The 72,089-nt window shown below is 37.7% G+C and overlaps 4 protein-coding genes and 1 pseudogene across 5 annotated transcripts in view; 3 read left to right on the top strand and 2 right to left on the bottom strand.

Annotated features, from left to right (window-relative positions):
* LOC137723415 (uncharacterized) overlaps positions 1 to 515 on the top strand; it is a 4,533-nt gene extending 4,018 nt beyond the window's left edge. For both annotated transcript variants that reach the window (XM_068462608.1, XM_068462607.1), the window contains one exon: positions 1 to 515. This exon is cut by the window's left edge and continues 56 nt beyond it. In XM_068462608.1, coding sequence (XP_068318709.1) covers positions 1 to 300 — 300 coding nt within the window. In that variant the 3' untranslated portion in view covers positions 301 to 515.
* A 19,394-nt stretch (positions 516 to 19,909) lies between these two features.
* LOC137723336 (flavonoid 3'-monooxygenase CYP75B137-like) lies at positions 19,910 to 23,119 on the top strand. Its single transcript, XM_068462502.1, has 2 exons — positions 19,910 to 21,065; positions 22,299 to 23,119. Exons 1-2 carry the CDS (start codon positions 20,115 to 20,117, stop codon positions 22,917 to 22,919), a joined length of 1,572 nt encoding a protein of 523 aa, XP_068318603.1. The 5' UTR covers positions 19,910 to 20,114; the 3' UTR covers positions 22,920 to 23,119.
* An 18,898-nt stretch (positions 23,120 to 42,017) lies between these two features.
* LOC137721891 (flavonoid 3'-monooxygenase CYP75B137-like) lies at positions 42,018 to 45,810 on the top strand (annotated as a pseudogene).
* A 4,384-nt stretch (positions 45,811 to 50,194) lies between these two features.
* Positions 50,195 to 50,650, bottom strand: LOC137721954 (uncharacterized). The gene has a single exon (XM_068460969.1). The coding sequence runs from the start codon at positions 50,648 to 50,650 to the stop codon at positions 50,195 to 50,197; it is 456 nt and encodes a 151-aa protein (XP_068317070.1).
* Positions 50,651 to 50,935: 285 nt separating this feature from the next.
* LOC137721953 (uncharacterized) lies at positions 50,936 to 52,126 on the bottom strand. Its single transcript, XM_068460968.1, has one exon. It carries the CDS (start codon positions 52,124 to 52,126, stop codon positions 50,936 to 50,938), a length of 1,191 nt encoding a protein of 396 aa, XP_068317069.1.
* Positions 52,127 to 72,089: the final 19,963 nt, after the last annotated feature.

Genomic DNA, 72,089 nt, shown 5'->3' with positions numbered 1-72,089 from the left:
CGGATACTGAGCCAACCATGTAGCTCCCATTGGTGCTGTTGGAACTGGACCACCTTCGAGAGCATGCACAGCAAGAAACACAACCGAGGAGAGCTGGAAAAATTCAATGATCTGGTTTTCGTACACTGCAACCTTTGGTTGCAGTCTATTTATCACCACAGAGATGGGAAATGCAAACCCATTGTGTTTGATGAAGTAGATGTAAGTTCTCAATGGCCTACTGAGTTGGATTCTTCTGTCCCACTTTTGGATGATTCATGGCTGGACAACTTACCCCTTGAATGTAGAGGTAGTCCCTAAAATTGTTCAGGGAGAAAAAACGAAGTACTATATATATGTATATTCATATACGCATGTGTATAATGTGTGTTTTTTATTAGGTAATTTTGTATGATATTGTAAGTGATATCCGCACATATTTTTCGCTTGTTGCACACCTTTATTTTTGTTGGGGAAACTTGATATAAGTTCAATTTTTTGAGCCAATACTAGGAATAGTCTAGGTTATTAAAATAAGTCCAATTTGTTATCTTTAATTATTTAATTATCAATAGTTATCTGTTCAATGATAAGATTTATTATAAAAATCAAATTTCTTCCCAATTATCTCTTTGCTTATTTCTTTTCATTTATCTTTTTGTTATTTCTCGTTCTTCCTTCTACTTTAAACCCCATTTATAGATTTTATTTTTAATTTTTATAATCAACCTATATCACAGGTTAATTATATTTATTTACCTATATGACAGATTCTTTTTTTATAATCAACCTGTCATAGATTAATGTGTCTTGCTTCTAGGTATGTTATGTTTTTTTCTACCTTTTAATTAGGTTTCATATCTCATGTATAGGTATTATATACATTCATATATTTGTTACTTGAGTTAGGGTAGAATGCTTTGCATATAAATTTATGTTAGTATATTAGTTTTTTTGTTATAAGATATTAAATATATTCCTTTGGAGTTGGAAAATGCATAATATTAGAAGATTTTAATTGATTTTTAATATTTTTAGAAAATATAAAATGAGAATAAAAGAAATAAAAACATATAATTAGATAATTGGACTCATTCCTAAAAACACTCTACGTTTTTGGACCTGGATCTAAAAGCCCCTTATTTGTTTATGTCCATGGATTATCATTTATTTAGGGTTTTAACCACAAATGGTCCATAAAATTGACCTACTCTATTAAGATGATCCTTGAAATTAAAAATTAATCAATGTAGTCCTTGAAAATAGGCGTTGTCAATCAATGTGTTCCTTTTATCACAATTCTACTAAAACTTCAGTTATGTGCTTATGTGCCACATACGAAATCCCACAAGTCTAATTAAATATTGCCACGAAGATTAAAAAAATTAAATAATGAAAAAAAACAATTTTATCTTTTTTATAGTTAAAAACTTGAAAAAAAAAAATTCAAAATTCTTCCGGCGAGGCTAAGACGATGTTTTTCTCGTGCGCGGCTTCGGAGTTCGTGGAGTTGTTTGTGGGAAGTGAGGGCGTCGAGAGTGCTGGACTTGTTCGAGAAGGCCAAGTTGAAGGCGTCGTGTATTGTGTTCATTGATGAGATAGATGAGGTGGGGAGGCAGAGAGGCGGGGATGGGCGGCGAGAGGGAAGGCCGGATGTTCTTGGTTCAGCGTTGTTGAGGCCTGGGAGGTTTGACCGACAGGTGACTGTCGCCAAGCCCGATGTTGATGGCAAAGTTTTTTCTTTTATTGAATAGAATCTCCCCGAGAACAACTAGTTCTGATACAATCAAATAATAGGCTCTACAGGCAAAAGACGGTAATGATCTATCGCAGATGTGAAGGTATCATACTGAATGCCTACATCTACCAGAAAATTTGCTTCACGAAAAACATGTGCCCACGAGATACACTCCAAGGACCTGGCAATATTCTTGACGTCCTCAATAATATTCAGAAGCCGCCAGGGAACATCGCTCGTGCCCCGAACCGCATCGATCACTAGGTTAGCATCAGACATTCCACAACCTTAACAATGGTTTTGCCTAGGGATTTAGCGCCAGCAATCACCGGGTCATCGTGTTCATTCCTGACGATGAAGCCAGCCGCCGCGTTCGAATTCCTCACAGAGCCGTCAAAGTTTACCATAATCATTTCCCACATTTAAAGACAGCGTTACCACTCTAGCCGGATAAGCTTTTGCCTAATTGAAACAACTTGGTTTTCTCATCTTCCCAATTTGCGAGCAAATAAGGAGAGCAACAAGGATCTGTTCCAAGCCCCATTTATAATAAAGTGACTTACCTTAAGGCTTAAATGTAGTTGAACTAACTGATCTTCCTGGAGAAGGTTAATGATAGTGAAACGAAAAACCCAATTATGATCTAGAGCAAAATGTTCCTCCTATTTTCCATGATCCATTTCATCCCTTCAATAATGGATCTTGCATTCAAAATTCCTTTTCAGGCTGCAGAATGATTCTATCTAACCTTTGCCTTCATAAAGTATTCCCACCTCAAATATTTCTGCTTAAGATTTACTCTACCAGCTTTAAGTTTATTTTTTATTCTTAATATGATATCCCTTGTCTTCATAGGATCTTTCTAACATATTCTTAAGTATTTCCCAATCGTAGTTTTGTGTTGGATTTGAATAATATTGACAAATATCATTTCAGATCTGACTAGTAGTATTCTTCAAAAAATAGAGGGACGATTTATTAAAATTTATCTTCGTTGATGGCAGAGTTTAAATCCTGCAGGTTAGTCACTATCCCCAATATTGGTACAACATTCTCAATCTTAATAGCATGAAATCCAAATACATATCTACTTTTCGAAAATGATTTTATGTAAATATGTTTTTCATTATACAATCTAAAGAACAGTAGGGTGATGGAATTGTTCTTTTCTTATTCATTCACAGAACTAGGGTTACACTTTTATACACAGATTGCATATCACGATCCTACTTTATTGCCTATAATCAAGGCTAACTGGGAGCTAAATAAGAAAGTAAATAACTAAAATTAATTTACAATATTTGACCAATCAATCAGAATCAATCAGAGATCTCTTTCTTAACACTCCTTCTCAAGTTGGAGTGTATGTTGATGACACCCAACTTGCCAAGTAAGGTCTCAAACTGTGTCGAACTTAGTGGCTTGGTGAACAAATCTGCTGGTTGATTTGTTGTTTGTATATAGGCTGTTCGCACCATCCCTCCTTGAATTTTCTCGCGTACTAGGTGACAGTCTATTTCTATATGCTTCGTTCGTTCATGGAATACTGGGTTTGAAGCAATGTGCATGGCGGCTTGATTGTCACACAATAGTGTAACAGGTTGTGCATGATTCACTCGCAAGTCCTTCAAAATATTCTTGAGCCATGTGACTTCGCAACAAGTAGTAGCCATGGAGCGATATTCTGCCTTTACACTAGAACGAGATACGGTGCTTTGTTTCTTTGTCTTCTAAGAGATAGGTGCTTGTCCAAGAAAGATACAATAACCAGTTACCGATCTTCTTGTGTCTTTACATCGAGCCCAGTCAGCGTCACAAAAAGCTTGTAATTGCAATGAACCTGTAGTAGGTAGAAAAATTCCCTGTCCAGGAGCTTGTTTCATGTATCTGAGGACTTTATGTGCTGCTTCAAGGTGTGGTTGTCGTGGCTTATCCATGAATTGGCTCAACACATGAACCATATATGTTAGGTCCGGCCTTGTAATTGTTAAATAAATTAACCTGCCTACGAGCCGTCTATATGAAGATGGATTATCCAACAGTGTCCCATTTGTTTGCGTGAGGGACAAGTTTTGTTCCATAGGGAACCGTGAGGGTTTTGATCCAAGGAAACCAGCATCATCTAATATTTCCAACGCATACTTGCGTTGACATAAAGTAATTCCCTTGCTTGATCTTGCAACTTCTATTCCCAGAAAATATTTGAGCTGTCCTAAATCCTTTAGTTTGACATGTTGGGAAAGAAATCGTTTAGTCTCTTCAATCTCTTGAAGGTTATTTCCTGCAAGTATTACATCATCAACGTAGACTAGTAATGCCATAAATTTACCTTGACGACTTCGGACGAACAGTGAGTAATCAGACCATGATTGATGGAAACTAGCGGCTTTGAGGGCATTAGATAACTTGATAAACCATTGTCTCGAGGCCTATTTTAAACCATAGAGTGATTTGTGTAGTTTGCAAACACGAGTCTCCCCCTTTCGTCCGAACCCAGGAGGCAAGGTCATATAGACATCTTCGTACAAATCACCATTCAAGAATGCATTGTTCACGTCGAGTTGGTGGAGATGCCAACCGCGAAGTGCAGCAACGCTCAGAAGGACACGGACAGTGGTGAGCTTGGCAACATGAGCAAATGTTTCCCGATAATCAATCCTCTCTATTTGACTGTAACCTTTCACAACAAGGCGAGCTTTGTAGCGCTCGACACTCCCATCAGGTTTGAGCTTCACTTTGTACACCCATTTGCAGCCAATGGGACGTTTGTGAGATGGTAAGGGCACAAGAGTCCAGGTATGATTTGCCTGGAGTGCGGCAATCTCATGTTGCATGGCATCACGCCATTTGGAGTCCTAAACAGCCTGTGAAAAACTAGTAGGTTCCTTGACAAGGGTGAGATTAGTGGTGAAGGTTTTGTGATTAGGAGAGAGGTGTTCATATGATAAATAATGGGAGAGAGAATGGGATGTACCTGACGATTGAACCATGCTCGTGGAAGAGTTGGGAACAACGCGGGAGGGGAGGGTTGCCTTTACGTGAAAATCCTGCAAAAAAGTGGAGGGTTTGGTGGGACGCGTGCTGCGACGAGGGGGGTGGGGACACGGGAAGAAGGGGACGGTAAGGTTAATGGGATGGGTGAAGGGGGAAGTGGGGAAGTAGGTGATGGGGGGTCTAGGATGAGGGGTGAGGAAATAGGACTCAGAATAGGGGAATTAGTTATGGTTGATGAGGGTGGGCTAGGTTCATTAAATGGTGAAGTAGAATCAACAAGGTGATGGGAAAAATCAAGATGAAGGTCCCCTGATATGTATGCGGAATTGGGGGACTCATTAAAGGAGGCCATTGGGGACTGCAGCAATGAAGTGGGAGTAGGTGACAAGGTGTGGTGTTGGGCAACAGAAGCTTCATTATCTTGATGGGGAAATTGGTCCTCAAAGAACACAACATCCCGTGAAACAACGACTTTCTTTAGAGTGAGATCAAACAGTTGATAACCCTTTTAGCCATACGGATATCCAAGAAAAACACAACGTGTTGCACGGGGGTCAAGTTTAGAGGGTCTGTGTGCGTGTGTGTAAGCAAAACACAAACTGCCAAAAACTCTTAAATGGGAATAATTAGGTTCTTTATGAAATAATTTTTCATAAGGTGTTTTACCTTGGAGGAGTGGAGTTGGTGTACAATTGATAAAATAGGCTGAAGCAAGTATGGCATCCCCCCCCCCCCCCCCAAAGTGTTTTGGCAGACATGCTTGAAAAAGTAACGCCCTAGCGACGTTGAGCAAATGTCGATGCTTACGTTCAGCAACACCATTTTGTTGTGGTGCGTTGACGCAACTAGACTGATGAATAATCCCTTTGAGAGCATACAAAATCTCAAGTTTAAATTAAGGACCATTGTCACTTCTGATTATTTTGACCTTAGTATTGAATTGAGTTTCAACCATGTGGATAAATTTGACTAAGAGATCTTTTGTGTCAGATTTATGCTTCATCAAATAGACCCATGTGGTCCTAGTATGATCATCGACAATAGTAAGGAAATATTTGGCACTTGAAAGAGAAGGAACCTTATAACCACCCTAGATATCAATATGGAGTAATTCAAAAGCTGATTTACTAGAAATGGAACTTAATGGAAATGGTGATCTTGTTTGTTTAGCCAGGGGACAAATTAAACAATTGTTGGTTACACAAGACTTATTATTGAAAAAGGGAAATAACGAAGACACTTTATGAGATGGATGTCCAAGACGTTGGTGCCAAAGATTTGAAGAAATAGTGTGAACAATGTTGAATATTCTTTTCTTCAGTGGATCGAGGTAGTAGAGCCCTTCCCGTTTAATTCCCGTCCCAATCATCTTCCCCGAGCGTAGGTCCTGTATGACACAAAAATGTTTAAGGAAAACTGTGACATATAGGGAATCATAGGCTAGTTTACTGATGGATATCAAATTCAACCTAAAAGGTGGCACACACAAGACATTGTCAAGGATGAGATTGGGAGAGAACACTATTTGTCCAATATGAGTGACTTTGGCAAATGATCCATTGGGTAGTTCAACAGTGTGGTTTTCAACAGGCTTTAAATTTGTAAGAAAATTAGGGTTACAAACAATGTGGTCAGTAGCACCACTGTCCAAGATCCAAATGTTTTTCGTGCCATTATTAGTGAAAGAGAAAGCTTTACCTGAAAGTTCTTCATGAGGAAAGGAATTACCAACTTGATTGACAAAGGATGACTTGTTCTTGTTGAGCATTTGAAGGATTTGCTTGCATTCCTCCTAGGAAAATGGGAAAGTGGGCGTGTCCATCTTTTCATATGTTATGACTTGATTTCCTTTTGAAGAAAAAGAACGATTTGACTCGATCTCAGCAGAGGCCTTTCTTTTTCGACAGAACTCGAAGGTATGACCTTTCCACCCACAAAACGTGCACTTGAGATGTGCACGGCAGTTCTTGGTGGTGTGGTTAGTTTTGTTACACTTTCCACATCGAGTCCCATTGTTGTCTAATTCAGGTTCTTGGCTAAAGTTCTTTACCACAAAAACAGCAGCTTCTGGTTGAGTGTTCTTCCCGCTGGAGACTTCTGCATGCCGTTTATGTCGAAGGATTAATGCATAGGCCTTATTCACCGTGGGCAGTGGGTCGAGAAGAAGAGTGATAAGAGCATATTCATGCGACTTAAATGGCTTGTTCTCGTGCATTTACGTTATGTTTCTTTAGTTATTTTAGTCCTTTATGCTTCTTTTGTGTGTTTCTAGGTTAATATGGCTAAGGAGGCAAAAAGGTGCATGTCGGAGCATTTTGGAGCAAAATTGGGCTTAGAATGGAAAGCTTATGCTTGGAACCAAAGTGTTGGACGAATTTGAAGGCCTTGTATGCACTTTGGACATAAAACAAAGGGCCTAGCCCAATCAAACAATCCTTTGAGCCATGCAAAACCTCTAGCCCAATCAAACAATCCATAAAGCCATGCAAAACCACCATTCACACACACATGCACCCAAACAAAGCCCTTGCCGTGCCTTCCCCTTCATTTTCAGCATTTCCCCTTTGCATTTCCACCTTCCCACTTCATCGTTGCACCACATTCTCCCTCTTTAATCCACATGCATACACATGCATCACAACCCCAAAACCATCAAGAAACTTTCCTTGCCGTACCTACCCTTCCCTTTCCAGCTTTTCCCTTTGCATTTCCCTTTCATTTCAGCCACATGTATTCATCATTGCAGCCACATTCTTCCATTCCCACCTCAATCATTCACCCTAGTTGGCAGCCACATGCCTTCCCATTTCAATTTCATTCTTCCAAAAATAAACAGCCACATTCTCCCTTCATTGTCGTGCCTTTCCATCAATTCCAGCATCTACACACCTTGCCACATGCTTTCCAGCTTTCCACCTTCATCATTAAGCCACATTCACTCCCATTTCTATCCCATTAATCACTTAGCCGTGCATCACACTTCCATTTTCCATATTTTCCCCCATCTTGGCAGCAACACATCCACTCAATTCCAGCACATCCATTCATTCTTTAATCACTAAGCCACATGCAACTCTTCATCATTCATCCAGCATCCCTTTTTCCCATCATTGCCGTGCACTCCCATCCCATTCCTAGCTGTTTTTCCATCATTATTTCAGCCACATATTCTCCCATTCCCCCTATAAAAACCCATTCATTCCATTCACAACACAAAAACACACATCTTGTGCCGTGCATCACCTTCCATTTTGTGCAGTTTTTCTCCTCCATTGCAGCCACTCCAACCATTCCCCACTCCATTCCACATACACCTAAAGCCCTAAACATCTCCTTAGACCTTGTGCTACAACAACGAGGAAGAGAAGAGTGCCTAAACGTTCATACAATTCAAGTTTGAGTTGTTAGAATGTTTAGGTGTTTCTTTGATTTCAATGTTTAAATTCAATTCTCTTTGTTTTGTACGTATGAGGAATGGAAGAGAAGAGTGCCTAAACGTTCATACAATTCAAGTTTGAGTTGTTGGAATGTTTAGGTGTTTCTTTGATTTCAAAGTTATGAGGAACTAAACCCCCATTTAGCTAGGGGGTGATTCGAAACTATGTTTATGTTTGCAATATGAATTGATTAACTTTCGTTGGAATTTCATAAGTTGTTGATTCAATTTGTTTAACCGTTTGATTGATAACTTATTTATGTATGTTTATTAAGAATGCGCGCTTAATTTTCATGCATGAATATGACGCTAGAATATAAGTGAGTTTCACCTAATCGTTATGAACTTATATTCACAAGTAGTGGAGGTTGCTTATAAACAATCGCGTTAAATGAATTCTTGGCACGAGTTTCATGCTCATCATAGTAACGAATGCCTCGTCAACACTTATAGTTTTCATAATGCTTAATGATCTTTGATTGTATCTTTATTGTGCTGTTCACGTAAAGGACTTTTGGAGAATGTAGTGAATTGCGTTGCGCAAACCCATCCAATTCATTAACTTAAGGAAAACTTGACGGTTAATTTAAGCGGACCTAATTGACCCGGGGCGTTGAGTTTCATAATTTATCGAAAGACCAACTGAGAATCAATATTGTATGCAAGTGTAACATGTGTGGAGAAGAACCCCTTGGCTATTCCATCATCCATATTTTCATAACATTCATATTTACATTTTGCCCTTAATTATATTCTGTCCATTTAATTTAATATTGTCCAAACACATTTCCCCCATATTTCGTTGAGTCTTAATCATTCGTATTTGTTTTATTTTTGTGTCTTTAAGCATTTGGAGTCATGAACACTTTCAAATTCGTCTAAATCAAGTTCTAGTTTCTGTTTGAGTCAATTTGATTGTTTTAGGCAGTTTGAGTATTTCAAAGCTATTCTGAGTCATAGTAGTCTTGTTAAGAGTATTTACATTTAGTTTTTGTGTTTTCAAGTCAATTCAAAATAGATTAGCACCCCTAGTTAATCCCCGGTTAGAACGATCCCTACTTACATCATTACTACAATTGTCACAAATAGGGTTTAATTTGTGTGCGTATAAATCTCGCATCAAATTTTGGCGCCGTTGCTGGGGATTGGCAAAGTTGCTAATCCTTTGTCTTGAGTCTTGTTTAAATTGTTTAGTTTCTGTTTTGTTTTAATTTTCTTTTGCACCGTGTGTGTGTGTTTTGTTTTTGTGCCGTGTGTGGCACCTTATTTCCTTACTTGTGCCGAGCCTATTAAGTTGGTTATTTATCTTGTTTGCTCTTGTGTGTAGATACTAGTTTATGACCCGTGGCTCACAACCTGTTCGTGAGCATATCTCCGACTTTGACGGTGATTTCGAAAGGAATTTGAGAAGGAAAAAGAAATCAAAAGCGTCTAATCCTCCTAGTCCCGAACCTAAATTAAAGGAGCAAGAAGTTGAAATTGAGGTTGAAGAGGAAGTACCAACCATGGCAATGGACAATCGAACCATCAAAGAGCTTTCTGCCTCGGGTTTGGCCAATGCAGCCCCTCTTTGCATCCAATACCCTAGGGCAGCCCCTGAGAAGACCGATGAATTTGAGTTGAAGTCCAGCTTGCTAGATCATATACCCAAGTTCCATGGGTTATCAATGGAGGACCCCAATAAGCATTTAAAGGAGTTCGAAGTCGCATGCTCAAGTATGACACCGGTGAACGTGGACAGCAACATATTGAAGATGAAGGCTTTTCCTTTTTCTTTGTTGGAGAAGGCCAAGGATTGGTTGTATGAGTTGGCTCCCGGAACTGTCACATCATGGGGGAGTATGAAGCGAGCCTTCTTGGAGAAGTTCTTTCCAACATCACGAGTCATTCTTCTTCGCAAGAAGATTAGTGGAATTCAGCAAAGCCAAGGTGAATCTTTTCCAACTTATTATGAACGTTTTAAAACTCTTGTTGCTTCATGTCCACAGCACCAAATAAAGGAGGAGCTACTTCTTCAATATTTTTACGAAGGTCTTCTACCACTTGAACGGCAAATGTTGGATGCATCCGCGGGAGGAGCTCTAGTGGACAAGACACCTAGGGATGCCAAAACTCTCATTGCTAATCGAGCACTCAATGCACAACAATATGAAGGTGTTGGGCAGAGAGACACCCCACGGCCACATCATGTAAATGAGGTAAGTTCTATTTCTGAGTTACAATCCCACATGGCTAACCTTACATCTATGTTGTCGCAGTTTGTGCAGGGCCCCAAAGCGCAAGGAACTACAATTTGTGGTGTATGCTCCATTCAAGGACACCAATCTAATCAATGCCCTCAATTAATTGAGAACGGAGGGTGGGAATCTGCCAATGCCATGGGCTATGGGAATCAAAACCAACCGAGGTACGATCCATATTCTAACACATATAATCCAGGTTGGAGAGACCACCCAAATTTCAGATGGAGAGATGCACAACAACCTGCCCAACAAAGTGGATTCCGACAACCTCCGGGATGATTGTGCTTGAGGAGGTGGCACCACAACCACCTCCTCAAGCACAATCATCCCAAACCAACTCAGGTACGTCTGTGAATGACGATAAAACATATCAGTTACTAACCACAATGGTGCAGGGAATGCAGAACCAAGCAAAGGAGGTTACTGAGCTAAAGAAGCAAATGGGCCAAATGGCCGAATTTTTGGGACAACTTCGTGAAAATGGTAAGTTACCAAGCACTACGGTGGTCAATCCAAAGGGTGGCTTTGAAACCGCCAATGCAATCACCTTAAGAAGTGGCAAGGAAGTTGGAACTACCTCACAACCACCAAAATCAAGCCAAGAAGAGGAGGAAAAGCTGTTGCAAGAGGAAGAGAAGAAGGGCAAAGCCACGGAAAGGGTGGAACAACCATTGCCACAACCACTTCAAGCTCCTAGGTCGTCCAACAAATGTAAGGTAGGTCCAAACTCAATGGTTTCTAATGTGATTCCACCAAATGTGCCCTTTCCTAGCAGGTTTATGCAAGCCAAGAAAGAGGAAGATGAAAAAGACATCATGGAGACGTTTAGGAAGGTGCATGTCAATATCCCGCTCCTTGATGCAATAAAGCAAATTCCGAAGTATGCGAAGTTTTTGAAAAAGATTTGCACAACAAGGAAATGGATTCAGGAAAAAGAGGTGGTACATGTAAGTGAGAATGTCTCTGCAATATTGCAAAGAAAGTTACCACCTAAATGCAAAGATCCAGGTAGTTTCACCATCCCTTGTGTAATTGGTAATAAAAGGTTCGAACATGCTATGCTAGATTTAGGTGCATCAATTAATGTCATGCCATACTCTGTTTATGTATCTATGAATCTAGGAGAGCTTAAAAATGATGGTGTCATTATTCAATTAGCTGATCGATCTAATGCATACCCGAGAGGAGTTTTGGAAGATGTTCTGGTGCAGGTGGACCACTTGATTTTTCCTGCAGATTTCTATGTGCTTGACATGGAGGATTCAACCCACTCTCCACCATCGCCACTCTTACTTGGACGACCGTTCATGAAAACAGCTCACACCAAGATTGACGTGGCCAAAGGAGCCTTAACTATGGAGTTTGGTGGTGATATGATTAATTTTGAAGTTTCTGAATCTATTAAGAATACTAATGATGTTCATTCTTGTTTTGTCATAGATGTGCATAAGGACATAAGGCCGAAAGGATCCGCACAAATCAAGAAGGATGCATCAAGAATCACCATCGAAGAAGGAATTGGATTGGAGCACAACGAGCATGCCACTACCCTAAAAACATCCAATATGGCCGTGCCTTGTGCTAAAATTGGCGAGAGGGTGGCTGTCCTTGGGGCATTGCCACAACATCCTAGTAAGTTTCCAATCCCAATTCCGATTCCCATTTCAACTAATAGGTTGTTACCTTCTTTGGTGCAGGTACCCAATATATCTCAAGGTGGTGGGAGCATGTACATGGACGTTCAGAACCAAAACATCACCATCAGGGAGGATCACTATCCCCTCCCATTCAGTGAGCCGTATTATGGAAGTGTTGAAGGGCATGTTATGGAGGAGATCCCATTGCATGCCGTGGGCTCTAAGTGAGAAATGAAGGTTTCGTCCGGCTGCAAGACGTAAAAGAAAGCGCTACTTGGGAGGCAACCCAATACACTGAATAAAATGAAGCTGTCCATTGATCTATGGGAAGTTACAAAAAAAAAAAAAAAAAAAAAAAAAAATTAAAATTAAAATAAAAGAAAAAGCAACATGGCAGAATGATGGAGCCTTCACAAAGGTTGATTACGTGAAGCCCCACTACGAGGCAGCGAAGCGGGAGGCATCGGAGCTAGATCATTCGATGCCACAATACTTGGTGGAACACTAGAAGACCCAGGAAAAAGGTGCCTCTGGAGGAAAGTGGAAAGTCTTTGACGGTCACTTTGAATCCGACCTTCAGACTCTTGCAGCTCATCAAGCTTCCTCTTCATGCCCGTCGAATAGTTGTTTGCAAGCACGTGCAAACTTCTATTCTCATACTTCAGCTGCTTGATCTCTTGCTTGAGACTTTCCACCTCTACCATCAACGATTCAACCTGACGGGAGCGAGCAAGTAGGCGTTGGCCCATGTTGGACACAGAGCCTGCACACTGAACACTGAGAGCGATGGACTCTTGAACGGCCAACTCATCGGACCGTCCTGAAAGCAGCCTGCTATCCTTAGGAGTGAGGAGGTTCCTAGCTACTATCGTAGCTGTTGTTGCATCCGTCATCATGGAGTCTTCACCTGTAAGAGGACCGTTAGAAGATAAGAAAGAAGGGCGCCATACATTACCTTGACGGGGCACAACCGGATCGCTGCTGAGACTCAAATCTAAGCAAAGGTTCGATGGGTTAGTCATTTTTCAAAGGTGTTCAGAGAGAAGGATTGGATGGAGTAAAATTTCAAAAGGCTGGAGACGATTTTCAAGAATGGGAAATCTTCAGAGTGTGTATGTTGGAGGTGATCGATACCTCTATAAAAAGCCAAGGCGCCACGACCACCGATTCAAAGAGCCGGATTTTCCTGGGTAAAGTTCGGCGACGATATCTCGGCTTTTCAGAAAACGCGTTCAACTTTGTCAAAAGATATCTGACAAAGTCGAAAACACGTGGAGGCCATCATCGCAACTACACACTTTTGCCAACAAGCGCAAAGTTCGGCGACGCTTTCTCTGCTTTTCAGAAAACGCGTGCAACTTTGTCAAAAGGAGCCGTATCCGCACTACGGCGTGTCGTTCAGAAATCGAAGAGGCGTCGTTCAGAAATCGAAGAGGCGTCTGCTCAGAAATTGAAGAGGCGTTTTCAAAGATCGAAGAGTCGTCACTATTTCAAAAAGCCGGATTTGCGGGATCAAAACGTTTGTCGACAAGGGTAAAAGAACAGTACCTCCACTTGCTATTGGGAAATCCCTATATATGTCGACCTTCATCTTTTATGGCAAGGCAGACCTGAAGAAAATGCCCAACTCTTCCTCGCCTCTGAGGGCGCACTCCCAGCAAAGCCTTTCGAAATACTCAATTTTTTCTTCTTCCCCAAAGATGATACCAGATGCCTGGAGTACAGATGACCCAGAAGGAAATGGTAGATCAAAGCATATAGAGACAAGCACAACAAATACATGTGCTGATTCATTCACCGCTTCTTCAAAAGCAAAGGTATCTCATATCATCAAGGTCAAAAGCAAAAGTATCTCATATCATGCTTTTTCCCTGTCTTTTTCTTTGTCCTTGTTCTTACTCGCATGGCAAAGTGAAAGAAGCAATCAGCCGGTACTTGGAGTCAGTCTTCTGATCTGGTTCCGACTGCCTGGAATCTATTCCCTGGTTGCTTACCTAGCATTGCTCTCGAGTAGTCATCTTCAACGGTTGATACACTTCCAGAGAAGGGACCACTTCTGCAAGGGGAGCAAGTAAGGCAAGTGAAAATGATACATTGAAGCATGTGGAGACAAGCGCAACAACTGCATAGGCTGAGTTATCCTCCAACCCTTTTCAATACGAATTGGAAAGATTGAACAAAGAAACAGACCAAAGGAGTAAGCTCAGACCTTCGGGGAAGACCAAAAGAATCCTGCTGCCCAGTTCAAGAGTAGCACAAAGGAAAATCAACGATGGGAGGAAACCAGTTCAAGATTAAGCCTGTGGAATCACCAAGATCAACCCATGCATTCAACCAAGGAGAAGATGGAATTTACACTCCATAACCAGATTTGCGTCCCTAAATTCTTCTCTTTGTTAGTTACATTCTGCCATGTTTAGTATGTTTAAGTGTTTTTTATGTGTTTACTTATGTTTTGTGTGAATCTATGCTTAAAACATTGAGGACAATGTTTGATTTAAGTGTGGGGGGGGGGGGGGGTAACTAAGTATATTTGATGCAAATTCGTGGGATTTTATCACCCATAACTTCAAATGTTGTTCCTTGCTGTTTTAAGTTGTTTTTAAGTTGTTTTAGAGTGTTTTAGTATGTTTTGTTTTTATAACTCCGAAAATCACATAAAAATTTGAAAAACATGTTTTGAAAAGCCTAAAAAGAGTGTTTTGAGTCGTTTTTGTGTGTTTGTGTCTTAGGGTACCTTCCAACACAATGATAAGGATTTGGTTTGTAATTGCATGACTGTTAAAAAGAGTTATAAACATAGAGAAAAGTTTGATTTACTCTTGGTATATGCTTGGTTATGGTTATAATGTATGACTTCACATGCAATCATAAAAGAAAAATTCGTTTTTATAACATGCTTGAAGGAAGGAACTCAAAGAAATGCTACAACCCTGTGAGACTCGAGCCATTACCTTCTTTGGAGAGTTTTTTTTTTCTGTGATTCTTTGTTTTCTAAGTTGTTGCATGATCTCATTATTCCTTGCTTGGTTGCTACTTAGAATGCAATTGTATCATGATAGAACTAAATGCTAGAACTTATATCCGTTTCATTCAAAGCATGACATTGAATTGCATAACATATATCAAGATGAAGTTGTGTAGTTGCCACCATAGCCAAATAGCCTTACTTCCCATATTTCGTATTTGTTGTAAGTTTTAACCCTGTTGAGCCTTGTTTAGCCTTTATTCATTGTTAACCCACATTATCCTAACCTAGCCTAGTTTAGGACTGTCCACACCCTTGTTCTTAAAAGATAGTGAGCATGACTTAAATGAATTCCTTTTGAGTTACATTATGCAAGAAAATGAGTGTGGGGGAAGGAATGTTTGTTCTTAAGTTTATATGTATGTTTTGAGATTCAAAAGAAAAAAAAAAAAAAAAAAGCGTGAAAAATATACAGAAAAGAAAAGAAAGAAAGGAAAAAGAGCTTGTTCCCCCTATTTGTTCAAAAGTTGAGTTTTCATTCAAAAGTGAATTCTAAGTTAATTCAAATGCTTTGCTCGCTATTTCTTTAAGAACCTTTGTTTTCCATATCCCTTCTTTGTTAGCCAAACACCTTTAGCCCCGTTACAACCCTTTGACTTCTATCTTGAGTGTTATGTGTTTCAATTTGTGGAGTTTGAACTTGGTATGAGCTTATGGTATCCCTGGTTCTCGCGTCTAAGTAGTGGCATTCCATTCATGAGATCATATATATACATGTTAATAATTCCAGAAAATGCTTTCCTTGTTATAACATATGTGAGTGTTCGTCTACATGTTTACATCAATCTTCTCACATATACCTAGTGTAGGGAGTGTAGTCAGAAAATCTGTGTGAAAAACGAGAGTACATCTAGTAAGGAATTGAGGGAATTCTCTAAGGCATGTTACTACATTCAAAACATGGTTTTAAACGCTTAATTGTGAACTAGTATGTGGTGACTATGAGTAAGAATGTACTTAAGTGTAAAGATGGCTAAAATCTGTGGGAATAATGATTTTTAACATGTCATGTGCATTGGAAATCCCTGAGACGATTGTTGGAAGGTGTAGGTTGTGTTTTGTTCGTTTTGTTTTGTTTTTGGTTTCTTTTGTTTTGTTTTGCTCGAGGACTAGCAAAAGCTAAGTGTGGGGGAATTTGATAGGAGTATATTCATGCGACTTAAATGGCTTGTTCTCGTGCATTTACGTTATGTTTCTTTAGTTATTTTAGTCCTTTATGCTTCTTTTGTGTGTTTCTAGGTTAATATGGCTAAGGAGGCAAAAAGGTGCATGTCGGAGCATTTTGGAGCAAAATTGGGCTTAGAATGGAAAGCTTATGCTTGGAACCAAAGTGTTGGACGAATTTGAAGGCCTTGTATGCACTTTGGACATAAAACAAAGGGCCTAGCCCAATCAAACAATCCTTTGAGCCATGCAAAACCTCTAGCCCAATCAAACAATCCATCAAAGCCATGCAAAACCACCATTCACACACACATGCACCCAAACAAAGCCCTTGCCGTGCCTTCCCCTTCATTTTCAGCATTTCCCCTTTGCATTTCCACCTTCCCACTTCATCATTGCACCACATTCTCCCTCTTTAATCCACATGCATACACATGCATCACAACCCCAAAACCATCAAGAAACTTTCCTTGCCGTACCTACCCTTCCTTTTCCAGCTTTTCCCTTTGCATTTCCCTTTCATTTCAGCCACATGTATTCATCATTGCAGCCACATTCTTCCATTCCCACCTCAATCATTCACCCTAGTTGGCAGCCACATGCCTTCCCATTTCAATTTCATTCTTCCAAAAACAAACAGCCACATTCTCCCTTCATTGTCGTGCCTTTCCATCAATTCCAGCATCTACACACCTTGCCACATGCTTTCCAGCTTTCCACCTTCATCATTAAGCCACATTCACTCCCATTTCTATCCCATTAATCACTTAGCCGTGCATCACACTTCCATTTTCCATATTTTCCCCCATCTTGGCAGCAACACATCCACTCAATTCCAGCACATCCATTCATTCTTTAATCACTAAGCCACATGCAACTCTTCATCATTCATCCAGCATCCCTTTTTCCCATCATTGCCGTGCACTCCCATCCCATTCCTAGCTGTTTTTCCATCATTATTTCAGCCACATATTCTCCCATTCCCCCTATAAAAACCCATTCATTCCATTCACAACACAAAAACACACATCTTGTGCCGTGCATCACCTTCCATTTTGTGCAGTTTTTCTCCTCCATTGCAGCCACTCCAACCATTCCCCACTCCATTCCACATACACCTAAAGCCCTAAACATCTCCTTAGACCTTGTGCTACAACAACGAGGAAGAGAAGAGTGCCTAAACGTTCATACAATTCAAGTTTGAGTTGTTAGAATGTTTAGGTGTTTCTTTGATTTCAATGTTTAAATTCAATTCTCTTTGTTTTGTACGTATGAGGAATGGAAGAGAAGAGTGCCTAAACGTTCATACAATTCAAGTTTGAGTTGTTGGAATGTTTAGGTGTTTCTTTGATTTCAAAGTTATGAGGAACTAAACCCCCATTTAGCTAGGGGGTGATTCGAAACTATGTTTATGTTTGCAATATGAATTGATTAACTTTCGTTGGAATTTCATAAGTTGTTGATTCAATTTGTTTAACCGTTTGATTGATAACTTATTTATGTATGTTTATTAAGAATGCGCGCTTAATTTTCATGCATGAATATGACGCTAGAATATAAGTGAGTTTCACCTAATCGTTATGAACTTATATTCACAAGTAGTGGAGGTTGCTTATAAACAATCGCGTTAAATGAATTCTTGGCACGAGTTTCATGCTCATCATAGTAACGAATGCCTCGTCAACACTTATAGTTTTCATAATGCTTAATGATCTTTGATTGTATCTTTATTGTGCTGTTCACGTAAAGGACTTTTGGAGAATGTAGTGAATTGCGTTGCGCAAACCCATCCAATTCATTAACTTAAGGAAAACTTGACGGTTAATTTAAGCGGACCTAATTGACCCGGGGCGTTGAGTTTCATAATTTATCGAAAGACCAACTGAGAATCAATATTGTATGCAAGTGTAACATGTGTGGAGAAGAACCCCTTGGCTATTCCATCATCCATATTTTCATAACATTCATATTTACATTTTGCCCTTAATTATATTCTGTCCATTTAATTTAATATTGTCCAAACACATTTCCCCCATATTTCGTTGAGTCTTAATCATTCGTATTTGTTTTATTTTTGTGTCTTTAAGCATTTGGAGTCATGAACACTTTCAAATTCGTCTAAATCAAGTTCTAGTTTCTGTTTGAGTCAATTTGATTGTTTTAGGCAGTTTGAGTATTTCAAAGCTATTCTGAGTCATAGTAGTCTTGTTAAGAGTATTTACATTTAGTTTTTGTGTTTTCAAGTCAATTCAAAATAGATTAGCACCCCTAGTTAATCCCCGGTTAGAACGATCCCTACTTACATCATTACTACAATTGTCACAAATAGGGTTTAATTTGTGTGCGTATAAATCTCGCATCAAAGAGTATTGCTTCGAATAATAGCATATGAGTCATTCAGTCCCATAAGGAACTTCATTGTTTTCTGAGTTTCAAAATAGGACGTGATTTCTATCTTTGTTTCACAATTACATGCTGGGATTGAACACAAGACATCGCGTTCATCCCACAAGCTTTTAAGTTTTGTGAAATAAGAACTTACACTCATGTTACCTTGTATGCAATCATGGATTTCATTCTCTACATGAAATAGCTAAACAATATTTACGTGTGAAAATCTCTCTTGCAAGTCAAGCCACATCTGTCGAGCATCTTTGCAATTGATAACACTCCCTGAATTTTCTCTCGACATGGACCCCAGTAGCCATGTCTTGACCAAGTTGTTGCAGCGGTTCCATTGTTGCAACTCCTCAGGATTGTTTGCACTTGGTTCCTTGATTGTTCCATCAACAAGTCCAAGTTTGTTCTTGACCGTTAAGGCCATGCTCAAGGACTGAACTCATGTGCTATAATTATCTTCCATCAATGGCTGTGGTACAAGAATTGCACCAAGTTGGTCCGAGTGATGAAGGAAAAGTGGATGGTTGGAATTTTCCCATTGTGAGTGAGAAGTCATGCCAGAGGAGGTTGACTTTGATTCTAACTTGTCACCCATGCCGTGTCAGCTAGGGTTGACTTTTTTTTTTTTTTTTTTTTTTGTTGTGTGTTTTCCCAAATCAGTGCTCTGGTACCATCTAAAGAACAGTAGCGTTATGGAATTGTTCTTTTCTTATTCATTCACAGAACTAGGGTTACACTTTTATACACAGATTGCATATCACGATCCTACTTTATTGCCTATAATCAAGGCTAACTGGGAGCTAAATAAGAAAGTAAATAACTAAAATTAATTTACAATATTTGACCAATCAATCAGAATTAATCAGAGATCTCTTTCTTAACATACAAAAAAAAAACGGCGTCCCAACCACGCCAGCCGTGGCGCCAGCTAGAAGGGTCTTCGGTCTTCCCGCTACTAGGTGGGCCCACTAGAAGACAAATTTATTTTATTTTATTTTTCCCTTTTTAATATTTTAATTATGACAAAGATAAAATCGTTTTTTATTTATTTATATTTTTTTTATCTATATGAAAATATTTAATTAGACTTGTAGAACTCAGTACGTGCACATAATCAAAGAATAAAGAATAGAATTTTTAATAGAATTACGACGGAATGATCATATTAATTTGCAACAATTATTTTTAAAAATATATTGATTGAATTTTCAATTTAATAAGGTGAGTGAACTTCAAAAATTATTGGTGATAGAAACCTTTTTATTTATTAGCGGTCATAAACAGATGGCATTGCACATGGGGCGGCTACTGAATAATGGTGTACGTGGCCCTCTTTCGGATGAGTCTATCACTAATAAATGGTTATATAACAATGTTGTGCTAGCTAAGTGCCAATTTCATCTAATATTAAATTATCCATACGGACGACTAAATATTATATTAACCCAGTCCTCCTCCCATTCCGAAACGCTGCACAGTAGTACAGTACACAGCAATGGCATTCGATTCCCATTCCCATTCCAACTATTTGTACTCGCTGTGGTCTCAATCCGATCAAACTTCGCTGACCTTCATCTCCGCCATTTTCCTCGTCTTTCTGTACCTCTGGCTGGTCAAAAAATCCAACAACCCGTACCCGCCTCTGCCACCTGGCCCGCGGGCCCTGCCCTTGGTCGGGAACCTCCTCTCCCTCGACCCAGAACTCCACTCCTACTTCACGGGCCTGGCCCAATCCCACGGCCCAATCTTCAAACTCCGCCTCGGCAACACCGTCGGTGTTGTGGTTAACTCCGCTTCCTCTGCTCGCGAGATTCTCAAGGACCATGACGCCACCTTCGCCAACCGCGACGTCCCCGCCGCGGGTCGGGCTGCGACGTACGGGGGAATCGACATCGCGTGGACTCCGTACGGACCGGAGTGGCGAATGTTGAGGAAAGTCTGCATGCTGAAAATGCTCAGCAACACCACTCTCGACACGATGTATGCGCTCCGGAGGAAACAGCTCCGACAGACCGTCGGGTATTTCTACGATCGGATAGGGTCGCGGGTCAACGTGGGGGAGCAGATGTTCCTGAACGCGCTGAATGTTATTACGAACATGCTGTGGGGCGGAACGGTGGAGGGAGACGAGAGGGCGGGGCTCGGGGCGGAGTTTCGAGAAGTAGTGTCGGAGATGACGGAGCTTTTAGGGAAGCCGAATGTTTCGGACTTTTATCCGGGTTTGGCCCCGTTTGATTTACAGGGGGTGGTGAAACAGATTAGCAGGTTGGTCCGGAGGTTTGATGGGATATTTGAGAAGATAATAGATCAACGGCCGGCGCTTGACAAGGAAGGAGAGAAGGAGGAGAGCAATAAGGATTTTTTAACGTTTTTGTTGAAGTTTAAGGAGGAGGGAGGAGATTCCAAGACGCCTTTCACCATGTCTCATCTCAAAGCTTTGCTTATGGTTAGTAAATTTTTGATTGACTGAATTTGCCGCAAGGTTTTAGTTTTGGTTTTCAATTTTTTTTTTAATTATTATTAACCAAATGTAGATTAACGTGTTTATTTTGTATTGCTGACATATCATTTTGTTTACAAATTTAATCTATTTTCATCGAAAACTTGTTTAGTAAATGTTTCTAGAATCGTTTAGCTAAAAATGGAAAGGTGAGGTTTGAAAACTAAAAAAAATAGCTTTCAGTTTGAATTTCTGAGTTTTGATTTTCAGTTTTCATTTGGGGTGATCAAACAAGTTTCCAAATAAATTCAAAATAAATAGTTATCACATAATAAATGATTTCTGGTTGGAAGTTTGTGCCTACCCTTGCATGTGGTCCATGAGAATCTCGATGATTTTGTTATTTGTACTTGATTGATCATTGGCCTGCAATTTGTGAAATTTTATGAAATTTGTCGAACTTATTTCAATAAAAAAACAATTCTAAAAGATTCCAACGTTTTATTGTGTTGTTAGTTTTGGATGTGTTCAATTAAATGGGTTTTTTTTTCAGTACATTTTTTCTTGTTGATGAGATTACCGATCCTCATTCCTATATAACTTCCAGCTATGTGATGAGTATGACAAAATCACGAATGACGTATGATGAGAACATAACATTAAAATAGTAGGTCAGGTGATGGTCACAATTCCGGATGTGGTGTCATGGATGAAAGCTCAAGGAGTCAGGAAAATTAATAAAAAGGGTTTGAAAACTTTAAGTTGTAACGATAAGGACAAAATAAAAGACAAAGTGAATGTACCAGGATTGATTTTTTAGTGTAAAAATATGATTTTTCGTTAAAATAGTTGTACAAAAAACTTTTCGTTAAAATTCTCTATGGAAACACTAGGAATAATTTTTACAGTTACTCTTCCGTTTGAGAACTATCTTTAGATTAAGATGATGAAGATTCACTAAAATCCCAAATGGTTAGTAGGTGTTCTGGTTTGGTTAGATTGCTCTTTAGTTACAAGTATTTTTCATGAGATAGTCATTCAAGGCTACTGGAGTTGTGACAGTTAAGCTTTGAGATTGAACTTTTAATCACACTTTGACTTCTTAGCATACAACTCGTTGTCCATTAAAAGTCTGAAGTGTATATTTACTTAGTGTGATTTGAATTTGAGACAAAGAAGAAGGATGGAGTGCACAAATTAGTCCAGTAACATAATAATGTGGTATCTTTCTCTACACAGGATATGGTGGTGGGTGGGACTGACACTTCCGCCAACACAACTGAGTTTGCACTGGCTGAAATCATGAACAAGCCAGAGATGATGGAAAAAGCCCAGAAAGAGTTAGAAGATGTAGTTGGCAAACACAACATTGTAGAAGAGTCCCACATCGACAAATTGCCATACTTACAAGCTGTGATGAAAGAAACTTTGCGCTTGCACCCAGCACTGCCTTTGTTAATCCCTCATTGCCCAAGTGAAAATTGCATTGTGGGAGGCTACACCATTCCCAAGGGATCTCGGATTTTTGTCAACGTTTGGGCTATACACAGAGACCCTTCTATTTGGGAAAACCCATTGGAGTTCAAGCCAGAGAGGTTCTTGGATAGCAAATGGGACTACAGTGGGAAAAACTTCAACTATTTTCCATTTGGGTCAGGTAGAAGAATGTGTGCTGGGATTGCAATGGCTGAGAGGATGGTGATGCATTCACTTGCTACACTTTTGCATTCTTTTGACTGGAATTTGCCAGAGGGAGAGAAGTTGGATCTTTCTGAGAAATTTGGGATTGTGTTGAAGAAGAAGATTCCTTTGGTTGCCATCCCAACTCCAAGGTTATCAGATCCAGCACTCTATGAGTAAAACAATGCTGCTACCAAATTCCTTGGAATACTTCACTTGTAATAAATGATACTCACTTAGCCCAAAAAGATTTCTTGAAAACCGCATGTTTACGATAATGTTCTCTTGTCAAAATAAAATACGTTGTGTAATCAATTTGACTCTGAATTTATACCGAACTTATGTTCCTCTTTTGATGGTGTAAGAGAATTTGTTATTGAAACCTTAAACTTATCTTCCTCTTATTACGGTTTTCTTTTCTCGTGATTTGACATGTTTTATTTCTTATGTTCGTCACCATAATCTCGCGCCTTTGTTTGGCCTCATTAACTATCACTAGACTAGACTGGATTTGACTATATATTAATGTAATCCTGTTTTTGTTAAGTGCAGGGACTAAGTTAAATGAGACTAAAGGGAACACGCGTGGAAAAACTCTCTCGCTGGTGAGGCCTATCAAGAACCAGGGGATTTGCGATGACTAATTGCCTCACGTCTCTCTCTGCTACATGTTTTCACAAACCAAGCCATCATTGTTCCCCCTTTGCCAATTATCTCTCCCTCTCCTCCTCTCTCCTATCTTTCTTTTTTTTTTGCTTCGCCGAGATTTGATTCTCCTTAATCTGATCTGGCTGGTGCCCAATAATCCTATTCAATGAGTTCGTTCACCCCACAAAGGCCACCTAGATTTTAACGTCTCGAAAATCGCCCTATCGGATCTTTCGTACTCGAATCCAAACCTCTCAAAAGTCGAGTTTCTCTTCCTCCTCTTTGCCAACTACCTCTAGTCACTTAAGGTCTCCATGGACATCAAATTGGCAATGTACAACTCGAAGGTGAAATTCAAATCAGTTTGGTATGTGCAGAGGTTGTGGTTTATGTTTTCTGTAAAGAGGGAGACATAGAAGGTAATACGGCAACGTTTTGTAGGATAATGGCAAATTACGAAGTCTAGTTCCATTGCAAAATGGAATAAAAAAATTGGGACTAAAATATTTTAGTCCGAGACTTAGTCCAGCACTGCACCAAACACTTCACTATTTTTATCCTGCTTAGTCTAGGCCAATCCAGTCCAGCTTAATCTCTAAAGCTAATCCAGTCTGAAATAGTTAGGTGTAACAAACGTTCTAATCCCTACCTAATCCCTATAAAGAGTGAGCCTGGTTTGATTATTTTGAACAATAGTAGTAATATAAAAAAAAAATTGAAGCATGTGGTTGTTATATAATTATGGTTGCCAACATGATGCAATTTGACTGCTTGTGGCCTGCTTGATTACTATTTCGTTTTTGGATATTTGTTTTCAATTTTGCGTTAAGTGAAAATGTTTGACAGATCATTTTAAGTATTGAACATTTACTTTCTCAGTTCTCCTTTAAGGGCTTGTTTGTGTGTGGTAATCTTAAGTGTATATTTACTTAGCGTGATTTGAATTTGAGATAAAGAAGATGGATGGAGTGCACAAATTAGTACAGTAACATAATAGTGTGGAATCTTTCTCTGCATAGGATATGGTGGTGGGTGGGATTGACACTTTTCCAACACAACTGAGTTTGCACTAGCTGAAAACATGAATAAGCTAGAGATGATGGAAAAAGCCTAGAAAGAGTTAGGAGATGTAGTTGGCAAACACAACATTGTAGAAGAGTTCCACATCGACAAATTGCCATACTTACAAGCTGTGATGAAAGAAACTTTGCGCTTACACCTAGCCCTGCCTTTGCCATCTCCAACCGACCTGGCCAAAGGGACATAGGCCAAAATATAGCCCATTTTGACTTGAAAATCGTCTCTAACCGAAGGCTAGACCAAAGAGCTCGTTGGCCCCACTTGGCCAAAAGTTGGAGAACTTGCTAAAGGGCTAGCCAACCGGCCTTATAGCCCAGCCCAAACACATGCTACCTGATGTCAGGTTATTGTTGGATTTAACTTTTTTTTTTAGACGAATTTAAAAATAAAAAGTCTATTTTTTTTCCCTATAATACCTAAGCCATTTCTACCCCATTTCTCACATCATTTTAAGCATTCCAATAATATCTTACCTCATTTTATTTCAATTCTTCACCAATTTTTCACATTCTTTTTCATTATATAAAGATAAGAAATCCGGAGGTTTATTAATTTAGCGACAAGTGGCACTTAAAATATGTCCGAATACATTATTTTAATTTGGTAGTTTAATTCAATTGCCTATATTAATTCAATTAAAATAATAAATTATTGAAGGGGCTAAAAAATAGCCCCTTTCAGTTGGAGATGGGTTTTTTGTCAAATGGCTATGCTTTGGCCTATGGGCTTTTGGCCCACTCGGTTGGAGATGGTATAAAATATGGCATGACACTGTTTATTAAAAAATAATTTCTTGTAGGGTTATAGGGCTAAACATGGTCCTTTAGTCCTCTTTCGGTTGGAGATGACCTTAGTCCCTCATTGCCCAAGTGAAACTTGCATTGTGGAAGGCTACATCATTCCTAAAGGATCTCAGATTTTGGTCAACGTTTGGGCTATACACAAAGACCCTTCAATTTGGGAAAACCCATTAGAGTTCATGCTGAAGAGGTTCTTGGATAGCAAATGGGACTACACAGTGGGAAAAACTTCAACTAGTTTCCATTTGGGTCAGGCATAAGAATATGTGCTGGGATTATAATGGCTGAGAGGATGGTGATGCATTCACTGGCTACATTTTTGCATTCTTTTGACTGGAAATTACCAAAATGAGAGAAGTTGGATCTTTCTAAGAAGTTTGGAATTGTGTTGAAGAAGAAGATTTCTTTGGTTGCCATCCCAACTCCAAGGTTATCAAATCCAGCATTCTATGAGTAAAACAATGCTGCTAGAGGCGTGCTTAGTATCACTATTGCATTCTTCTCATTACGTTTCCTCACGAAAACTCACTTGTAGTCCACGAGCTTCACATGTGATGGAGTATGAGCTATAGGTCTAAACACTTTATGTTTCGCAAGCGAATCGAGTTCAACCTAGATTGCTTGTTTCTAGTTTAACCAATCTATGCTACGTCAGCAGTCATCAACAGAACGTGGTTCAATGTCATTGCTAAGTATGATGTCAGTAGCTACTGTGTACGTAAATACATCATCGACAATCATCTCATTTCGATTCTAAACCTCATCCAATACTGCTAGTGGACCGAAATCTTGCGATTCTCGGGAGGTTAGGTTGTCTCATCTAAGACATCACCGTAATCTAGAATAACCTCATGTGTTGGAACAAATGAGTGAGTGATGATCAGATTCAGACTGGGTTACTAGTTTGTGCCCTTTTCTTCTTCCAGAGTTGTGAATCCTTTGAACCAGAAGGTCTGCCACGCTTCAGGGTAGGAGCAGTAATCGGCTTACCGCCAATGTACCGAGTCGACTGGAAGATGTTGCCCCTAACCTTCGGGGATGGTTCAGCCTTCTTAAGCGGTATTACGATGTAAGTCTATCCTTACAGGTGCATTTATTACGGTTACATGTGATCTCGTCACCTTTACTAGATCAGTAAGAACATCTAGCATATGCTTTGAAGATCTATAATATGTCGCACTTTAGTTTCAGATTGGGCAGTGCGTGAATCTAAATGAGACATAGTGGGAGCATACCATGACAATTCGTGGCGTTCTCTAGGAACATTAGCATACTTATCTCCCCCTAACGACAAGAAGACTGTGTCATCAAAGTGACAATCAGTAAAACGTGTGGTAAAGTAATTTTCTGTCAAGGGCTCTAAATAGTGAATAATTGATGGTGAATCATAATCAACATAGATTCCCATTTTTCTCTGATGATCCATTTTGGTACGTAATGGCGGCGTTATCGGCACATAAACTGTGCACCCAAACACACGTAAATGCGAGGTGTTAGGCTCGTATCCTGTAACCAACTATAACGGTGAATGAGGTTGGGTAGCTGTAGGCCTGAGGTAGACCAACATGGTTGTGTGTAATATTGCATAGCCCCAGGCAAATACCAGTAGTTGGGTTCGCATAACCAATGTTCGAGCTATCAATTGAATGCGCTTTATGAAAGCTTTTGCCAAGCCGTTTTGGGTGTGAACATGGGGTACATGATGTTCGACTTCAATCCTAACTGACATGCAATAGTCGTCAAAAGTCTGTGACATAAACTCTCCAGCATTATCCAATTGTATCAACTTGATCGGATAATTAGGGTGGTGAGCCCTAAGCTTAATAATTTGTGTTAGGAGTTTCACAAATGCAACGTTGCGTGTTGATAGTAAACAAGCATGTGAACAACATGTCGATGCATCAACCGACACCATAAAGTATCTAAATGGTCACATGTTGGTTAGATAGGTCCACAAATATCTCCACAAATATCCCATTAAATCCTCTGAAGAAACTTAGGAGGGTTGTGAATAATCTTTGTAATTGAGGGTTGAGTATTCAACTTCCCCAAAGAACAAGCTTTGCATGGCGGAAATCCAACGTAGGGAGGTAAATGATGCCCATGTGATGATTTAAGGATATGATGCATCATGTCACGCCTAGGATGTCCCATACGATCATGCCAAAACAGCAAAGTGCTCTGGAATCTGGGCTCAAAGCTGGCCACATGGTGAGTCTCTATGTCACAAATGGTTGTGATATATAATCCACTCGAGTGATGTTCCAGCTTCTCGTGAATATGCTTCTGGCCATACTCGTAAGAAGTGATACAAAGAAATTCATAACTATTCTCTTCAGTGGTTTCAACATGATATTGATTATATTGAATATCTTTAAAACTCAACAATGTTCTTCCGAAATGTGGAGAATAGAGGGCCTTTTTAATGGTTAAGACAATATCATTAGACAACATTGTACGAGCCTTTCCTTATCCTTCAATCAGGTTAGATGAGCCTGAGAGGGTTGTCAGAGGTGCTTTCTTAGGTATGAAGTTAGTAAAATAATGTTGCTCACACAATATGGTGTGTGTAGTAGCACTATCAGCCAGACAACTAACTTCCCCACTAGTCATACCTAGAAATAAATTAATTGAATTGGCCACATGCATAAATATAATTTCATTCATTCAATTAATCAATTCGAGAAATAATATCCATAAAATAATTATCCATAATTCAAAACAAACCAAAACCAAACAAATTATTCCAAATACTTAGAAAAAATTATCCAAAAATTAAACCATGAACCTAGAAAATAGGGGGATTTCGGCCACTCCTAATGGGTTTGGCCACTAGGGGTAAAAACTCCCTAAAAACATATCTAGAAGAATAAAACTTATTCGTCCATAGGAGCTGATGCCTCCTGAAAATCTGATATCTCCATGGATGTAGTAGCATCTTCGGGATGTTCCACACGGGCAAAGTTAACTCGCGATGGGAATGATACTTGGCAATGGCCTCAACGGTAGATCTACATTAGCATGGCCAATGATCTTTTGATCCACAACTGTAGCAGATGTCCATTTCAGTAGAAGCCAATTGAACGGTAGCCTTTCCTTTGTTCTTGAAGTTTGGGGCCTTAGGGGCAAGAGGTTGGCACTTCTAGGTCAAATTTCCTCCCTTGGGTGGGCCTTGGCTCTGTTGCCTATGGTTGGGCTTGCCGGCCATTACCACGGCCACAATGATGTTTTCATCATTTGTGGCTGCTAGAATTGGTCGCGTGCGTTTCAGGTGTTGCGTTCGATCCAATGAGTCGAGCTTGATGACTTTTCATCAAAAGCTGGTTCCGCTTTTGAGCGAAAAGTAAAACAAAGATCAAATCTGAAAATTTGGTGAACTTTTGTGCCCTATATTGTTGTTGCATGACATTATTGGTGGCATGAAAGGTCGAATAGGTATTCTTTAGGAGATCTACATCTGTGAAGTCTACTTTACAGAACTTAAGCAGTGATTGGATTCTACGAACTTCAGAGTTGTATTCATGGACTTAAAGTCTTGGAAGCGTAGATACTGCTAGTCGTGTCTTGCTTCAGGCAAGTAAATGTCTTTCTGGTGATCGAAACGGTCAGCCAGAGCAAGCGAAAGGGTGCGTGGGTCCTCCTCAGCAAGGTACTCAGTCTGCAGTGCATCATAGATGTATCTTCGAATGAGGATCATTCCAGTAGCTTTTTGAGCTTTATCAATGAGGTTGGCGTCGGTAGGTGCCTCAATGGTGGCTCTAATACCCTTTGCAGTAAAATGGAGCTTCACATCCTAAACCCACTTCAAGTAGTTTCTTCCAGATACTTCCAAAGTGGTGAAATCAAGCTTGTTCAAGTTAGACATGTCCCTAAAATGGAGGGTACAATAAAATGTGGTTAGTCATATGGTAATCTATAGACATACATCATAGAACATTCGGGTTCTATAGACATGTATTAGTTTAATTTAAGCATGAAAGCTACAGGTTTCATATGGTAAGTTTTGAATGAAAACTTTGGGTTTCAAAGGCACTAAATATGAAACTGCGTGTTCAATTTTGTTTTATTAACGATTAGTTCATAAAGGATAGGTTCTTGCAAGAACACATAATGCATATGTTGATTTAAGTGTAATGGATTTGAGTTGCTTTGGGAATTCAAGTGTGAAAGTTTTGGGATTATGAAAGGATGTAGATGGTTTAAAATAGAAAAATAAATTATTGAATCGTTAATGTCCAAAAGTGATCTTCAGGTCAATAATTTTGGATTAATTATTAGATTAATGGACTGCAGGTCTACTTAATTCAATAAATTGGGACCAAACGGGGCTGATCGTGGAAGCAAAATAATGATAGACGGGTCATATTAGCTTCAATTGGTGATAAAACAAGTGATAATCAAATTAGAATTAATTAGCGTAAACCAAAGTATCCCAAAAAAAATATATATATATATATATTTAGGCATGATTTATAACACGAGGATGCCAAAAATTGGCATTGGTTTGAAAAAATAACGCGGCCCAAAAAAAAGTGGGCTAGTAACAATGCGGGGATAGGCCTTGCATCTCGAATGCAGGCTATTGGGCCTTAGGGAGGGCTGCAAGCCTGGAGTCGTGTGGTCTAGGTGAGCCCAGCAACAAAAGCTATTGGTTTTGGGCCAAAAACATAACACAAGTGTAGGCCTAGCATGTGTTAGCCTGTGGTTTGGTACATGGAAGCCCAGTTGAGGTTGCATTTCTGGTTTTGGGTCGAGGCAAGTCAAGCCTAGCAGCAAAAGTTGCGGGCAAGTGGGCCGAGGGGTCGCGAAGGCCAACAAGCAACATAGGCTTGTTGCAGGCAAGCCTGAGGCACGAGTTGGACCTAGCAAGCTACGGGCTTGCTGTAGGTTTGGGCCAGGGACTAAGACAAAGGCCAGTAACTTAAAAGTTGTTGGTTTTGGGCTTGGAAGGGTTGCAGGCCCATGTTAACCCTTACCAGGCCGAAGCCTACTGCTCGTGTAGGCGCAGCAAAGCCCAAAGGGCTATTGCTGTAATCTAGACGTCAAAACGACGTCATTCTGGTGGAGTGCATCGACGTGGCATGGCTGCAGGCCAACACGGTGGTCGGCAGTGGTGCCAGCGGCGATGTCGCATAAAATTCCTATATTTTGTTTTTTTTATTTTGACATGTTTAGGGTTTGAAAAAAACCCTAAATTGCTTCTAATTTATTTATATGCTTTGAATCACAAATTCCACATAGCAAAATAATTGTGTAATGCATGAAATATATATATATATATATATTGACAAATATATGAATCATATACAATATATATATATATATATATATATATATATATCAAAAGGAAAATATAAATATAGGGGGTTCATGCATCATGGAGAATGTTTTCATGCTTCGTGGACGTTTCAAATATCATAATTGATTTTAAGTGTACCTGATTGGTAGAAAACAAATAAAAGCCTTTGAATGTTGTAGAAGAAAACCTCATCATACGATCCTTTAGTTCCTTAGCTTGGCATGAGTGTGCTGATAACTTGTTGTAGGCCTATTTATATAAACTGTATTTAGGACTAGAGAGGGAGAGAAGCCGACGGAAAGAGAGAGAGAAGAGAGATTTAATTATGAGGTGTGTTGTATAACCCCATTGTGCCTTTATTTATAGTAGTAGGATATGTTAAATCCTTATCTTTTAAGGATTACAACTCTAATAAGATATTAACTACCAAAGGGAATATTCAAAGATATCCGTAGATACACTAGGTTTTACACAATTAAATTCCTATTCTAAATATAACTGCAACAGATATGAATATATTTATTGTATTTTAACTTTTTTAGCCAAGCAAATGATTTGATTGATAACTTACAGTTGATTTCTTTTTCTTTATGTCTACATATTTCAGGGGCAACGACGATGGGGGTTTAATATTTGGCAACTTAAAGTGGATTTCTTTTTCTTTATGTCTACATATTACAGGGGCAACGACGATATGGGTTGAAGTTAAACGCATGCGTGGGACAGATTCCAAGGTTATTCAGCAAGTCACTGATTAAGTCAGATTAAACTGCCTTCCCTTCTTTTTGTGTCCATGGTCTAATTTTACTTGGGTGATTTAATTCTATGTGATGATTTCTTCTGGGTTTTTTCTATTTTATATTTTAAATACGTTTAAGATTGAAGAATGAGTCAGCGATGGAATTTTGGATGCCGAAGGGAATAAGCCTGGTATTGTTTCTTCTTTCTTTTTGAGTGAGCAATCTTTCTTTTCTTCTAATTTTTCTTCTTTATTTTTGTTGTCGAATGTTTCAAAAATTCAACTCACATATTCGTGTGCATTGTTGATGAGTGTATTTTGTGATTACTAGGCCATTATTCTGTCTTTTCGGTGGTTGTTTCTTTAAATTTTTTTGTATTATTTTTCACAAAACTTAATCATCATAGCAAAGCTTTTTCAAGCAGAATTCTTTAAATATGTTGCGGAATGGATGAAGCAATAAAAAATAAAAATAAAACGATGCGAGTATATTTGCACACTACAATGGGTTTTCTTTTTGCCAAGTTAAGTTTCTCATTCGCATTCATGAGCATCTTTTAAGTGTAGTGATGTAGAAAATGTGAGTAACTTTAAACCTAAAAGTGCCTAAATGCAAGATTGCACATGTGAGCAGGAATGAACCCAATTCACATGTGATGTCAGAGCATAAGTACAATATAGTAAAGGTAGGATAAGAATCATACCGTGGAAGGTACACTCGTATACCAACATTTGCTAAGAATCCTTGTCGATACGAAAGCTTTGCTACTAAAACCTAGAGGGGTGAAAGACAAGGGTGAGTGGGCCTAAAAATAAAGCTTTGTAAAACCTTTTCAAAATGTAATAAATCCTCCCTGTAAAACAAGTATAGTTTCCAAACACACACACACACACACACACACACACACACACACACTACATATAGTAAGTAAACACTTACCGTGAACGGCAATATATCAAAAATACAATAAATCCCAATATTTCACCTATAAAACATATGACAACTGGTACCATATCTAGCATAAATGAACATGTAATATCAGGTGCTCATCGACATATGATGACACACGAGTTCATGTAGAGATATTCTGACATAAATAGGACAGGGTGTAATAATTACGCTCTGGTACTACAATCACGTGAAGACTGGTGCTATGTGCGTCATATACGAGTCCTAATTGCCTATAGCAATCTAGGATAGGACTCGCACCTTCAATGGATTCAAAATAAGCATAGAGCGTGATGTGAACATACAAGTGAAGACTGGCCCTGTCCTTGGCAAGTACTAACACCAGTGTAGCACACGATGAGCAAATAACGTAAATATGATCATGCCACAATAATTCAACAATTCCAGTCAATATAATACTATTTCCGAGCCGTAAATATAATTAAGGCATTCCCCATAGTCTGCTTACTTGTGCATCCAATAGGATTAATCATAATTTCCCAACAATACAACATTTTCTTATAACCATTAATTTAATTACGGCAATCACGTAGAAAATTCATTAATAAATATATATGTGGAAACTAACAAATATACATATTATATAAAAGAAAAAACCCTCACAGATACTTGCAAAGTTGTAACCCGAATGAGCGAAGCCGGAGTCTCCGACAGTAATCCCACCTAAGCATAATGGAGACCCATTCGTAAATCTCAATTAATACATTTAAATTTGGAAAAACGGATGGCGGATTTGGAATCAGTGCATTGAAATTCGCTAAAAAGAGTCTAAGCAAATTTTCTTGAAAAGTTGATGAAAAGTCAATAGTCAACCCTAAAAAGTCAACCAAGATGATGAGTCGGTCAACTACGTTCAAACTTCATAATTTCACTAAATGGATGTCAAAAATGGACTCGGGACGTCAAAATTAGCCTAGGAGGTTTTTCGAGAAAATTTCGAAAAAGTCAACACAATGAATATTCCAGAGATATTCTGAGCCCATTTATGAATTGGATCGGGTCAAGTAATGGCCCAAAGGTTTAGGCCAGCCCATGGATCATTTTTTTTTCCTCAGGTCAAGTCGACCTGGTTCTAGATTCGGGTTGGCTGGTTTCTTCGTAAGAGAAGATTGGAAATTTGTAGGAGAGTGATCGAAAAACTTTCAAGGGCCATAACAAGCTCATTTCTCAACCAAATTCAAAGATTCAAAAGCCAAAATGAAACTAAGAGGTTAGGGACAAAAATATACCTAGGTGGAACTAAGTCGTGGCTGAAGTTGGTCATAAAAAGGCTTGAAAGCTGCCAGAAAACTAGAGAATCATTTTCTCCGAGGTTTCTGCATTCCAAAAGTCACCAAACTTCTCAAAACTACTCGAAATGTAGGCCAAAACACTATTTAATAGGTTTTAAAGGTGTTGGAAAAGTGCCCTAAAACCAATCATATGATGATACTTTACAAACATTTCACATGTTAAACTAATCTAGTTTAATATAAAGGGCAAAAATTATTGTTTAAAGCCGTCTCATATAAATGTTATATGCTTAAACAATAAGTCCAAGGAATATGTAATTGGGAGAATTTGATCTAAAGAAGTTAGATTCATGAGACCATTCTCTTTCTTATACATATCTTAAAAGTTCATGATCATAGGATTACTAATTGGGCATTGACAGTCCGTTAAGATCAATACGTGTTATGTCTTCTCTTAGGATAGTGACTGGTCTCAAGTCATTGGTGTGATTGGCACCAAGAAAATCATGTAGGTGCTCAATAGAGAATGAGTTCACTGAACGCGATAACCAAGGAGTTCTTATACCCATGTCATAAGAGAACTCATGGTTGGGATAATGCAAAGTATTCATTTAACCTGAGGCATCATAGTTGTCTTGTGGTTAGGTCCTTGATCTTTGACTATGTCAAAGTCACTCCGTCAAAGGGTGTCCATGGCCTAGTTGGGGTTAAGCCACTTAGTCATGGAGGCAAGTGAATGCACAAGGGATCTCAAACCTTCAAACTGTTTGAGGGAGAATACTTTATATGATATGATTAAGAATCTCTGGCCGGAGTATGAATGAGATTTAGGAAGTTGTTCCAAATCATGTTCAAGGTAATCATATAAGTAAGAGAATCACATTGGATAATAGACATGAATAAACTATCAAGCTAAACAATGTGGTCAAGAGTATTGTATTAGAGAAATACCGTATTGCATTATAATCCTAAACTGAATAGTTCTCCACCTCTTCTGATTAGCTTGGGTAGCCATGACATACTGTTAGGTGTCACTCATGGTTTATGAAAGCCCTAAAGGTGTATAATCACTAAAGGGAGAATTGAAAGTATGTTTCAATTCACAATCGATTTGAAGAGTTCTAATCGCCCACTGTCTCGCTAAAAGGAACCTAATGGATCGTACACCATGTAAGGTAGAGATTGAAGAAAAAATGGAGATGAGTAAGGATAATTAAATGGTTTAATTATTTATGGCTAGGATTAATTAATATGTTATTTAATCAAACGAATAAGTTTGTTATAGACCTCGGGTTAGTTTTGGGCCTTAAGGCCTAATGGGATTTGAATGACAAGCCCATTAACATAAGTTGTATGACAACATAGTGACTAAAGACCCAAAAGGGCCCAAATAGCCCATAGCCTTAAGGAGGTTGGCCATATAGAGAAAGAAAAGGGTTTTGGTTCTTTTTGTCACTTAAGTGAAAAGACTATATAAAGGACTTTATAACCATTTTATCATTAAGGGTTTCTTTTGGTGAAAATATAAGAACACAAAGCTCTCTTTTCTCTCTAAGAGTCCGGCCACCTAGAGGAAATTAGCTAGCAATCTTACTTCCTCTAGGTCACTCATCTCTTCATCAATGCTCTCCTTGGTGTGGAGACTTAGAGGTTCTCTATTTTGGGAACTTGGAGAATCCACTCTACCATCCTTATCCAAGAAATCCATGGAGCTAAGAAGTAAGGAATGAAGGCCCTATCTCTTGGGTGATTAGCCTTTGCTTATGCAAAGAGGAATCAACAAAGGTATAATATTTTTCAACTCACTTTGTTCTTGAGTTGAGTCTTGGTTCACCACACTCACTAGGCCTTGAATTTCATAGGTAAAGTTTTGTTTTTGAGTGCATATAAGTATGATTCCGCCTTTTAATTGTTAATTGCATGCATAGATGTTGCTCAAATGAACTAGTTTTCACAAATATTTCCTTCAAAAAGGTTTTCGAACATTACCTTCACTAGAATCGACGAGATCTTCGTTGGGAAACTAAAATCCCTTGTCGAAGCTCCTTGGCTCGATGACAACAATTGGGTTCATGGGATGATTGCCCATACATGGTGTTTTTGTGGCTTTTCATTTGTGGTGGTTGAAGATGAGAAGGGTTGGTGGTCTAGGCGGTTCACCGAAAGAATAACGTAGTGGTCGTTGTTGTTGTTGTTGTTGGCCGGAAAACCTACGGAAGAGTTGAGAGAAAGAGATAGCTGAGAGAGATGAGAGATGAGAGATCTGAGAAAGGTTGAAAGTTTGGGGAGAGAGGGACACATGGCAAGAGAAAAGTACAGAGTTGTGAAGTGTGGGCCTTACGCGCCAAAAATAAATTAATAAAATATTTAAAATATCCAATAAGAAAATATTAAAATAATAAAATAATTATGAAAAATATTTAAAATATCAAATAGTAATTTTTTTTACAAAAGTATTTTCAGATTCGTAGTTCCGTAAGATCTTCGTCGTCACTCCGAATTTGATTTTGCTTATGCCTACACGTTCATACCATCGAGTACTTCAAGAATATGGTAAGCTAATAGCTCGTACATATCACAAAAAGACGGTCAACGAAAGTTAGCAAACTCGCCTTAAGGGTATTTTTGTCAATTCACTCCTTTAAAATTAATAAAATCGTAAAATTATGGATAGGTTGTTACAATCTACCGACCTTTAAAAAAAATTCGTCATCGAAATTTGAAATAAGTTGCTATATAAAAATAGTGAAAAGATAGCATAAAAATATATATGTAAAAAAGATATCAAGTTAGAGCGGTTCAATAAAAGAAGGGGTGTGATATCCACACACACCATTTTACTTCTCACACACCTTTTTAATTTTCGGCTGTCGGATCAGATGAATTGAAGAAGATCAACGAATAGAAATTATCAAGGGGTGTGTGGATAGCACACCCCTAAAAGAAAATGTCATTCTATCGAGATCGGAGTGCAATGATTCCTCTGCCTCCAAACTCATACTTTCCTTCTCCTTCAGTACAAAACTATAATATAAAACCTTTATAAAAACATAAAGTCAAAAATAGATATATAATAATGGGTAAATCTCATTTTACTACTCTCAAGTTTCGTGGTTTTCAACATTTAGTTCATGAAGTTTTTTTCGTCCCAAAGTCATACCTAAAGTGTTAATTTTGGGACAGTTTCATACATCCATTAGTCTGGCTGTTAAGTCTTTCGTTAACTGATGACGTGGCATCCTTATGGTCAATAACTGGGTGCTATGCGTCATTAAGGGGTTCACGTGGAAATTAAAAATTCAAAAAAAAAAAATTCCCGCCCAAATTTAAAATATTAAAATAATTAATTGAATAAAAGTATTAAAAAATAAATAAATAACCCAAAACCCATTTCATCTTCCCCACCCGACACCCCTCCATCCCTTCCACCCCATTTGTCAACTCCACTTGAGCACCCCCTTCTCCCATTCCCCATCACCCATCCCTTGCCCACTCGAGCCACCCTTTCTTCGATCCACTCCTCCCAAATCAAATGTCAGAAAACCCTAATTTAAAATTTCCAAGCAAAATCCATTGTCTTCTACCCAGTTCACAGAACCCTCGAAAGAACAAATTTAATAACTAGAACCCCAAAATTTGAGCACAAATAAGATAAAAGAATCCCACCATATGCAAGCTTCAAGCTTTAAAACCTAGCAACCAAAGGACCATGATTTCAGGTGGAGGTCAAGGAGGGTGATGCGGCCTTGGCAGTCGCCGACGTTGAGGAAAAGGTGGGAGCTGGAGGGATCGGTGGAAAGGATATCATGGTAGAGAGGAAGGGTTCAGTAGAGAGGAGATCATGGCAAAGAGGGACCTCATTGCCGCTGGTGCGTCTTCTCCGAAAAGGTGGGGTGGTTTGAAAAATCTGCCCCACGAAAAAAAAAAATCAAAGGGGTAAAATCGCCATTGGAATGGTCTGGATTCTTAGGGAGAAAGACCTTTTGAGGTTTTGGGACACCCTTGCTTCCGACGGGTTAGGGGTGAGAGTTTCGGTTTCGACATGTTCTCCCTCGCACTGAGTTCGACCGGATTTCGATTGAGGGTAAGAAGAAATGAGGGGATGAAGAGGTTGAGTTGTGGATGGGTGGATGAGAGGATGGGATGAAGAGATGTCGGGTGGGGAAGACGAAGGGGATTCTGGTTTGATTGATTTATTTATTTTTAAGGCAACGTCTTCCCTACGTGGACCCCTTAATGACATGTGGCGCCCAATCATTGTCCACATAGGCGCCAGGTCATCAGTTAACGGGAGACATAACTGTCAGACTAACAGATGTATGAGACTGTCCCAAAATTAACACTTTAGGTATGATTCTGGGATGAAAAAAATTTCATGTACTAAATGTTGAAAACCACAAAACTTGAGGGTAGTAAACTGAGATTTACCCTAATATAACGTTAAAAATACCTATATAAAAAACGTAAAGTTAAAATAATTGTATTGAAATTAAAACTAAAAATAGAAAGTTTTTCACCTACACATTTGTAGTATCACGTACTCCGAGAATAAGCGTGTAGTATCTTTGCGGCAAGCCCAAACAATAAATAAATAACTAAAAATGCTAACATAAAAGGACTTACTTGTCCACTTGCTTAATGAACCCAACGAATAAGTTATTGATATTACGGTCTGCAGCTCGCAATACTAATAACTCATTATTGTCTCGATAAGCAAGTAATAAATCCATAAGGGTGCAATGTTACCATCATGCCCCCATTGGGAAATATGCATAAATCATCCAAATAATGCCTCAATCGCGCTCACGTACTACTCTATCTGGTGACAACGTCAATAACACACAATTTCCTATATCGTAACCTCAATCATTTGAATACCTATTTGCAACACTTATCTCTCAATCTTGTACTGTGCGTAAAATCTCTATACCACGTCTCAAATGGTGCCATACCCAAAAACCGAAAGTGTAACCGCAATTACACGCAACTCTAACATAGATAGGTGTCTATCATAAGCATGCTAAAACTACAAAACATACAAAACACAACATGTACACTAAGGTTTGGATAGTTCATTCAGACTGGGCATTCGTCTGAGGGTGAAATGTGGTACTGGACAAAAACTTAGTACTTATAACCTTCAAGAAGGCTTCTAAGGACTTAGAAGTGAAACGCACATCATAATGGGATACAGTAGTGATATTCACACCATGTAGCCGAACAATGTAGTTCACAATGCCTTAATGAGTATATTCAGTGATTTTTTCTCAAATTTAGCAAAAAACTACATCAAAAAGGCTGAAAGAACACTCAAGAATTTGAGTGTTAGAACAAGTCCATCAAATCTAGAACACAAGGTAGTTGGAATGAATGTATGACATCTTGCTACAATGGTAGCTTTCGAAAGATTCAGTCACCAACGGTAAAGATTCATTTAGCAAGGTATTTATTGGGTAATTGAGGAATTAATGATCACAACTAAAATTTCAATATCCGAGTGACTCTCCTAGACAATTTGTTTGGCTCAGAAATAATACGAAGTGTAATAGGGTAGGCACGTACCCAAGGTTGACTGAAATTCCTTCTAGCACAAGGAGGTGAATATGGAATCACAGTCATAGTAAATGTTGATAGAAATGCCAGAAAACTGAATAATCTCAAGAATTAGGAATTTTAATAAGTATTAAAAAATGTAGTCCTCCTGGGACCAACAGAAAGTGAGATGACTTGTCGAGTCCGTCAGTAATCACCGAACTATCATCATAATTTCCATGTGTAAAAGATAACTCTTAATAGCACCTTATGGTGATATTTCCCCATCTCCATTTGGATAGAGGAAGTGATTATAACCACTCAAACGATTTCTTGATGGTTTGTAGGTAATGTCATATCAATGCTCATGAATTCCAATTGAAATAAGGTAGGACAGACTGAAAGTGTTGAAGGGTAAATATGTATCTTGTTAAAAAAAAAAAATTAAATAATGAAAAAACAATTTTAACTATTTTATAGTTAAAAACTAAAAATAAAATAAAATAAAAAAGAAATTAAAATTGTCTTCTAGTAGGGCCATCTATACTGGGAAAACCCTTTTGGCTCATGTAGTGGTCGACAAGGCTAAGGCAACGGTTTTCTCGTGCACGGCTTTGGAGTTCGTGGAGTTGTTTGTAGGAGTGAAGGCGTCGAGAATGCTGGACTTGTTCGAGAAAGCCAAGTTCAAAGCGCCGTGCATCATGTTCCTTGATGAGATAGATGTGGTGGGGAGGCAGAGAGGCGCGGGGGTGGGCGGTGGGAATGATGAGAGGGAGCAGACTATTAATTAGCTGCTGAAGGAGGTGTATGGGTTTTAGGGTAATTCCAGTATGATAGTTTTGAATGCAATCAGCAGGCCAAATGTTCTTCATTCACGCGTTGTTGAGGTCTAAGAGGTTTGACCAACAGGTGATCGTCAACAACAGTGGCGGATCCAGGATTTTAAACTCGGAATGTCTCAATAATAAAGGTCAAAAAATTAATAGACAAAAATAACATTGAAAGTTTAATTATAACATTGAAGTTTTATTCCTGGGTCTCTTTCAAGATTATTCAAATCAATATAACACTCATTTTGTCTTGAACTTAAATTATCCGAACAAATAGAAGGTGTTATTGGCTTTGGTGAAAAATCTTTTCATGTTTCTTATTTTTACATTACACAATTGAAAAAAAAAAAAAAAACACAAAAATATACCAATTAACCAATAAACAAAAATTCCATCTAAATTCCAATAATCACATGAGTATACAAACATAAAACATATCAATAATCATATCAAATAATTGACTATAAACCTTCATGAATGTCTAATATAATTTAATTGAGAATAGATTAGAATACCAAAAAACTTGCATGAATTTTGAACCAAATGGTGGTGGTGTGGAGATTTGAAACAAATTGAGGTATGATATTGGAGCAAAGTTTAAATATGGGATCAGGTAGGATTTAGAATTTTAGGGTTTTGAAAATTAAGGAATTGGGGATTGGGTGAATATGTGAAAATCAAGGCAATGGGATGGGGAAGAGTAGGACTTGGGGGACCTGTTAGCTAGGAATTTAAAACAAAACAACACTAACAACTACGTTTTGTATACTGTTTTAATTAAAAAAATTAAAACAGTTGGTCAAAACGAGTGTTTTTGGCCAAGCCTTAAAAAAGAAAACTTCTTCACATTGTCGCCTTTTCTGAAGACGCCGCTGCTCAACCACTGTAGCTTGCACACACAAGCCTTCCTCCTCGAGTGCCAGGGGTCCCTGGAAAATTTCAAGCAACGATTTAGGGTTGCCGAGGGGCCTAGGACCTCCCAGGTCCTTCTATGGGTCCACCACTGGTTGACAAGCTAATGTTTATTGTGTTAAATGTAGATTTAGTGCAAGGAGACAGATAGAGAGAAAGAAAGACAAAGGGAAAATAAAAGCGAGGAAGAAAACAAGGGCAACATATAAGAGAAAATGAGTTGCCGCCATCAAGGGTTGTGCTTGATTTATTGTTGCTGGCTGGGGTGGGTGATGTTGTGGCCGTTGGTTTTTATTTTTAGTTTTTCAGTCTTTTTGCTTTATATTTTACAACTTAAGCTAGTAGCATAGTTAAGGGATATGGTGGGTGGGAAGATAGTTTTAGATTTTTCGTAAACTTTGTGGTGGGTGAAATTATAATGTGGGTGGAAAAAATAAGATAATAGGGTGAGTCTAGTAGCACTCTTTCTTTTTTAAGCTTTTAATTATACAAAAGTTAAAATTGTGTTTTTTATTATTATTTTTTATTAAATTTACTTTGCAATATTTAATTAGACTTGTGGAACTCAGTATGTAAAATAAAAGCAAATAATAAAATTATGACGGAATTACCACATTGATTTATGACACCCATTTTTATGGACCACAGTGATTGATTGTCAATTTCAATAATCATCTTGATTTTTTTTTTTTTTTGTCAAATGATAGATTTGTTATATTAGATGTTAGATTAGGGAGTCAATGAAGTTCGAATATACGCAGTTGTATAATGGTAGCACTCCTTTTTACTATTGTGGTAAAGAGCCATTTCAATAATTATCATAATAAGATGGGTCAAATTTAAAAACCGTGTGTAGGATTGCGCATGGGTGGCCATTGATAACGATATTCTAATAGTTCCCCCCTTTTGGCGCGACATCGTCTTAGTTTCAGGTCGTCTCTCACCTAGTAACTTATTATATAACTAAGTTGTGCTAAGTAAGTGCTGGATTTGGATCATTTCCTCAGCTTAGGAAGTTACAATTATTATAACTTTTAAAAAAATTTCTATTTGTAGTTGTTGAATCAAAATCCAACGATCCGTGTGCTATACTCAGGAAGCTCAGCCTTCTAAACTTAAGAGAGGATTCAAATCCGGTAAGTGCCAACCACAACGTATATTTCACCCTTCGCTTAAATATTATATTAATCCAGTCCTCCATCATTCCCATTCCCAAACAGTGAACAGTGCACAACAATGGCATCCGATTCCCATTCCGGCTATTTGTATTCACAGTGCTCTCAATCCGATCAAACTTTGCTGACCTTCATCTCTGCCATTTTCCTCGTCTTTTTGTACCTTTGGCTGGTAAAAAAATCCAACAACCCGAACCCGCAGCTACCACCCAGCCCCCGGGTCATTCCCTTGGTCGGGAACCTCCTTTCCCTTGACCCAGAACTCCACTCCTGCTTCACGAGCCTGGCCCAATCTTCAAACTCCGCCTCGGCAACATCGTCGGCGTTGTAGTCACCTCCCCTTCCTCAGCTCGCCAAATTCTCAAGGAACATGGCGCCACCTTCGCCAACCGCGATGTCCCCCCGCTGGTCGGGCCGCGACGTACAGGGGAACCGACATTGCGTGGACCCCGTACGGACCGGAGTGGCGGATGCTGAGGAAAGCCTGCGTGCTGACAATGCTCAGGAACACCACTCTGGACTCGGTGCACGCGCTCCGGCGGAAACAGGTCCGCCAGACCTTCGGTCACTTCTACGATCAGATCGGGTCGCGGGTCAACGTGGGGGAGCAGATGTTCCTGAACGCACTGAATGTTATTACGAACATGCTGCGGGGCGGGACCATGGAGGGAGACGAGAGGGCGAGGCTCGGGGCGGAGTTTCGAGAAGTGGTGTCGAAGATGACGGAGCTTTTGGGCAAGCCGAATGTTTCGGACTTTTATCCAGGTTTGGCTTGGTTTGATTTGCAGGGGGTGGTGAAGTGGATGGGCGGGTTGGTACGGAGGTTTGATGGGATATTTGAGAAAGTAATAGATCAACGGCTGAGGATTGACAAGGAAAGGGAGAAGGAGGAGAGCAATAAGGATTTTTTGACGTGTTTGTTGAAGTTGAAGGAGGAGGGAGGAGATTCCAAGACGCCTTTCACCATGACGCATCTCAAAGCTTTGCTTATGGTAAGTAAATGTTTTACTTTGAATTTGTTGCAAGCTTTTAGTTTTCATAAATATTATTCTTACCATTTACTTATACCGTTAAATTTATCGAAAACTTATTTCATAACTACTGTTTCTATAATCATTAATTGAAAAATGCACTGTTCCAAAAATCCCCGCCTAGGCGCTAGGCGGTTGGCCACTGCCCTGATTAATGTCTGAACGTTTGAAAATTAAGAAAATGCACCTAGACCTACTGAGGTGCCCACCTAGACCACCTAGGTACTCACCTAGTGCGCCTAGACCTGCCTAGACACCCGCCTGGGTTGCGATTCACTTATATAGAAAATAGATAACTTTCATTTTGCATTTTATTTTTTTTCCAATAAATTGTAAGAGACTTGTTAAATACTTAAATGAACACACATTATATGTTTGTTCCCTATATTTTCATTATGTTCCAATTGCTAATAATATAAACACTTATTTACACGAAATATAATAGATTTAATTAAATCCGCCTCGCCGTCCACCTAGACCCCGCCTAGCCGCCCAGGTGCTAGGCCTCAACTCACTGCTCGACTAGCGCCTAGCATCTTTTAGAACCTTGTAAAAATGAAAGGTAAGGTTTGAAAACTAAAAAAAATAACTTTCAATTTTTTATTTTCGAGTTTTGATTTTTAGTTTCCAAATAAAGTAATAAGAACGTTATCCCAAAATCCATTGATCTCCATGAGTCAAATAAGTTTCTAATTGGAAGTTTGTGCCTACCCAATTAATTGCATGTGGTCCATGACTCTCCATTGTTTTGTTGTTTGGTTTATTTTCATGTTTGAATTTGCAATGTTGTTGTCACGAGCCTATTTTCTCGTATTTATTTTTGAATGGTGGAAGTTGGATTTGAAATTTCAATTCCGCCATTAAAAAAAATGTTGTTTCAAATTTTAAATTCCTGAAAAACTAGATGAAATTTGGAATGCACAGCCATATGCTGAAAATTCCAAATTTTTTATTTGAAACTTTATGAAATTTGTCGAACTTATTCCTATAAAAAAAAATCTAAAATATTCCAAGTTTTATTGTGTTGGTTTTGAATATGATTAATTCGTGGTTTTTATTTTTATTTTTTTAATTCTTTATATATATATATATATATATAATCACACACTTTTTCTTGTTGACGAGACGACTGATCGTCATTCCGATATAGCTTCCGGCTATGTGATGGGTATGACGAAATCATGAATGACGAGTTATGAAAACGACATTAAAATAGTAGGTCAAGTGATGGTCACAATTCCGCAAGCTGAGTGACAATCAAAGCGAGTAATTCAAATATTAGAGTTTATGCTTCGTGCATACTTGATTTTGAAGAAAAATGGAATGAGTAACCTTATTTTGGAATTTGAAAATAAAGTTTGATTGGAATTTATTGGATTGGAAATTGAAAACCTTACTTTTAATCCAACCCGTCTGAAAATCACCCCCGTATTATATTTGCTAAATTCCTAATTTGAAGAATATATTCAAATAATAATTACATAACCAGTGGTAGTGTGTAATCCACTTAATGAAGAAAAAGGGAATTCTTGATCCGTCCAATAGTTTGATCACCAAATTCGTAAGTTTTCATTCAATGTTTCTGTGGAATCACATCTTGATTGTGAAGAGTATTCATTTCCCTGTGCATGGGTTATGTCTTTCCTTGAAACATGATGCATTGTGACAACCTTAATCTCAAATTAAATCTCATTTATTGACATGGTTGATTGTTTTACTGTGCACATTAGTTTTTTAGCCTTACATTTGCGGCCAATCACTTAGGGCTCGTTTGGAAGTGCTTTTAAAACGACTGAAAGTGCTTTTAGAGAAATGTTTTCTGCAAGAATCATCAGTTATTTGTTTCTTCCATGAAGCACTTTAAGTTATTTTCCAAGATTTACTTACATTTTTACTAAGGATTGGTTCCAAAAACATTTTCACCAGAAACGCTTTCAACCATTTTAAAAGTACTTCCAAAAGAACTCTTAGATTTTAGGTTTTAGCTAATGGAAACTCTTGAGGACCATTCAATGTCTCGAATAACCAACTATATCAATAAATGGGAGAGTTTAGTTTCTTTCTTCATGTAAATCCCCAACTTATGTACAAACTAACCTAAATGTATGAAGATTACTTTCTACATGAGCATTTGTTTTCCCTTGTTTCCAGGGAACCAATTGGTATAGTAACATAATAGTGTGCAATCTTTCTGTGGGCAGGATATTGTGGTGGGTGGGACTGACATTTCCTTCAACACAACTGAGTTTGCACTGGCTGAAATCATGAACAAACCAGAGATGATGGAAAAAGCCCAGCAAGAATTAAAAGATGTGGTTGGCAAACACAACATTGTAGAAGAATCCCACATCAACAAATTACCATACTTACAAGTTGTGATGAAAGAAACTTTGCACTTGCACCTAACCTTGCCTCTGTTAATCCCTCGTTGCCCAAGTGAAACTTGCATTGTGGGAGGCTACACCATTCCCATAGGATCTTGGATTTTTGTCAACGTTTAGGCTATACACAGAGACCCTTCAATTTGAGAAAACCCGATTGGAGTTCAAGCCGGAGAGGTTCTTGGATAGCAAATGGGGCTACAATGGAAAAGGCTTCAACTATTTTCCATTTGAGTCAGGCAAAAGTATATGTGCTAGGATTGCAATGGCTGAGAGGATGGTGATGCATTCACTTGCTACACTTTTGCATTCTTTTGATTGGAAATTGCAAAAGGGAGAGGAGTTGGATCTTTCTGAGAAGTTTGGGATTGTGTTGAAGAAGAAGATTCCTTTGGTTGCCATCCCAACTCCAAGGTTATCAGATCCAGCACTCTATGAGTAAAACAATGCTGCTACCAAATTCCTTGGAATAATACTCACTTTTAATAAATAATACCAACTTAGCCCAAAAAGATTTCTTGAAAACCACTTGTTTACAATAATGTTCGCTTGTCAAATATATAATACGTTGTGTTATCAATATGACTTTGAATTTATACCGACTGTATGTTCCTCTTTATATGGTGTAACAACATTTGTTATTGAAACCTCAAACTTATCTTCCTCTTTCTACGTTTTTTTTTTCTCAAGCATTTTTGGATTTGACGTGTTTTATTTCTTTTGGTCCCCTCCCTAATCCCTTCCTAATCCCTAGGGTACGTTTGTTTGGCCTCATTGATTATCACTAGACCGGACTTGACTACATAATGTAATCATGTGTTTGTTAAGTGCAAGGACTACATTAAATAAGACTAAAGGGGACACACGTGGACAAACTCCCTCGCATGCTCGCTAGTGAGAGTTGTCACGAACCATGGGATTAATGGGGACTAACTCCCTCGCATCTCTCTTTGCTTTATGATTTCACAAACACGGCCATCATCGTTCCCCCTCGTCCATTACCCCTCCCCACCCTTATATCTCTCCTCGCTTTCTTCTCTTTATGCTCCACCAAGATTCGGTTCTCCTTAATCTGTTCTGACTGGTGCCCAATAATCCCCTTCGAGGAGTTCGTTCACCCACAATGGCCGTCTGGATTTCAACATCTCGAAAATTGCCCTCTTGGATCTTTTGAACCTGGATTCAGACTTCTCCAAACTGGGGTTCCTTCTCCTCCTCTTTGCCAACTACCTTCAGTCGCTCAAGGTCTCCATGAACGTCAAATCAGCGACATACAACCTAGAAGTGAAATTCGAATCAATTTGGTATGTGCAGAAGCTGTGGTTGATGTTTTTAGTAAAGAGGGAGGGAGGGAGAGTAATACGGCAAAGCTTTGTTGGATAGTGGCAAATTACAAAGTCTAGTCCATTGCAAAATGGAAAAAATAAAAATATTGGGACTAAAATATTTTAGTCCGAAACTTAGTCTAACACTGCACCAAACACTTCACTATTTTTATCATGCTCAGTCTAAGCCAATCCAGTCATGCTTAATCCCTAAAGTTAGTCAAATTCAAGATAGTCTGGTACAATAAACACCCTAATCCCTCCCTAACCCTATAGAGATTGAGCCTAGGAAACCCAACTCTATTCGGTGATCTTCTCCTGAAGCTGGTTTTGTGTCACACCCCGGATCGAGGGTCAATAAGAAAAATCTCGAACTCAAATCCGGCACGCGAGCTAAAAATAAAATAAAATAAAATGAAAGTGAAACTGGTTGGAAAAATATGAAAACAAGAAATCAATAATTCTTTACAAGACTAAAATAAATAAATACAAAATTCTATCCTTGCACTTAATCCGATTTCATCCCTTCTACCCTTTTTTACTGTTTAGTTCATAAACTTGCATAACAATAGAGGGGTGAGCTTCAACAACTTAGTAGGGACATAACCTTATCACAGTAATTGACAATACTAAATTAAGTGTCATAAAATCATGTAATCAAGTACCAAATCATTATCAATAACAATGCATGTGTGCAATGTAATACTCTTCATCTCTACCTGTTAATTCGTATAATAAAACACGCGGGCTTGCACGTCCCATATTGTACATTTTACCTCTGCAGTGGTGGTTCGAATGTTTTAATATACAAATTAACCCCATGTAACTCAATCATCCCAATTTCCCCTTTTGTTAGTCATCTTGCCTAAACTCTTTGTTGCCAGTCCCGAATTACCCTTAAAGAATCTGTGCACTGTGGGCTCGCCTGAGACCTGGTACCTGCTAAGAGTTTGCCTCAACTATACAAAAGATCCCTTCCATTCATTTCTCCACATCGAAAGCTCCAACCACATGACACATGAATGATGCATAAATAATGTCATTTCAACCCTCACATGTCTCACAATATATTCTCAACCAATAACATTTCACCAATAATTCCATAACCAATAACAAGTAAACATGCAAGAGCAGTATTTGTCCAATTAGTAAACCACATCACATTAATCAACCAACAAGATCAATAATAATAATATAATGTTTCACGAAATTTAATAAAGCCAATCTCCGTAAAAGTCTGTCGTATTTCCCCTACCTGGATTCCAAAGTATTGCTTTGAGATAATAACACAAGAAACCACAACTTTGATAAGCTCCTATTCACAAGTATAAGAAAATTACCAAATGCCTTTTATGAACTTAAATACTAATCAACACACTTAAAACTCATCAATTCCACGCTCTCAATTCAAAAGTGATTTGGTTGAACTATAATGATGTACAAAATAGTTTCGTACATAGCAAACATGTATAGTGCTTAGACAAAAGTCTTTTGCCTTCAAAACCATTCAAGTAATATGTATAAATTAAACCGTACATAAAACCATTTACCAGCATGCTTATTCATTTAACAATAGACATACATCCATACATAGTACATATACATATACATGCAGTACATGCTTCGACTCTTCTCTTTGCAATAGAGCAGCATCCAAGTCTCCTAAAGTTAAGTGCCTTCCCAAGAATAGGAATCAATATGGTATTGTTATGTAACATGCAAAATACATAACTTAAGAGGCTATCACTAAAGAACAATATGAATAGAAAGACTTTTCTATAAAACTAAATCAGCAGTATGAACGAATTCAAATACATATGCATAACGATGCCCATGAGCCCCTTTTTAGTTTAGATACAAACATTTATAATTTTTTAATAACATACAGAGACATGAAACAAATAACTAAGAGGAAAACCTAGAAAGGAAAACTCTTTAAACCTGAGAGAGAGTAGACCCCGATAGAAAATGTTTCATCTCGCCAGTGAAGAAGACCGAAGCAATAACATTCTATTTATAGGAGAAGGAAGTCGGTACAGAGGAAGGTGAGATTAGACCGAGCAAACTTACACCGCCTAAAAGCTATCGATAGGTAGTAAGAATAGAAGATAAAATACTCAGATATTTATCAATATTTTTAGGCTAAATATTTAATCAATATTGTAAAATATGATTTTAGGAAATATATAATACACATAATCACAATAGAAAATAAATATTATTATTATTATTATTTGTAATAATACTATATGCATTTTAATATACTGGTCTTTACATTTTGTCAAGCTCAACTTTGACGGCTCGGTCGTTAACCAGCAGGCTGCCTCTGGTTTTGTGATTAGAAATGAGAATGGTTCCCCTATCATTGCTGGGGCGCGTAGTGTTGGACAAAACACCATTCATGTGGCAGAATGTTTGGCTTTTCGTGATGGTTTTTGGATGGCAAACTCGAGGGGATTTAATCGCATCATTGTTGAAGGCAACTTTAAGTTGGTTATTGAGGTTATTCGTGGTGCCTATCATGCTCCCTAGAGATTGACGACCATTCTTGTTGACATTCAACGGTTTGCGAGCTTCTTTGAAGACATCTATTGGAAGCGTGTCTTCAGAGTGGTCAATTTTCTAGCAGACGCTATCAGAAGTGTTGGTCTTTCAATTAATGACTTCCATGTTTGGGATAAAACTCTTCCGTTGGCTGCTTTTCCAGCCTTTCTATTTTATTGTACTCAAACAGGTTGCCCTATGGGCTTTTCTCTTTAATATAGTTTTTTCCTTCTCTAAAAAGAAAATATAGAATGAGCTTAGTTTGCTTATTTCGAAGCGCACGTGGCCTCATGCCAATTATCATTTTTCTTTTCACGGATTACGAATTCTTGCGACATCATTGTCCTACTAGGGGTCGGGCTTCCATTATTTGGCGTTCCTTTATTCATCCTCGTTATTATATTTTTTTTGCTTGGGACTTTTTGTCTGTTACCATATTTGTTCTTTGGCTGAAGCCTGAGGTATCCCACACCCCAAAGGGTAAAGGCATTTTATACCAGCAAAACTATTGAGGTCAGTGGCGGATCTAGGATTTTAACTTAGGGTGGTCCTAATATAAAAGCTCCAAAAAAAAAAAAAAAAAAACAAGATGAAAATATCATTGAACAAATAAATGGCAAACTACAATTTTCATTCATAATCTTTGTGCTAAACAAGCTAGAAATACTAAATTTGTCCACGACGGGATCTCATAATTTGAAAATGTGTCATGATAGTTTCATTGTCAATAAAAGAAAAAACATCTTTCTCAATGTAAACAACTAAGTTATCATTTAACCATTGATCCCCCATTCTGTTGTGGAGTGGACTCTTAATGATATTCATGGTAGAAAATGCTCTCTCCACTAATGCAGTTGCAACAGGTAAAACCAAAGCCAATTCAATAAGTAAATACACATATTGAAATACTTGATGCAACCTTTTTTCCACCATTTCCTTAGCAAGATCACTAATGCTCTACAACTGAGAAAAGTCACTTCTCGAACGCATATAATGAATATAAATATCGAGTTGATCTTTAAGTGCCAATAGGTCTTGCTTCGTAAAATCTTGAGGGTACAATTGAGTAAGGCGAAGTAGCTTTTCTTTGTCAAAAGCTGCAAAAGAATCATTTGGACTCAAACTAGCCAAACAAATGAGCAATTCGGTACTTGTTTCATTGAAGCGATCATTTAACACAGTAAGCTGGGAATCAATGACAACAAAAAAGAGCTCCACTTTGTAACAATGACGGTTGGTCTTTTTGTGGGTATTACGGTGCGATCTCCCATGAGCTACATATGTCTCATCCATGTTAATAACCTCAATATGATGTTGGACACAAAATGGCAATACTTTGTTAACCAAAAGGCCAAACCCCTCATCATTCCTCATGTAGAATAGTTGTTCTTTACATGTATTAACTAAAGCCATTGCATTCCCAATCTCTTGATCATCCTTTTGTAATGCTTGTGATAAATCATTTGTGATTCCCAATATAGATTTCATCAAAAATAGGAAAAACACAAACTCAAAAGATTATATGTCTTTCAATAACTTATTTGCTTCGGCCACACTATCATTGGTATTATCATCAACAATCATTTCAAGCACATTGACCATGGATGAGAACATTGTAATCAAACTAATCAAAGTACCATAATGTGAATTCCATCTTGTAGCTCCGGCACGTTTGAGACTAGTTTCTTGATTTAAGCCTTATCCCGTCATAAGAGAATCATTTTCAAGAGCTTTCATAAGTTCTTTTTGTTGCATCTCTCTAAGTGCATCACGACACTTACATGAAGCTCCAATATTATTTACCACATTATTAGCCAATAGGAAGAATGTGTTAACATCAACATTATCCTTTGCTACGGCAACAAGAGCTAATTGGAGTTGATGAGCAAAGCAATGAACATAGAATGCACAAGGTTGATCATTCAAAATCTTTGTCTTGAGTCCATTGAACTCACATTTCATATTACTAGCACCATCGTAACCTTGCCCTTGTAAATTGGAGAAGCTCAACTCATTGAAATGAATGAATGCATCAATAGACTCCTTGAATGTGTTTGAAGTGGTGTCGGGAACATGTTGAACTCCTACAAACCTTTCAATGACTTTCCCATTTTTGTCCACATAACGCAAAACCACCGCCATTTGCTCTTTTATAGAAACATCACGTGCCTCATAAACCAATAGAGAAAAGAACCTAGCATTCTTCATATCATTTATGATAGTTTTAATGGTTTTAACGAAACATGAATGAACAAGATCTTTTTGAATTGAATAAGCTATTAGCTTGAGATTTCCCGAAGCTTTATCTAACACAAGAGCCTTTATTTTCTCATCATGATCCGCAAGGAATTGCATGAGCTCCAAATGGTTACCTCTATTGTTTGAAGTGTCACTTTCATCATGACCACGAAATGAAAGACCTTGTTGCAACAAAAACTTAGTGCAATCAATTGACGCATTCAAGCAAGTGCGATAAGCTATACGAGCTTCTTCTGACTGTTTGACCACAACTGTTTCAATATGTGCCTTTTGATTCATTAGATTACCAGCAACTTCAACAGCTTTATTGTGAAAGCTACCAACAATTCCCACATGTTTTTCAAAACAGGTTCTTGCATGCTTCCAATTTTGAAAGCCTATCTCAGTAAAGACGTCACTGCTTGATTGTTCAAAGTTGACTTTGAATAGATAGCAATAAAAGCAAAATGCAGCATCTTTAGATATACTATATTCCAACCAATGAAAATCCTTCAACCAATTATCAACGAACCATCGCTTTTTATTCGAATGCAAAGTGAATGGAAAATCATGATCTTTTGCTCTAAAAGGCCCCATCAATATATATGCTCTTCGGACCTCATCTCGAATATCTAAAGGATAATCCTTCATTGGAATTCTCTTTCCGGGGTCTCTCTCAAGATTATCCAATTCAACTTTTAACTCATTTTGTTATAGAGTGGAATTACCCCCAATTGGTTTAGAACTACTTGGAATTGGAGGGGAACTGTTCAGAATAGGATTGGAACTATCCAAGTTTGGAGATGAACTATTTGGAATATGATTGTCCGAACTAATCGATGATCATTTTCGCTTGTAATATCGTTCCATACTTCTAATTTCTACACATATCAATTAATAAAAAAAATCTAAATCAATTGATGAAACTACAAAAATATTATATGAAAAACAAGAAATCAGATTCAGTTATAAATTTATAATTAGGTCCGTGCCCGTGGGATTCTAATATTATGAATGCCAAAGACAAGCATGCCACAAATAGACTGCCATCACTTCAAAGAAACATTAAAAGTTTAATTCATCACCAAATTCACCACCAAACATTAAAAATAAAAATACTTCTTAAACAAAATATCTAACACCACAAATAAATTAATATCAGATAGTGGATGGTAAAATTATTTAAATATCTACCACCACAAATAATTTAATATCAAATAGTGGATGGCAAAATTATTTAATGGATAGAGTCAAAGAGAGTACGAACCTCTTCAACCAAGAAGAAGATGACCAACGGTTAGCCTCCAGTCCAAAGCTTTACATGGAGAAAAAATGCAAAAGGGTTACAGATTTTCACTAGAGATATCGTCGCCCCGCCCGTCAGTGCAACGATGAATAGAAACTAGAGTGCAGCAGAGAGTTGATCGATGCTGTAAGAAACAAGAACGGGTCGAGCGGCAGATGATTAGGTATTATTGGTAAAGTGAAGGTTCTGATTGCTCTATCATGTGAAGGAGTTGAGTGCTTTATCGTGTGAGGGTTCTCACATGAGTGAGGTTTTAATTTTTTTAATGACTTGGCTCAAAACGACGTCATTTTGGCCAAGTCATTGTGCAGCATCACTTGCTCAGCATCACTAACATGGGTGGTCCTTAAAGATCCTCACAGCCATTTTTCCGAGCTTCAGGTGGTCCCGGGACCACCCTGGTCCCTTAATAGAGTCGCCCTATGGGCTTTTCTCTTTAATATAGTTCTTTCTCTGAAAAAAAAAATAGAGAATGAGCTTCGTTTGCTTATTTCGAAGCGCACGTGGCATCATGCCAATTATCATTTTTTTTTTCACAAATTACGAATTCTTGCGACATCATTGTCCTACTAAGGGTCGGGCTTCCATTATTTGGCATTCCTTTATTCATCCTCGTTATTATATTTTTTTGCTTGGGACTTTTTGTCTGTTACCATATTTGTTCTTTGGCCGAAGCCTGAGGTATCCCACACCCCAAAGGGTAAAGGCATTTTATACCAGCAAAACTGTTGAGGATTGTATAGGAAAAGAATCAGCCATATTAGTTTGCCATAATCTCAATATAATCATTACGAGGAGGTTTCCAATGATAATTGTTTAGTTTTTCTTTTTCCATTTAACTGTGAAGCATTTTTAGGGTAAAACTATTGTTAGTTGATGGCCACCAAATGAATTTCTTATCTTTATTATTTTAAGTGATGTAAATAGAAATTATGAAAAACTAATAAAAAGTGTTTCAAAATTTTAAAATTTAATCAAAAGTATTTCAATAATTTTATTTAATGATTAAGACAAAAAAAAAACAAATGTTACATTCTACACACCACACGCAACACACAATTAATGCTGGAGAACCAAACCTGAGATTTTGGGGCCTAGGTTAGCCTTCGGAGTGAGGCCCTAGAGTTTTCTAACTCTCGACTCTTTGTACATTGATATGTATAAAAAAGAATTCACTAAATGCATGAAAAGTCTATTTCTATATAAGTATTATTAAAAATTAATACCAAAATAAGAAAGATATAGAAACTTTGCTTAAATATTACACGTCTCGCGTATTTAGAGGCAAATGTACTAATTTAATTTATACAATTTTTTTTTTTAACCAATTCTCTTTCAACTAATAAAATAGCTAAAGCATTCGATCTTTCTTGTGACATAGTTGATCGAAGATAAGATCTGATCAATTTTAATTTTGAAAAACTTCTTTCTACTGAGGCAACTATAACTTGTATGGTTAATAAATTCTATAAGCAAAGACTCAAAGACTCAAAAGTTTGTAAACTTCTTATTGGAACAAACACAAAGTTTATAATGGTAATATATAATAAATTGGGGCCCTTCCAAAGTTAGGGCCCTATGCGGCCCGCCTACTTCAGCAACCCTCAGGGCCGACCCTAGACACATGGACTCTTACGCATACTGACACATGCACTTTCTTTCTCTCTCATTTTTCATGTGGCTTTTTTTCTTTTCCCTACCATCAAACTTAAGTCTCTTTTGCACCTAGTTTTCTCTCTCTCTCTAAGTTCATTAAGCAACATAATGCATGCATTTAACAATTAAATATCAGAAGCATGCTTGTATACACTTTAAAACAAAACTTAAACCATGAACTTCAAAGCTTAGTAGTTGTGGTGAACCAAGACTCAACTCAAATCAAGGAGAAAAGAATTGTGAACCAAGCCTAGTAGTTGTGGTGAGCCAAGACTCAACTCAAATCAAAGAGATAAGTAGTTGTGGTGAACGAAGACTCACTCAATTGAACTCTAATCACCCAATAGAGAGGGCCTTCATTCCTTACTTCTTTGTTCCATGGATTTCTTGGAGAATGATGAATGAAAGAATTCTCCAAAAGTTTCCAAAGTTGGAGACCTCTAAGTTCCGACACCAAGGATGGTGAAGGTAAAAGATGAGTGACCATGGAAGAGCAAAATGCTAGCAAAGCCCTCCCACAGTGGCCAGCCTCATGAAGAAAAAGAGAGAGAAGTGTTTTCTCTCTTTAGCCTTTAGAAACCCTATTGAGGTTAGGCCTTGTAACTTCACTTATGTACCACCCATCAATTGAGTGGCAAACTTGAATAAGGCAAAACCCTCTCTATGGCTAGCCTCACTATGTTAGAGGGCATTGTGCCCTATTATGTTTAGGTTGTCATACAACTTAAGCTTATGGGCTTAACCTTTCAATGTCCATTTAGGCCCCTAGGCCCAAAACTAAGCCAAAGTCTAAAATGAACTTATTCATTCAATTAATTAAAATATTAATTAATTCTAACCACAAACAATTAAACTATTTAATAGTTCATACTCTTCTTCGTAATATCCTTCAATCATTACCTTACACAGTGTGTGATCCATTAGGTTCCTTTTAGCCAGACACTGGGCAATTAAAAACTTTTTCTAATAATTATGAATTGAAACTCACTTTCAAGCCATGAGTGACACCTAACTGTATGTCATGACAACCTAAGCTAATCAGAAGAGGTTGGAGAACCTATTCAGTTTGGGATTACAAATGCAATACGATCTTTCTCTAACACAATACTCTTGATGACATTCACTACCAGAAAATATGGCTTAGGTGGCGATAAACATTCATCACATTTGACTATATGTGATGAAATTCTAGCATCACCAATTGCGTCACCTATAGTCCATGTGACAAATTTTATTTTCGTCATATGTTTTTCAGTATATGTGATGAAATTTTCGTCACTTAATAACAATATGTGTGACGAATTATACGTCACTTAATAACACTATGTGCGACGAATTATACATCACTTAATAACAATATGTGCGACGAATTATACATCACAATACAAAAATTTTGTGACCTATTTTTTCGTCTCGTATTAGGTTTATAAGTGATGATTTTGTAGTCACCCAATATGATACCAGATGATATAGTTTACACTAAGTGACGCTAAAAAGGTCACACATTCCTTTGACATGTGGCGCAACATACATCACATATGTTTAAATCAAATACCTATTTAGAAATAATAACAACAAATTAATTATTGTTCTTGTTTAGTAATCTAGAATTGCAGTTCATAACAATTATAAGGTAATACTTCACTTTTTCATTAATCAACAATTAAAGAACATAAGTTGAATACATTCACCAAATATACATCCAAAAAAATAAAGTCATGGTGACCTATCTCAAAAGAGAAGTTCAAAACAACTTGAGGTGCCTAACAAATGACAGCTTGAGGTACCAACAAAAGAGAAGCTTAAGGCATAATAATCAAGAGTAATAACACCTAGATATAGACAGCTTGGGTACTAACAAAAGACAAGTCCAAGGCACATTTAGGTGCTAACAAAAGAGGTGCTCCATATGCTATCAAAAGGGGTGCACCAAGTGCATACTTGAAACTAACCACAAAAGACTTACGGACATCAATCTTCTTCCAAATCATGTTCTTCCAGCTCAGGATAAGTATTTTCACCCTCTGAAATATCATCGTCAAATTGTGTAGAGTTGTTGGTCTTCTCATGACTTGCAGCATAAAAAGCCTTGATTTTTATGATTAGATTTTCATCATCATTACATAAATCCAATTGAGCTCTCAATTGTTCATTCTCTTGTTTCAATTTGTGGAAACCATCTGACAAAAGCTTAATCTAAGATGTCATATCAGTTAACTTGGAACTTGAAGCTATTGAAGCAATGCAACCAAAGGTATCCGTACGAGGAAAAACACCTACAACATTAACTGATTTTCCTTTCCTCCCAAGGTTTTCAGCCATGATTCCAAACTCATCATCCAATGGCACATGTATGGAATCTGATGGTGTACCTTCAGGTGTTTCTTAGATAAGCTTCTCCCTCATTTCATCCTTCCTTTTCTTCATGTTATCCTTTCATAATTAAATAGAAACGATCCATTTTCTTTCATTCCAAACATTTCAACTATAATATGCTTTAGAAAACACAACACAACTTGACTACTTGTATGTTATCCTTATCTGATGCAGAAGCAAATCACCATGCAAAACATGTATGTAAACATGATTTGTAGTTTCTATTTGACTATGGATTAAATTGGACTAGGCACACACAATGTTTTTCTCAACAAGTAACAGAAGCAATGTTATATTGGTATATTGGTGGGACAAACTAGTATTGTGTTAATTTTGCATGTTGACTTATACTGTGTTTCTTAAGTTGTATCTTTTCAATTGTAAAATTTTAATCTCGAGTGCATTTGAAATGACAAAAATGAGTGGGCCATGAATGACTTACATATTTGTCTTGAGCAACATCATTATAGAAAAAATGGAACAACAATAAAATGAGAAACAAAAAGGGAGCTGACAAGAAGGAATAGAGGAGGAATGAGGAAATCTTGGCATTCTCTTCTTTTAGTTTTATCTTCTCAACTCATGTCTTTTTTTGTTTTTTTTTTTTTTTGGTTTAATTTAAGGATTATGTGTAGCTAAATTTTCAGAAGTTAGGGGTTCTTTTGAAGCCCCAAAATATGATTGCAAGTTTGTTATGACATTTTGTTTCAATTTCTTTTATGAATGGATGAAAATGTTGGATATATGTCAACAATCTGTAATAAAATTATATATGCTAATAAATATTGAACAGAGTATGAACAATGTAAACAAAAAAATTAAAGATCGAGGCTTGCGTACCGCAATGTCCTTGAAACAAAAATTTCGTCCCTACTCAGTGCTTGTAGTTCTACGAATGTCTGCTTCACCAGGATTCAACGATCTAAGTCAAGAATTCCAGCACCGGAAAAATTGACTTATGGCGAATTTTTGTGTGGTTCTCTCAAAAAGGATGTTTATGATTGTAGAAGAAGAATGTTTATTTTCTGTGTTCTAAATGCCATCCAGATGGATGTATATATAATGGGATTATGCCTGTTCGCAACAGGTATGAGAATGAGATGTGACTGTTGGGAGACATCTCTTCAGAAGGGTGCTTTGCTCTGCGTTTTTTCTGAACTCTTTAGATGAAGTCTGAAAGGATGCGTATGTTGGTAATAATAAAAAATAATAATTAATTAAATAATTTAATTATTAGAGTCTGAGCCCAAGAGCCCCAAGGCCCATCTTTTGATAATTAATTATATATTAATTATCAATTAATTATTACACCCCAAGGGTGAGCCCAATTTTAGTCTCCAAGGTCTATCACTCCAATCACTTTCTATAAGGGACAAAGCCTTATAAAGTGAGGAATCCTTTTGAGAATGGCCAATGTGGGACAATGAAATTTCTACTCAAAATTTCCAACAATACCCCACATTTGAGTTGAAATTTCATTCAAACTTCAACAACTACCCCACATTTGAATGCAAATGTATGACTAGGTTGCCTAAAACTAAGAGAGAATAGACATGATATGCATCGAGTGAAGTTTCTTTTGGACTTGAACTTACCCTAGTGAAAACATATCGGGTTTACTTGGTGATGCAGTGGATGTGGAAGATCTTGAACTGTTCACCGTAGTAGTAAACCGAGACAATATGCTACACGCATATCATGTCTGCCACACGTCAATTCATACAGTTGTGTTCATTTCGGCCCTGAACAGATCTCAGATTTCATAGGAGCTTTAGAGAATTTAGCCATTTCAATTCTCATAAATGCGGCCCCATTTACTCCTATATAGGTGACATTAATTAAGAATAGTCTGCCATATTCCTCTTGATAACAAGATATTAATGTCATTAAATGTATAAAACATAACCCCTCAAACTCAACAGACAACACACATTTTATTATAAGAATGGGTAAGTTATGTGTTCAACTTTTGAATCAAACTCAACCAGTTTGCCTATTGAACCTATACCATAGGATCTCCAATCAGCTAGGTTAGGTTTCCACCCAGTTCGATTCATTGAATTGGCTTGAGACCCATTCCCCTCGATGTAAATAATATTTGCTCTCTTGGTAGGCCTTTTGTCAAAGGATCAGCTATATTTTCTTTTGACTTTACATAATCAATTATTCCATTGAAGAGCAACTTCTTAAGAGTATTATGTTGATGCCTAATGTATCGGGACTTGCCATTGTATACATGACTTTTGGCCCTTGATTGCGCAGCCATACTATCACAATGTATACATATAGCAGTCACAAGCTTTGGCCATACTGGAATATCCTCCAGAAAATGTTTGAGCCACTTGACTTCATCTCCAGCCAAGTCTAAAGCTATAAACTCTGACTCCATGGTGGACCGAGCCATACATTTTTGTTTAGAGGATTTTCAAGATATTGCTGCACCACCCAAGCTAAAAACATATCCACTTGTCGATTTGGATTCTGTAGTGTCAGAAATCCAATTGGCATCACTGAAACCTTCTACAACAGGTGGATACTTTGTGTAGTGTAATCCATAGTTAAGTGTATTTTTCAAATATCTTAACACTCTTACTAAAGCATCCCAATGTTTTTGTGCCAGATTACTTGTATATCTACTAAGCCTACTTACTGCATAAGCTAAGTCTGGCCTAGTTGAATTCATCAAGTACATTAGACTTCCAATTACTTGGGAATATTCAAGTTGAGATATGGCATTGCCTTTATTTTTCTCCAACTTGCATCCAGCATCAAAAGGAGTTGTAGCAAGTTTGCAATCAAATTGACCAAACCTACGTAATATTTTTTTTGCATAATGGGATTGTATAAGGACATACCCTTCACTATTTCTCTTAATTTGAATTCCTAAAATGACGTCGGCTTGACCTAAGTCATTCATGTCAAATTTTGAATTCAACATTTTCTTTGTTTTGTTTATTACATCTTTATCATTTCCCATTATGAGCATATCATCCACATACAAGTAAACAATAACGCAAGTTTTATCATTACTCTTAATGTAGACACTTTCATCAGATTCATTTATTTTGAACCCATGTGTCAACAAAGTATGATCAAATTTCTCGTGCCATTGTTTTGGTGCTTGTTTAAGTCCATATAATGACTTAACTAATTTGCACACTTTGCTTTCTTGTCCTTTAAGCATGAACCCTTCAGGTTGTTCCATGTATATTTCTTCATCTAGTTCTCCATTTAAAAAAGTTGTTTTTACATCCATTTGATGTATATCAAAGTTGCATAGCCGCAATCGCTATTAACGTCCTAATTGACGTTATGCGAGAAACTGGAGAATAGGTGTCGAAATAATCCAACCCTTCATTTTGGCGATAACCTTTGGCTACTAAACATGTCTTGAATTTATCAATGGTTCCATCCGCCTTAAGTTTCTTCTTGAAAATCCATTTATGACCAATTGGCTTACTACCGGGAGGTAAATCAACCAATTCCCATGTGTTATTTTCCATAATGGATTCCATTTCACTTTTAATTGCTTCCTTCCATAAAGGAGCCTCGAAAAAGGTCATTGCTTCTTTAAAAGTTCAAGGTTCCACATCTTGAGCACCAGAAGAAGAGGCTTTATCATGACTATAATCATGAACCCTCTTTGTATTAGAACCAGATTCCTTTTCTTTGTAAGGAAATATATCCTCAAAGAATTCTGCATCCGCTGATTCTAATATAGTGTTAACATGTACGTCAGAAATCAATGATTTTACAACAAGGAACCTATAAGCAGCACTATTATTTTCATATCCAATGAATACGCAATCAATAGTTTTAGGTCCTAGTTTAGTTCTTTTTGGTAACGGAACTTGCATCTTTGCTAAGCAACCCCACACTTTGAGGATTTTATAAGTGGGTTTATGTCCTTTCCATAGTTCATAAGGTGACTCGTCAATCTTCTTTAAAGGAACTTTATTCAATATGGTATTTGCAGTACGTAAAACTTCACCCCACAAACTGTGTGGAAGCCCTGAACTATTTAACATGGAATTAATCATATCTTTGAATGTTCTATTTTATCTTTCGGCAACACCATTTTGTTGTGGCGTGTATGGAGCCGTTGTTTGATGTATAATTCCATGTTGTGCACAAAAATCTGAGAAGGCAGTAGACTCATACTCTCCTCCTCTATCGGATCTAAATGCTTTGATTTTTCTCTCAAGTTGATTTTCAACTTCGGCTTTATATGTCTTAAACGTATTCAAAGCTTCGTCCTTGCTATGAATCAAATAAACATAGCAATACTTACTGCAGTCATCAATAAAAGTGACATAATAATTCTTTCCTCCACAAGTTGGTGTGGATTTAAAGTCACAAAGATCACTATGAATTAATCCAAGTAAGTCATTTGATCTTTCCAGAATTGACTTTCTCGTTGCCTAGCAAATTTCGATTCAGTACATGTTTCACACTTATGAGTAAAATCAATTTCGAATTTAGGTAACAATTCTAATTTAACCATTCTTTGCATGGAACGAAAATTAACATGTCCTAATCTAGCATGCCAAATATTAGAAGACTCAACAATATAAGTAGAAGCATTTATTTTATTAGCATCATCAATGACAATTACATTGAGTTTCACGAGGCCATCAGCCACATAACCCTTTCCAACAAACATCCCACCCTTGGTAAGTACAAATTTGTTGGATTTCATTACAAGTTTAAAGCCCTTAGCAATCAGAATAAGTCCAGAAACCAAGTTCCTCCTCATTTAAGGAACATGCAACACATTCAGCAAGGTGAGACTCTTTCCATATATGAATTTGAGTATCACTTTGCCTTTGACCTCCACCGCAGATGAGGCAGAATTGCCCATATACAGCTTTTCTCCATGGGTAGCAGGATGGTATTCAATGAACAGATTTCTGTCAGCATAGATGTGCTTGGTAGCACCAGTATCCATCAACCATTCACTCCCATTTGAGACCATGTTGACCTCAGACACAACAGCAACCAATTCTTCATTGGTGGTTACCATGTTAGTATGGTTGTTGTTTCCGTTGGCATGATTTCCATCCTTGCGATGATAACAATCTTGTGCCTTGTGACCAAATTTGCCACACACATAGCATGCGCCCTTAATCTTCTTCAGATTCTTGCCTTTTGGAGCAAGGGCAAATTGTACAAACTGCTTGGTTTTCGGAGCCTTAATCTTCTTTAGCTTGGCCTTGGAGTTTCCTCCCTCAACATAATTTGCATTGGCTTCAATGGCATCAAACCTTCCAGAACGGTCTACCTTTCTGTGGTCTTCTTCCACTCGTAGCCTCAGAATAAAATCCTCCATATTCATCTCATGACGCTTGTGCTTGAAATAAATTTTGAAGTCATTCCAAGAAGTTGGCAACTTTTCGATTATCATCCCAACTTGGAAATGCTCATTGATCTCGCATCCCTCGGAGTGCAGTTCATAGATCAATTTCTGGATTTCTTCGACATGAGAGACAACAGATTTTGAATCCAACATTGTATATTTGAGAAACTTACCGATAACAAATTTCTTTGAACCGGCATCATCAATCTTATACTTTTTCTCCAGGGATTCCCACAACTCCTTCGCTGTCTTGCACAGAGAATAAATGTCGTAGAGATTGTCATCCAAACTATTCAGAATATAATTCCTACAACAAAACTCAGAATGATTCCAAGCTTCAATTGCCATGACAGTCTCTTTCGTCATAATTCTCATTAGACTTTGGAGCTTCTTCGTTGACAACATGAGCGAGATTCATGGTTGTCAGGAAAAATAACATCTTCTGTTGCCATCTCTTGAAGTCTAGCCCTTTGAACTTCTTAGGCTTTTCAGAGTATTTTGGCACAGCGCCATTCACAATCACAAATTATTGATCCATTTTCTGTTTCAAGATTGTTGGATATATGTCAACAATTTGTGATAAAATTATATATGCTAATAAATATTGAACAGAGTATGAACAATGTAAACAGAAAAATTGAAGATCGAGGCTTGCGTACCGCAATGTCCTTGAAACAGAAATTTCGTCCCTACTCAGTGCTTGTAGTTCTATGGACGTCTGCTTCACCATGATTCAATGATCTAAGTCAAGAATTCCAGCACCGGAAAAATTGACTTCTGGCGAATTTTTGTGTTGTTCTCTTAGAACGGATGTTTACGATTGTAGAAGAAGAATGTTGATTTTCTATGTTCTAAATGTCATGCAGATGGATGTATATATAATGGGATTATGCCTGTTCGCAACAGGTATGAGAATGAGGTGTGACTGTTAAAAGACATCTCTTCAGAGGGGTGCTTTGCTATGCGTTTTTTCTGAACTCTTCAGACTTCATCTGAAAGGATGAGTCTGTTGGTAATAATAAAAAATTAATTAATTAATTAAATTCGAAATTAATTAAAAATAATTAATTAAATCCGAAATATTAATTATATATTAATTATCAATTAATTATTAAACCCCAAAGCCTAACCCCAAAGGTAAGCCCAATTTTAGTCTCCAAGGCCTATCACTCCAATCACTTTCTATAAGGGACAAAGCCTTATAAAGTGAGGAATCCTTTTGAGAATGGCCAATGTGGGACAATGAAATTTCTTCTCAAAACTTCCAACAGAAAATTGGTTCACTACTTATGTCAGTGATGGATTCTTTATATGTTTTCTATGGATCCATACTTAGTAAGCATGTCACATCCCAGACTCCAACCTCTCGGATATTGTCCGCTTTGGCATTCTGGGCCTGGACTATGTCGCAGCCACCCAGCTACCGCACGGTTTTGTTCTTGTGGACCGTAGTCCACAAAAGGCCTCTCTGAAGTTAAAGCTCTGGGCATGGATATATAAGGCCCAAAGACCACGCCCTCACGGGCGATGTGGGATACTACAATCCACCCCCCTTAGGGAGCCCGACGTCCTCGTTGGCACACCACGGCCGTGAGTCTGGCTCTGATACCAAATTGTCACATCCCAGACTCCAACCTCTCGGATATTGTCCGCTTTGGCATTCTGGGCCTAGACTATGTCGCAGCCACCCAGCTACCGCACGGTTTTGTTCTTGTGGACCGTAGTCCACAAAAGGCCTCTCTGAAGTTAAAGCTCTGGGCATGGATATATAAGGCCCAAAGACCACGCCCTCACGGGCGATGTGGGATACTACAAAGCATATCTAGGATTCTAATGCTATAAATATGTGTGTGCTGCCCTTGTTGAATGAGGACCTACATATGTTCTAGAGTAGTACTTGTTAATTGCGATTAACATATATGAACCAATTTCTAGGATAAGTAAGACAACGCTAGTACTTACGATGTCTTGTGATGACTCAAATTCTTTTTTCGTTATTAATAATTTCTACTGGTTAATTCTATGAACACGCCATTCTAGATAGCATGCTAGGGCCTAAGTTGAGTTGAAAATGTCATTCTCTTAACATACTATTTAAGAAAGAGTAATAGGTTATGTTCTAACATTCAACTAACCTAAGCATCTTCATCCGGATATAAAAGCAATTTGAATCAAACATAATATGTTTGCATGATTATCCGGTGGTGGATAGCAATTCCCCTAACTCGTTTTCTTAATTTATGAACTACAATCTATTTTTATTATTTAAAATTTGTTTATGTCCTGTTTCTGTTGGATTTAATTAAAATCGCAAATCAACTCCAAAAATCTCGAAAATATGTGTGAGTGTACCTTCATTGAATTTAGACAAGTGTAAGTCAGTCTAATAATTATTTTTCGGGGGTTGGTCAGTAGGGACACCAACCCAGTTTTTGTGACATTTTAAATAGTTTGATAAAACAATCTTCTACGGAGAATACCCTTATTTTCATATGCTACAATTGACAAATCTTAGTGTTAATAAGGAAAATCAATAGAACATTTTGTTGGAAAAATTGGGTCTAATTGAAATAATAAATCACATAGAAAATCAAGAAATAATTCATGCAATTATATATCACAATAATGCATGCGCATGAGTAATCAATGTTAAATGAACATGATATAATGGATTAGACAAACCTAGAAAATACGGTTGAGGCAAGTGTTGGACACTATGTCCTTAAGACAAGTTTACGCCTCGCTATGGTGCTCATGGTTAATTGGCGCATGTCTCTCAAGATACAACGACCACGTCCTTGTAATAGTAGCACTTCAAATCACAAGGCTCCATGAACCACGATTGTGTTGAAAACTTTCTCATATGGACTCAATGAGACTCTAATATTTAGTGCACTCTATGTTTGATTATATAAAGAATGCAAGTTATATTGTGATTATAGGGGGCTTCCCTATTTATAGAATGTGAGATACCTCTTTGGAAAGCATGTGACTATTCATGAAGAGTCAAAAGTTGCAACTCTTCATTTGGGCAAACACATCTTTCTACCAAAAGGCTCCACTTCTAATTTCCATTCAATTAATAAATTTAATATAATAATATTATTATTAAATTTTCCAACACATTTGTTTGCTACTTTGTGGTATGTTTTTGATCCTATCAGTACGAGATTATGAATGGGATATCTTTGACGTGGTACGTTTAATATACCAAATCGGTGTCATGAAAATGGTAATTGGCCAAGGAGGATAAATCAAGCAACAAATCATGAAACATGTATAAGTGTATTATGTAAAATTACAAATACCAAGTACCTAATGTAACATTTGTGAACTTCTCTTATCTGATTTCAACTCATAATTGATGTTTTATGCTTATTTCTCAACGAGTATGGTTCCAGGAGTCGGTGGAAATTTTCGGAATATTTTTTTCATTTTCTATGATTTTTATACAAATTTTACGTTTTATATTGTATCTATTCAATATGTGCCATGTGGCACCATGTGATTCGTTGGATACAATTTTTCTTGAGTTTTTTGGTATCAGTACGACGAGCACCCTATAATGAGTCCTTACAAATTTCTAGAATAATTTTTCGATTTTTCTCATATCTTATATGAATTATTTCATATTATACATATATATATTTCACTTCACGTGGCAGTTTTTGGGACATCACGATAGTTTTAGAGCATAGGGTTTTATTTCGTAAAATGTCACAAGTGATCATCCACAATTGGTACTTTTTGTGATGACTTATGCATAGGAGAAAATCATAAAAGTGATCCAAAATTCATTGCAAAATGCTCGTCGTTTTGATTACAAAAAAAATCGAGAAAATTTGTATCCAACGAATCACAAGGTGAACTGCCTGTAATAAAAATGAAAGGATTTGCACAAAGACAATTACTGTTTAGAATGAATAGAGTAAAGGCAATTTCACTACCCTTGCCACTATTCTAAAAATTCCTGCCTAGGCGCTAGACGGCTAGCCACCGTCCAATTAGTCCCTAGGCATTTGAAAATTAAGAAAGTGCACCTAGACCTGCTTGGATGTTTTCCAAGCCCGTCTAGACCCGCTTAGGCATTTGCCTAGCCCACCTAAACCTTCTTAGACACCTACTTAGGTCATGACTCTCACTTAAATAGAAAATCGATAACTTTTATGTTGCATTTATTTTTTCAATAAAATATAAGAAACTTGTTGAATACTTGAATGAACACTCATTAAATGTTTGTTTCCCATGTTTTAAATATGTCCTAATTCTTTATAATTTATATGTCATTTTATTTGCAATTTATGTATACAATTATGCTTTTTTAAAGTAGAAGTGTTTTTTTTTTTTTGTGAAAATATAAATAGGCTCTTGTTTATACAATAAAATAATAAATTTACTTAAATCCACCTAGGCTCCGGCTAAGCGTTAGGCCCTAGCTCACCTACCAACTAGCGCCTAGCGTACGTCTTTTACAACCTTGGCCCTTGCCCTCTTAAAACAGTTGGACTTGCTCTTATCATCTAGCTGAACCGCCTGTAATAAAAAAAAGGTTATCAATGATGAAGGTGTGCCTTTGAGAAAGAGGATGAGCTTGAAACTGCTTCTATTTGATTCATTATCTTCTGTATTTTTTTTTTTTTTTTTTTTAAGAATTGATATGATTGTCATTATTTATTTTGCAACAAATTTAATAATATTAGGCTATTAGCTATTATTTAATGATAGTACCATTCACATACCTCATTTTACCTTCTAAACATCTATGTTAATTTTGTCCATTGATTTTCTTAGATTCATTTGATCTGACAGCCGAAATTTGAGAGAGGTATGTGAGAGGTAAAAATAAGTGTGTAAATAGCACCACCTTTTTAAAAGGATAACCTAAAAATAAACTAAAAACACAGCAAGGGTGATGCATCATGCATCTATAAAACCAAAAATCCAAAAGGCTTTATTAATTTATTTGCCCCAGACATTTAATCTCACTTCACCCCCTGAAACTGGTTTTGTCTCACTATGCCCATAAAACAACTATTTTCGTCTCATTTAGTCTCACTTCACCCTATTTCCGTATAGTCCATCAAATAAATAGTAAATTAAAAGGTAGTATGTACATTTTATTTTGACATAGTTCTTTGCCTCCAACTTACCTACTAAACAATTCCAATTTCATTTTTGACAACTCTAATTCAAACCCCCTGTCTCTCTTGCGTATTGGTGTGAAGTTGAAGTTGCAGTTTTGGCAAAAGAAAATAATGAGTTGTGCTTAGACATGGCATTCGTGTTGTGTTTCTCATGATTGTAGCATTTTCATGTCATACCCAATATCTTAACGGGTCCTATCGTGTTGTGTCGTATAACACCCATTAAAATAAACAGGTAATATGACCCGACCCGAAATCAATTCGTTAATATTAATGGGTAATATGACCCGACTTGTTACCCGTTAGAAAATTTATTTTAAACCAATAAATAATCAAATGAAAAATATAATACTAAATTAGTATATACATACCACATTGTCACATTTAAAATATAAAATCACATTTGTCTTTCAAGTATTACATACCCAAAAGTATAATGGAAAAAAACATTAGTACATTACAAAATATCAAATGTTCAAGGGATTTGCCAAATGAGGGTAGTTATGTTTCAAGGTTGTAGAACCTTGCAAATTTTCTTACAATAATACCCTTCAATTTTCATCAATCACCATGGGAAACGGTATTGGAACTTTGGCTTTATATAAAAGATCTATTACCTCCTTTTCCAAAAAGCCAATCTCGTGTACACAACAAAGCTTGACCCGTGTCTGGTAACAACCAAGTACAATATTGATCTAGTACTTTATCCCCAATACTGAAAGCGGATTCTGACGTAACAGTTGAAATAGGACATCTCGGCTAACTAAGAAAGTATTGGATAATGAAGATGCTCCATTTGCTACCAAGAAAAAATATCTATATCTTGTCTTCTATGTAGTCTTTTATTATCCATATGATTTTGTAATTCACCTTTTTCAACTAAGTTTGGACCATTGTAATTATTATCGAAATCCTACATCATAAAAAATTAAAAAAAAAAAACATAATAAAAATTATGCTTCATCCAATTTCAAATATAATATTAATAGTTTTAAAATACTATGTATAAAATGTAAAATGCATACAAGCTTTATGTTACCTCAAAGAGAGCACCTCCACCTTCTGTTCGATGATTAGGCATCGAGTTCATTGGAATATTTTAATGATTAAGATGAGAAGATATTTCCGATTGGACATTAAAAGGAGCAGTCAATGTGTCACAAACATTTTTATATTTGATATTATATTTGTAATTAAGTGGACGTTGACACACCCCGACCGAAATCAAGGCATGTTGGCCGTCACATAAGGGTGACGTAGCCATGCGCACAGTGCAAAAATGATAATGATATAAAGAAATGTGAATAATTAAGAACCAAGCTAGCTAATTTACACTAAGCAAATATAAGTGCAAATCCCGATATTTAAGTGTGATACACCATAATCAGAGCACAGGTAGCCTAAGTGCAGTCCAACATGACACGTACTCATTATACAATACCAGAGGTGGTCCTACAATAGTGATAATCTGTCAGAACCGCCGTCAATTCCTTGTAAGCCACCAACAAGCACTCATACCTAAAACCTGGAGAGGCGCAAAATAGAAAGTGTGAGTGGGCAAAAACAAAGCTTTTCAAAACCATTTCAACTATCAAAGGTAGTAACCCCTCGTTGTAAAACCTATATAATTTCCTAGAAATTAGAATACATATTTATATCACAAACATGCTCAGAATAGAAAAATCCACATATATGCCATGTCAAATATCTCAGCATAAAATATGTAAGCTAGGTGATATAAATCAATGCAAATGATATGTCAGTTGGAGTCACTTAATATGACATGTACGGCTGAATCTATAGCTCATCCATCTAGCTGGAGTCACCTAATATGACCTGTACAGCTCAACTAATAGCTTAACAAATATGTCTGCACACGAGTTGGAACCACCTAAAGTGGTCTGTACGACAGGACTGGGTGTAAATAAATACGCTCTCAAGTGCTACGATCACGTGAAGACTGTGCGAACGATCGTGGGTCACCTACGAGTCAGAACCACCTATAGTGATCTGTACGACAAGGCTGTGCACCTAACTTAGATCCAAGGTGAGCGTATGGTGCGGGAGGTGAACATCACATGAAGGACTGTGCCCCAACCACAGGCAGGAGCACTAACACCGGGGTGCAGGTTATGAGCTATAGATACATCTCAGCACAATGATGCAACTCACATCCACAATCTATAAAGTCTTCTGGAACTTACCTAAGCGTCTGCAGTGTCAAACATAAATATGTACAACTACTAAATGCATATTCTAAATATAAAACATTTGGCATGGCATTTTAAAACACAAGTCCATTTAAAAATATTTTCTGGGAAAAATACCAAGTATATATATACCGAAAATCAAAAGCCCACTCACTGATATGTGGAAGGGTCGTAGCCCCCTAGTCTCACTTGACTTCGCTCGTCCTCTAGAAAAGTCTCACCTATATGCGAAACAATTATTTTAATGTTATTTTTAAGCACATATACAAAACTAGGTAATAACTTCTCATGCGTTACTCAATTGGGGTATTTGAATATACCATTGTGGCACACTCAACCCCATAAACATCCCCATATTTTTAGAATAATTTTCTAAGTTCCCACACGCCCTCACGCGCCGACCAAGGCGCAGCCACACGCGCAGGCACGTGCCTCGCAAGTTGGATGGAATCCTAACAGCGTTAGGGAATATTCCGTTAAATAATGGAATATATTGTTAAATATACATGACGCCCTTAGTAATATTCTGTTAAAGTTGACGGAATATTCCCCCTCACCTTCCTTGGTTTGCCGAAGTCTGGCTCCAGTCACCGCTGCTATCACCGAATTCTGGAAAAATTTTAAACCTTAATATCTCACTCATTTTAACACCGAATTTCATGAAATTTGTACCAAAATGAAGCTTAGGACGAAAGAAACACATCCTTAACACCTAAAACCAATGGAATCTTGCCGGAAAAATCTCGATAGTTCGACGACCCCTGCAACTCGACGAACTCGAGTGTCCCGACGTCCAAAACCTTCCAAAACTCATCTCTAAGCTTCATGAAGAAGTTTTAAGACTTCCTAGGACCCTAAATTTCGATGAAACCTCTGCGATCACAACAGATGAACAGTGCATTTCGTCAGAGCTCCCTAGTTCTAGAGTTTCCGAAGTTCTCGTCCAACCGAAGGTATAATTGAGTTCGTAAGGTTACAAGGAAGGTGATGATGGTGTCCACAAGCTTGATCCGTGAATGGAGAGCTAGATTAGGAGTTGTCCATGCAAGTTGTACAAAAGGATGAAAATGATCGAAAGGGAGAAAAAGAAACAAGGGTCAACGGGTAAGTGTGTGTGTGTGGTTCGGATTTGGGCAACCAACCAAAAATAAATAAAGCCTAAATTCTAATTAGGTCCAATTACTTAGGGAGAAAATTAATTGGTCCAAATCCTTAGCCCATCCACACACACGCCACTACCAAACGCTCAAGGGCAAATTAATCATTTCACACCATCGAGAATAAAATATATTATATTTCGGGACGGGTTGTCACAACCTACCCCCCTTAAGAAAATTTCATCCCCGAAATTTCATACAATAATATAACAAACCACTAATAATCATAAAACAAACATGGATACATATCTCTCATAAGATCCTCCGTCTCCCAGGTAGCTTCCTTCACCGAGTGATTTCTCCACAAAACTTTCACTAAGTGCACGGTTTTATTCCTCAAAACCTTCTCTTTCCAATCCAAAATCGTCACTAGCACCTTGTCATAAGTCAAATCTGGATTAATTTCCAATGGCTGAGGAGGTATCACATATGATGGATCAGAAACATAATGACGAAGCATGGAAACATGAAAAACATCATGCACTTTATATAACTCTGGAGGCAGCCCAAGCCTGTAAGCAACTTCACCAACTCGCTCGGTGATCTGATATGGTCTGATGTACCTAAGACTTAGCTTACCTTTTTTTTCCAAACAACACTACACCCTTTCCATGGTGATAGCTTCAAAAATACCCAATCACCAACTTTATACACCCAATCAGTGGCATGCTTGTCTGCTAGACTCTTTTGTCAATCCTAAGCTATTTTCAGGTTAGACTTAATTACCTGAATATTCTGAGTAGTCTCCTCTAAAATCTCAGGGCCCACCAATACTCTTTCACCAACCTCTGACCAGCACAATGGCGTATGACAAGACTTACCATAAAGTGCCTCAAAAGGTAACATACCAATGCTCGAATGGTAATCGTTATTGTAGGCAAACCCATCAAACCTAACCGTTGATGCCAGGCATCGCCAAACTGCAATACTGAAGATCTTAACATATCCTCCAACGTCTGAATAGTCCTCTCAAATTGCCCATTTGCCTGAGGATGATATGTTGTACTGTAAAGTAACCTCGAACCCAGAGCCTCCTGAAATGCCACCCAGAATTTAGAAGTGAACCTAGGATCCCATTCCGAAATGATACTAACCGGAACCCCATGGTATTTAACAATCTTTGATATGAATAATTCAGCTAATCGGCTTAAAGAATATTTATCCCTTATTGGAATAAAATACGCTGATTAGTAAGCCGATCCACAATCACCCAAATACCATCATAACCATTTCGTGTACGAGGAAGTTTATACACGAAATCCATGGTGATATCTTCCCATTTCAACTATGGAACGAGAAGTGGTTGTATCAATCCAAATGGCTTTTTCCTTTTAGCTTTGACTTGTTGACAAATGGCACACCTACTCACATATTTAGCAATTTCTCTTCTCATACCTGGCCAATAATAA

The sequence above is a fragment of the Pyrus communis genome, chromosome 17 (assembly GCF_963583255.1).
Source record: "Pyrus communis chromosome 17, drPyrComm1.1, whole genome shotgun sequence".
Lineage (NCBI taxonomy): Eukaryota > Viridiplantae > Streptophyta > Magnoliopsida > Rosales > Rosaceae > Pyrus > Pyrus communis.
This window is presented reverse-complemented; position numbering and strand designations above follow the sequence as displayed.

Coding starts and splice junctions, on each gene's coding strand:
- LOC137723336 (XM_068462502.1), top strand. CDS start 20,115: ATGGCATTCGATTCCCATTCCCATTCCAACTATTTGTACTCGCTGTGG. Junction 21,066..22,298: donor ATCTCAAAGCTTTGCTTATG/GTTAGTAAATTT, acceptor TTCTCTACACAG/GATATGGTGGTGGGTGGGAC.
- LOC137721954 (XM_068460969.1), bottom strand. CDS start 50,650: ATGGCTTTAGTTAATACATGTAAAGAACAACTATTCTACATGAGGAAT.
- LOC137721953 (XM_068460968.1), bottom strand. CDS start 52,126: ATGAAGGATTATCCTTTAGATATTCGAGATGAGGTCCGAAGAGCATAT.